Raw genomic sequence first — 72,089 nt, 5'->3', positions numbered from 1 at the left:
TGTTTTGAGTAGGTGAGAAAGGAGTTTCAGGGGCCCCATCTCCTTCCAAGGTATTGTTCTTCCAAATAAAGGCTGACCGGAGAAAAGCAGATGGTCTTCATGGGGCCCTGAAGACCTTCTGAAACTGAATAAGGATTTATTCTGATTTGGTTAAGGAAGCCAAGAGTGCATAAATCCCTGAATCTGTCATAGAAGAAGAAGGATATTCTGGGTCTGATATGGTCTTTGTGTACTATGCTGAAGAGCATCAAAATTTCCAAAAGAATATTCACAGAGACAGATCTTAGGTTACCAAAGTGCATTGTCCCTGAAACATGAAAACTACACATGAAGGTATTTCAGGTGTTGCCCAAATCATGTAGGAAGCTGGAAGTAGATAACGGTTTCTCCAATGCAAGGCCATGTACCAGACATACACATTCACTAATTTAATACAAAGTTTATTGTAAAATGCTGAACTCTGATATTAAACATAGGTAAAACACTTAAGGAGGTCCCTTGTTGTTGGAAGTATCAGCTGTTCGAGTCTAAGGCTCAAGATGCTGCATTTGGGAGGGGCCATTTCCTTCAGCCATTAGGAAGGGCTGTGCAATCCTGAAAGTCCAGGAAATGAATACCAAGGGTCTTCTACCCTTAGCAGATCCTATGCTCACATTATCATCATGTCACAGAGACCAACACAAAAGGGTGCATAGATTCTCCACTCTCAGTCTCACATACGGAGAGCTGTGTAAGCTATGCTCCTTGAACTGGCCTTTCCAGTGATTCCCCAAACTCCAGGCTGGAAGTTGGTCCTGCAAAAAATCCTCATACACTTATGTTCTTTGTCCCTTTCTCCTTACAGTCCATCAAGTAGAGAAAATAGTGAGTTAGCATACAAAGGCATCTAGTATTGATCACACCAACCCTTAAGAAACTTTCATTTTAGACCTATATTCAGGAATTCATGCTGGCCTTTATGCCAAATATCAACAGCCATAAATAAAGGCTAAATATATTCGTTTATATCCCTTTAATAGATTATATTTATATCATAATGAAATATTTTTTTTAATTTAAGACTTTAAAAAATACACTTAGTCATAGGGTACAAATTAGAATGTGACCTTAACGTTCATGAATTCAACTTCTTTGTTGGATTCAATAGAGATGATGTGACTTTCCACAGCAAGTTGGTGATAGATAAAGCTCTATCAAAGATCTTATTTAAGCCAAAAGACATGGTATAATGGACTCACGGCTTCTGCTATACAGAATCCATTTAGCCTTTTTTTGGTTCCCCAATTTTCCTGAGGAGACTGCTGGCCACCCCCCTGTCCCTCCATAAAAGGACACATATCTCCTTCCTCAGTCTGGCATTCCAGTAGAACAAGTGACATAAGCATGAACCCATCTGCACAAAGCATTTGTCCCGATCACAGTAATTGGTTCAGAAATAGGAAATGACCCCATCAGAGCAAAAGAAACAAAATGAGATTTTTCTGATAATATGGAGACAAATACCTTTATTCTTCCCAGAGAGTTGAAGTACAAGGATGTAAGAATGAAAGACATACAGCGAAAAAGGCCAATCTATGAAGAATGAATCCATCACATAAAGGAGAACAGGAAAGAGAATGTTTTACTAATCCCTTTATCCAACCGGCCTGAAGCCAGCCTGAGCCCTTGAGTTTTTTCAGATACACTGAGCCAATAACTTTCCTTTTTTAACCTAGTTTCAGAAGTCACTATTAAACTTCATATTCCTCTGCCCAGAATACCCTTCCTCCAGATAACCACAATTAGCTCTATCCTTTCCTTCAGATATTCACTTATATGTCACTTCTTCAATTAAACATTTCTTGACTGCCATATTTAACATTGCAACCCTCACCTTCAACATCTATAGCCGCAGGACCAGCTCAAAATGGTCCTATTCTTTTTAATGAGATACTGAGTTGCTTTTCAAGAGACAACAAACCAAAATGGCAAGTCATGCAGCCAAAGCAGGCGCAGAGGAGAGAATTCTGACCTGCAGTTGCACCCAGAACCAAAGGACAAGGATACACTAGTAACGGGACTTGACTACCAGAACCATTTCAAAAGCAAAAGGTTCATAGTCCAGGAAGAACCTGTGCTGACACCACTTAACAAAATGGCCAAGCTCCAAGGTCCTCCAGTTAAAACCTGCCCCACCAGCATTCTCACCTACCTGTCCCGCCTAGACCCTTAAAAGCCTACCCTGAACCCTGGGTTGGGAAGTTCAGACTTTTGAGCATTAAATTCCTGTTCTCCTGGGTGGTGCCATTCTTAATAAAATAGCCGATCTTCCCCCGCTGCAATTCTTGGCATTTAGTGTTTGACTCTGCTAGCCCTGGGTGGAAAAACTCTCTCTGTTCCATAACAAATTTTCTATCCTCCTTACCTTTGTTTCCCTTGGTGGAACTTATCTGCATCTAATACTTTATGGATTTTATTTACTTACTTTATTGTCTCTTCCCAATACAATGTTAGCTCATTGAGGTTACAGATCTTTGTTATAGGAACCCCAGGCATAGAGTAAACATTAAATAAAAAACAGTTAAATTAATTAATTAGTTAATTAATTAATTATTTAATCAACTCACCATATCTAAAAGATTGTCCATATTTTTATTTTAAGTATTTACCTGGTATTCATGATGGGGACAGGGAACAACCACAATAGCAAACATGGACAGTTACGAAAGTCTCAGAACCTGTCAAGGAGCTCATTGTCTTTCTTTCTGATTTATAGATTCTGCCTCCCCACTGAGCATGTTACCTGGAACCCCAAAGACCCAACTTTCTCTTTTAGAGCACTGCAATTTGACTTCTCTTTCTTCTGGCCCTTATCTATCTGGTCCTCTCTTTACTGAAATCAAATAAAATAAGAAATACACTAGGTACTAAGTTAACAAAACTGAGTAATTTGTGTCTCTGAACACCCACAGAGATCAGAATAATACCTTTTCTGACTCTCAGAAGAATATCTCTTAGGAATTTTCTCATAACCTTCATAATCTTCAAAAGATAAATGAGTATATTTCTGTTATTAAAACCTACATCCCACCTTTCTAATGACTAACATGAGAAAATACCTCCTATGTGACCCTGCAAGATGCCATTAATATCTATCTCCTGTTCCTTCCCATGTTCTTTCCTGTGATTTCAAATTAGCATGCGGGCTCCAGGAAATTTTCTAAGCCCTCTGCAGTAGTCCAAAGCTAATTGTGCTATCTCATTTTTTGAACACTTTTTCATGTTTTTTTTTTAAATACACCAGTTTTTATTCCAATTGAAAGATGTGACAAAAGCAGTCTGAAGAATAACCCTTTTTGTTGTGAGTAGAATTAAAAACAATAAACCTGCAGCCTCAGTAAAACTCAAGCACTATCTTCCTGTGTGACAGCCGATTTAAATAGACAAAGGCCACATTTTTCCATGAGGGTTTATGTCCTCAGCTAAGATGGAGTTGACAGGATAAACATAGACCAGTTAATCATTACTTCCTGATTATCATTATCCACCAGAATTTATTAACAACATTATCAAGTTAGGTGTGCAAAAGAAAACCAAATAAAACTGTAAGAAGATATCATTAACCTACCAACACCGGGGCATGGATTCCTAGTAGTGAGTGTGAATTCCCACTAAACTCATCACATATGCCATCCCAGACTCCCTAATTAACACCCTCACACATTTGTGAATTGACTGGATAAGATTAAGGAATAGGCAAGGACAGCCATTCAGATGGGCTTCTGACCCAAACTTTGGTGTAATTAGAAGCATGATATAATACTCTGACCTTTCAAATTTAACAAATATTTCAACTTCTGCAAACCTTTATTACAGTCAGGGAGGAACAAACTTTCCTCTACCCTCAAGGTCCTTCTGGCTGGTCTAATAATCAAATAAACATCAGAAAGATTAGCAAGAAAAAATAACCAAATTTAATGCCTACATATGTATGGGAACCCCACGTACGTGAGAGAGTCAGAGACCCCAAGTGCAGGAGAGGTTCAGAGATAGGAAAGGAGGTTGAGGACCTGAGCTAGAGATGAGATAATGCACCTTGGGGGCTTTCAGAAGGACATTGCATAAGAAAAGCAGACATCTAGTAAATAAAAGTTTGTCCTTCCTTATAGATAAGTCAAAAGAGGTTATCTCTGATAATCTCCAATTGTAAGCAAACCTCTAATACAAGTTCTTCTCGGTAGTCAGGGAGGGGCGGAAGTTTCTGTTGAGTCTGCAGCTAACTTTGCCTTTAGCTCAAAACAATCTGCATACACCAGAAGCACCTCTTGGGGGGACTGGTTCTGAACTCCCATATCACTTTTATAAACAAAGCCTGTGTTAGTGCTCACCCTTAAACACAAACCTGGCCATTCTCCTGACCTCCTACGGTGTTTATCTATTTTGTACATAAGACAAGTAACTACTCTCTAGAACTACCACCCACCGGAGAAGAGGTCTACATGTTGGGATTAGAGGAAAGAGAGAGATGAATTCAAAATGAGGGGTCTCAGTTTCTGAGAGGAGCAGGGTAAGAATTATGACCGAGACTTTTATATATATCGTTGCACTCATTCATTAAGTATTGCTCCTGGGCTGGATACAGGGGATACAACGGTGAGCAAGGTGGTCCATATCTCTTCACTCACAGAGTTTAAAGTGGGGGATCAGTCCTTACTCAAATAATCCCACAAAAACAGTGCATCTTTAATACTGGGGCTATGACAGTGTTTAGCCTGACTAGAATAGGGTGGGGAGCAGGGAAGGCTCCCTGGGAAGGACTTGTGGAAAGCCTCCTGAAAAGTGGTTTTGGAGTGAGATCTGGAGAATCAGTGACAGTTATACAACCAAGTGCAGCTGGCAGAGCACCACTGGCAAGGACTGTAGTGGGAGGGGGCAGTCAACTGAAAAGAACTTGTGTGGCTGGAGCGCAGAGAGATGGAACAAAGATTTCAGCAATGAAGAGATTCTGGGGTTTGTCCAGGGAATACAGTCCACCACCCTGGCTAGAGAAAAATACGCATAACAGGACACAGATCAAACTGAAAATAATGATTGGGGCCCCTCGCATTCTGGAAGAATATGCAGCACAGGTTAGAGGGTTTGCACTGTAATTCTATGGGCAACGAGAAAGCATTATAGGCACAGAATGATGAGGGCACATGTTTAAGGATGATTGTTCTAGAAGCAGTATTAAAATGGATTTTGGTAAAATGAGAGAGTGAGGAGAGCTCCTGGTGGAAGGCATAATAAAGGGGGGGGGGGGGGGATTGTAGTACCCAAGTGAGAGGGAGCAAAATCTCAAACTAAGGCAATAGATCTGAAAGAATTGAACGGATGTAGGAACACTGTAAAGTAGAATCAACAAATTTGATGGGTAATTGGATATGGATGTGAAGGGAGTAGGAGAGAGAGAAGAGAAGAAGCTAGAAATGACGAAAAAGGGTTGAGCCTAAATATTATGAGGAGGACACCAATATCAGAGTTTGGGAATAAGAAGAGTCGGAGGTTTGGGGGATGTTGGATTTGTTTCAGATATGCTATAATGACATCTGGTGCAGACAAGTCGCTGATCCTGATAACCTAGCATTTTTCAAAAGTGTGTTTGGAAATAAAGGGACACAGGTCAGCCCATCAACAATATTTTCTGGGTGCCTAATATGTATCAAATATTATTTTGTACACTGAAGACAGAAATAGAAATTAGACCTAATTTCTGTCTCCATGGAATATAACTTGCATATAAACAATAGTTTGCAAAAAAAAATCACAGGAACCCAAAGGTTACATGATGAACCCCCAAATAAGCCATAAACAAGTGATATAAAAATAAGACCACAGTTCAAGACTTGTCTGTTGTCTGGTATAAAATTCACCAAGTGAATGTTGAGGCTTTCCTCTTAGGAGAGACGTTAGAATGCAAATTCACCAACTATCATTAAAGGAGAGGTAGACTTTAAAGGCCCCTTGTGAATTTCATCCAAGAATGTAGAGGACACAACAAAGGACAGATTGTTTGAAAAAGAAAATGAAAAAGAGGACATTGGAAAGTCTCACTTAGCAAGGACACTTAAACATCTTGGCTCATTATCAACACTCAGAGTACACATTAAATTTTAGGAAAGAAACAAATCTTTCCCACTTTTACTCTCAAGGAGGTGCCAGAATTATTTCATATAGAACAGCAGGAGTGCTAGGACTCTCAGGCCTTAACATTTTTGAAATAAATAAATAATGGACAAAACCTAATATACCAACTAAAATTATATTCAAAAGAAGTAAACAACAAAGAATCATTCAGGGTTCAAATTAAGAAAAAAACAATATAAAATAAAATAAACTTGATTAATTTAAAAGCTAAAACCCAAGCATATATTTACATATATAGTATATGTCTATATATGCAGATACATAGCTATATGAAGACTAGATGATAGAGATAAACAGATGATATATAGATAGATATAGATATAGATGATATAGATATAGATAGATAGAGATAGAGATAGAGATAGAGATAGAGATAGAGATAGAGATAGAGATAGAGATATGGAGATGGAGGTAGAGGTAGAGATAGAGATAGAGATAGAGATAGAGATAGAGATAGAGATAGAGATAAAATTAAGCTAAGATATTTTTTAAAATTTAAGCAGGAAATTAAAACTAAAATGTCTATATCATACAGCTAGTCAAAAAGTTATTAAATCTCTGGTTTGTTTAACTACCTGATGCTAAAGTTCCTTGGAAAAGTATATATGAGAAAATGTTGAAAGATAATTCTAATAGGTGGAAGAAGGGGCTTACTCAACTAGTATTTCTTTACATTTTTATCTATTGCTTTAAGAGAGAGAGAGAGAGATTTATTGTTCCACTTACTTATGCATTCATTGATTAATTCTCATATGTGAACCAGCAACCTTGACATATTGGGACAATGTTCTAATCAAATGAGCTACCCAGTTATTTAACTACTTTAAATCTATAATAATTAAAAACAGTGCAGATTAGGCGAGCAGAACAATGAAATAAAACAGAGTCCAAACATAGGCCAATGTATATGACTTCAGTAAACAGAAAGGGTTCATTGCAAGTCAGTTATAAAGATTTATTGCTGCCTACATAAATGGTGTCAGAATAAAACGCAACTTATTTAAAAAAATAAGGTGCGGTCTCCATAGAAAAGGATCATCTTAATTCCACAGATTTGGCCTGAACAACCAAATCTGGTGTTATCAATAAAAACAATTTTTAAAACTTGCTTAGAAACAATTTTTAACCAGCCTTTCTATGTTTAACCCTAAAATTTGAAGTCAGACAGGGAGTTTGACTTCCTTACTCATCCTAGATGATCTATAACACTGCATCTTTCACATGTTACACGAGGGTGATCTGGGGGCCTAAAAATCAGGGTTTCTCACCAAGGGAGGAGGTGGGGCTAAGGGGCTGATTAATAACAGGTGTAGGTGGGGACGATAGCTAGTCAATATTCTGTGGAAAACACATGTGGGATTTGGACTTTTAAATCATTTTCATATATTTTATCATTACAAGTGTAATTAATCCTCATAATTAAAAATTTAAAATAACCTAACAAGTTTAGCACAAAGTAAAAGTACCCATTACCTCTGAATCTATTGACAGAGATAATTACTGTTGATAATTTGATGAGTATCATTCCAGGTCTCTTTTTCAGTTTGTTCATCTTTTTATTTAGATGCTGGACCCAGAAACTAGAAGTCTGGGGTTTGTTTGTGTTATTTTTTTTAATGCAAGTAAACACATGCTCAGATACTCTCCATCTCTCTCGCACATATCATTTTTAAGTGAAATCATATTATACAGAGTTGATTTACCTAGTTTTGTGGATTTAAATAATATCTGGGCATACTTTGAGAAGAGATGGAAAGAAGGAATTAAGACACTCAAAAGTAAAGATTACTATTACACTGGCACTTCTAGGACCTTTTATAAAACTTTTTTCTTTTTGATATAAAATAAATACATCCCTGAGGAAACACAGGCAAGCACAAAGAAAGGAATAGTCACCCATAATCCACCACTGAAACTTTTGATGAAGAAAGATCCCATGTTTACTAGACCAAGAACAGCTGTGGCCAACAATCTTGCAAAAGCCAGAGTTCAATAACAAGGCCCCAGCGCCATAAGATAAAGAAAGGGGAGCAGGTCGGAAGCTATAGACCACATACCCAATACCCCCTGACAAACAGGATGAGGAGGAAACAAAAACGTGGTCAGTGGCTGAAAGAGAGGAAGAGAGAGAGAGAGAGAGAGAGAGAGAGAGAGAGAGAGAGAGAGAGAGAGAGAGAGAGAGAAGAAAGAAAGAAAGAAAGAAAGAAAGAAAGAAAGAAAGAAAGAAAGAAAGAAAGAAAGAAAGAAAGAAGTGAAGGAAGAAAACTGAATTAACAAAGGCTGAACTCTGAGCAGAAACACAAGACAGCAGTTGTGGGATGGGCAGATCCATTTCTGTTGGCTCAGATAAGCTTACAGCCTTGAGCTGCAAACCTGCACAGCAAACACTGTGGACTGGCAGAGGGAGCCTGGAAAGTGAATATGCCACAATAAGAAGCCTTAGCATCAGATTCCTCCCAGACCAATTTTCCCCCTTAGATTTCCACTCAAGCTGAACAGACACCAGTGGGGCATTTCAAACCTGAAGTATTTGTTTAAAGACCAGCACAGGCGTTGACTGTTGGAGAGACATAATACAGAAAGGAAGCATTAGCAAGAATTTAAAAAACTGGATCCATTTCAAGCTAGAAAGGAGGGGAAGTGTCTCAAATGGTAGCACTAACAACTTTTTCAGATAAAGGCGATGGAGATACTGGAATTATGGAGAACTTTTCACCCAGCTGAACATGCTCAGGCTTTGGAAATGGTCGGAAATGTGCATTAAGCACCCACTCTGTAATTCTGCCAAAAACTCGAGGCAGGGATCAGACTTTTTCTGTAAAAGGCCGGACAGCAAATATTTTAGGCTTTGCAGGCTATCCTGAGGTCTCTGAAGCAACTGCTCAAATCCCAGCTGTAGTTTTGCGCTACAGCCATAGACAATACACAAATGGATGGATGTGGCGCTGAAACTTCACTTTCAGACGTTAACATTTGCTTAATAGAAGTATCCTGTGTCACAGAATGTTCTTCTTTTGATTTCTTTCCATTATTAAACAATACAAAAATAAAACACAAACACTCCTTAGCTTTGTTGGTGGCACAAAAGCAGGTGCCAGACTGGATCTGGTCCATGTGCTGGCTGGTAGTTTCCTGACCTTCGGTCTAAAAGCAGAGTTTCTGTTTCACGTTTACATTCTAACCACTGAGATAAGAGCAGAGAATCCAGGGGCATTTTAAATGGAGAAGATTTCTGCTCCTGTGGGAGTCCAGGCAGTGAAAGAATGTTTGGTGGCCACGATTCAGCTGGGATTGGAGCAGGACTGTGGGGACAGAAGGTACAGGAGCACAGGAAGACTTCCCAGAGGGGCTGGTACCCAGGGTGTATCTCCTCGGAGTTGGCCTGTAGCATCAAGGGAGAGAGGGGTGAGAACATGCCTCCCTATCCAATTATGCATGCTCTATTTTTCCCAGTGAATCAGGCCAGTGAAAAGATTAGCAGCAGCAAAGTCAAATTTAATTCACAGAACTTTTTTTATTCTTTTTTGCATAAAGATGAGGCCCTACTTTGTACACAAACAGAAACTAACAGTTCTCAGGTCTACATGGGTAGGCTGTCTTTGTTTACCTGTGTGCACAGGCTCTTATGCAAATTCCAGCAGCTGGTAAAAAAGTAAGCCTAGGCTTGGCCTTGGTGGATTTATTTCTCATTTGCTGCAGGCACAGACCGCTTCTATTGAAGAGAGAAAAATACCAGCTCCTCCACAGCCGCTTGTCCAGGAGTCTGGGCCTGCCTGGCAACTAGCCTCTTTGCTCCCTCTCCAGCGTGGGCCTGACATTACCTTGCCATTGAATAGTCTGGTGGAAGAGTTCAGTGCAGGGTTTGCACTTTCCCAGCCATTAGCCAGCTGCCAAGGCATTTCATTATCTTAGAAGTGTTTTGTACATCAAAGAGAGCCCCAAACAGTGTGATCAAGTGGAAGTAACAGCGCCTGGTCAACATTATAACCCGCAGCATTTTTTTTTTCATGGATATAATGCCATCTGGCACCCAGGAACAGCGAAGGCCGGTGATGGAAAAACCCTGCCGCCCTGTTTTGCTCACGGGTGTAACAGTTAATCCTGATAAAGGCCAAGGCCTCAGAGCAACTGCCCTGTTGTTATCTTGCATATCTATTGTCTTACACAGGCCAAGCTGCCCTGAACCTGCAAAAGGAAAGGTTCCCCATGAGATTGCCTGAGGGGAAAATATCCAGGAGAGTTGTCTTTTTGTTTGTTTCAATTATTTAGCAAACACACACACACACACACACACACTACACACACACACACAAACACACACACAAACACACAAACACACACAAATACACACACAAACACACACAAACACACACACACACAAACACACACACAAACACACACAAACACACACACAAACACACACACAAACACGGAAGGGACAAGGATTTAAAAGGCTTCTCCTTTTCAAGCTTTAAGACTTTCTGGGGAAACAGTAAGTAGCTGGCTTTGCAATCCCTGAATGAGGGAGCTCTCTTATATCAGCTTAATATCTTCTGTATCGATTTGCTTTTGATCATTGTAGAAAAAAATATCTCAGGCCTTCAATTTTCGATTATAGACCACCAACTTTCCCCCCTGATTTCTGATAACAAATGTCTCACTGAGTCTTTCATTGCTCTCTTGCAATTAAGGAGAAAAAAACTTTTCTGAAATGGCAGCTAATAGAAAGGCTCTAAAAAAAACTCATCTGTAGTGCACTCAGAACCCTGCTTTCTGGGTAGCTGATCTTCAATTGGCAAATTAGGAAAGAAAATACCATGAGTGTCTTATTGTTTTTATTTTGACATCAATCTTTGAAACACAGAAGACCAAAACAGAAAATGGACAATCTCCTTCTCGGCTGAAATGAGGGCAAATGATGGGTTTATGTTTCTTTCCCCCCCCCCCCCCCCCCCCAGTCTCAAATGTGGTTGCCTCAATGCACTGCAACTGTTTATAAACTCTTGGATGATTTTTCCACTCATTACACAAACTCCTCCCCCTTCCTAGCTTCCACAAACATCCCCCCATAGCCCCTCCATCTCTGCAGGAGGAAAAGCCTAAAATTTTGAGAAGGACACATTTTGAAATTTCCTTCTCTGGGTTAAATTCACATCAAGGGATGATTTTGCAATTGCCACACAAGCCATTATGCAAGCTTTTCAAAAGCATGGAAAATTTCTGGGGCAATCGCCACCTATACACAATTGTAAGAATGATTTTAAAAACAAGTCGATATTCCCCAATAACCAACCTGTGGTTTGAAAAATCCTACTTGATCAATCTTCTCCCACTGTTTTTCTCTTCACTGTCATAAATTCTAGTAGAATTATAGCACCCACAAGGGGCTAGCTTGTTATTTTAGGCTGTCATGAAAACCGAGCTCCAAGAAATGAAGCCCCCAGCTGCCAGCATGAAGAACAAAGTTCTCTCCAAGTCCAGTGGGGTGGTGAACACCCAGTACAATATACAGATGATGTATTATAGAATTGACACATGGAACCTATATAATTTTATTAGCCAATGTTACCCCAATAAATTCAATAAAAAAATTCAAGCCAAAAAAAAAAAAAGTCTCTGACTTTCAGTATTCTCAATACAATGACTGTTTTCCTCACTTCTTTTCTTCCTCTAAGAATTAGTGGGGGGGGGGGGGGGAACAAAACGAGCCAGAAAGGAAAGGAATTGAAATATTTGGCAAAGTGTGGGGGGAGGGGGAGGGTACACAATAGTCAGATTTCCCAAACATGGTGGTCAGATATCAAAATTTGAACTACTTACTCATTAAATATGTTTCACACTTCACATTTTATAAAATGCTATAAATCACTTGCTATAGAAATAAAAGTTTTTTGGAAGAAATTTTCAAGATCATCTTTTGTTGGTGAAGAAACATTAAATCAACTGTTCGACAAACTTTGTTAATGACAGAGCTTCAGTAGAATTCAGGACCACTAACTATTGCTTTTGCCACAACACGCGCACATGTATTCACACATACATTCAACAGCATCGGTTGACTGCCTACCATAGACCGGACATTGTGGCAAACACTGACATGCCTTTCACAAGAGTAAACAAGAATAGATCCTTATGCTGGAGGAACTCACATAGTGGAGAATGCCATACAAACTAAGAATCGTAACAGAGTGACTGACGCTGACATAGAGGGGCCAGCACAATGGTGGCAAAAAGAAAACAATTGGTCAGAATAACAGAAAAGGTCTCATTATTCTGACTTTACCCTAATGTTAAAATAGTGATCTGCCATTGTGTTTAAAAAGTCAAAGTTAAGCCTTTGTTCGTAAATTATCCTAGAAAGAGAATCAATTACTTGTGGCATGTCCTAAATTTCACCATAGGTAAAACATAATCTGTCCTGTGCTTCCCTGATTATTCTGGATTTGTCAGTGCATAATTTGAAAGCACGGGGTCTCTGTGGTTTCCCATTCAAACTGCTGGAAAGTGATGTTCACAGCAGGATTTGGCTGACATGCTAAGTAGCTGAAGTTTGGAAAGCAGTAGGCAAAAGGAGACTAGTTCAGATGAGAAAATTACACATAATTTCTTTCCTCTCATTTTGTGAAAATCTTAAACCCACAGTTGCTGGGGATTAAAAAGAACTTCAAGCAAATACTTACTCCAGCAAGGGTTCTTAAACATTTCTGAATCTATGCCCGGGATTTAAATTTCTAAATTGACTATTCCATCACAATTTCCCTATGGAATTAAGTCTAATTTTAAGTGGATGCCCATTGACATTTTCCTGGTAGTACTTTGAGAGTCCCAAATGTTCATTCTATTTTTCCCACAAAGAGGTAAATGTTCCTAAATGGAAAGTGAGTGACTATCTTGTGTTGGTACTTGATTTTGTGCAAAGGTGGTGAGTGGAAAGGGGAATGATATAATATTGTAGTGCTTTGAGTCTGGCTTGACAGGCAGATACAGAAGACAAAAATCACCCTGTTTGAAACCCAGTATAATCTCTAATTCAGCACCTACCAGTCTCAACCTAGTCAAAATCACCAAGTTAGAATACTATTCTTATTGATAGAATTGTCTTTTTTTTCACTCTAAATCATTTTTACAAAGATAAATAAATAAAATTCAGCTAGGAATAATAATTTTCTAAAGACCTTCCCTGTTTCTCTCTGTCTCTATCTATCCTATCTTATAAAACTACAGAAAAGATGGGCATTCGAGGGAAATAAAAGGTTGATGAGGCCTGGGGTACACATTGTAAACCAAAATTAATTTTAGACTGTACTAAAGAGTAATAAACATTTATTTGAGCAAATGCAGCCCAGGAGACGCAGGTTGAGTTAGCAACCTAAGTTATGTTCTGCCTACACAAAGGGAAGGGCACTTTTTGTAGCTAGAAAGTTCCTGACACAGTTCCTAATTAGGTCCATTTCATGTAAAGAAACATCCAAATTCATACACTTCTGAACTGTACAGTCCTGGTTGGTCAGCATTATGCATCCTGATTGGTTGTTACGGAGCAGTTCTGATTGCATGGGGCAGGAGTTGGTCCACTGGTGGGAAGAGGATACCAGGAACCCCCTTATAACAGTTGGCTTAGGCAGTGTAAAGGAGTAGAGCATTGCTTAGGAAGCCAAGAGTTCAGTCTGAACTTCTTCCTGGGATAAACAGAATAGAACGTGAGGAGCCCCTGTCAGCTGCTAGACTCTCAGGGTTCGTAAAATGTGGCTGCTCCATTGATTTCACCTAGTTTGAGACCACGGGGAGTCCATTGCAGCAGATACGTTTCTTCTCTGGGTTCACATCAAATGAATCTTTCTTCTTGAGGTCCACAACATAAAGAAAATAACATAACCTACCATTACCATTGGTATCATGTTTTTACTTGTTTAGAAAAATATTTCCTGAGATAATTGTAATAGTATCTGCCTCAAAGAGGTGTTGTGAGAATTAAATATGCTCATGGGCTAAAAGAGTCATAATAGTTTCTGGCACATAAAACACTGTCAATAAATGTTAGATGGTATTATTATTACTCGTGCTATTATTTTTATCATTGATATTATAATCATAGCTTGCACAACCATATACAGTTCAACAAGTACAAGTTGACATTTAGTTGGTCATAATATAACTTAGTTTAAGAAAGAATAATTCTGTTTCTAAACCCTAAATTCTCAATACGTGGCTACTTAGGAAACCTTCATACTCAAACTTAAAAGTCCAATAAACTATACCTTAACTATGATGTTATTTGAAGGTTTGCTGTAAAAGATTTGCCTTTAAAATAATTCTGAAAAAATTCTAAATTCCATGGAAAAGCAGTCACAACCCAATTCTGGCCTATTTCTCCAGCCTTTACAAATGCTGATTCCCGTTCTAGCCATCTGAGGTACCCGGCACAAAGGGCAATTAGCCATTCCCCAAGCGTGCGTTGGACTTTCACGCCTTTCTGCCTCTGTGTGCATGCTGTTCTCTATGCCACTACCCTCTCCTCCCAAATCCATTGTAAAGCCTTCCAGTTCGTACCTGGCCAGGAAATGCAGGAATGCCCTCCTATCCTCAGTGTTGCTGTCCACAGTTTCAGTTACCCGCAGTCAACTGCAGTCCAAAAATATTAAAGGAAAAATCCCAGAAGTAAACAACTAATAACTTTAAATTGTGCCCCGTTCTGTGTTAACGTGATAAAAATCTCATGCCATCCAACCCAGGATGTGAATCATCCCTTTGTCCTTTGTCTGGAGCTTCTCCATGCTGTATATGCTCTCCGCCCCCCGCCCCCCACCCCACCACATCCACCGTTAGTCATTTAGTAGCCGTCTTGGTTATCAGATTAACTGTCACAGTACCCCAGTGCTTTTATCCAAGTAACTCTTATTTTAGTTAACGGCCCCAAAGTGCAAGGGTAGTGGTGCTAGCAATTTGGATATGCCACAGAGAAGACATCAAGTGCTTCCTTTAAGTACAAGGTAAGTATGTATAGAAAAAAAAAAAAAAAAAAAAATATATATATATATATATATATATATATATATAGAGAGAGAGAGAGAGAGAGAGAGAGAGAGAGAGAGAGAGAGAGAGAATTTGAGATTATCCTCAGTATCAGGCATCTAATGGGGGTCTTGGAACTTATCCCCTGAGATAATAGAGTGAGGAGACTACTGTATCCCTCATTTCTGCTTGCAAAGCACATTTTTCATCCTACTGCTGAGATACATTCTTCCTCCTATTAGCCATATCTCACTGCATGGAAATTCTTTACTTATGGAAATTCTTTGTTTACAGGTCTGTGAGTTCTTTCAAGGTTACAGCCTGTGTCTTACTAGACACTATCCCCAGTGCCAAGCAGAAAGCCTACACATAAGCTGGACTTCTGCATTGTTTGCCAGATTTCAGCAAATATATTTCACGCAGGATAGATGAGATCCATGAGATATTACTAAGCTCCTGGTTCAGAGTTGAGGACAGAGCAAGGCCAGAGATAAAGGCTGTTCACTTGGTGTCCTTGGACCTACAGAATAAGCATTTAATTCAGATAACAAAACAATTTCCCATGTAAAAGTCATAACTGTAACAATAAAAATAGCAGCCATTTGCTGAACTCCAGTCTCTATTCTCAGATTTTAGGACTGTTAACTCATGTAGTTCTCAGAACAAGCCTATTAGTTATGTTCTCCTATTATTCCCATTTTACAGATTAAAAACAAAACAAAACAGAGACACCGAGAAGTTGAGTCTTTGCCCATAGTCATATAGCAAGAAAGAACTGTATGCAAAATGTGACAGCAGAATTCGAGACCAGGCACTTTCTGCAGTGCCCAGTTCCCTAATCAACTATTTGAGGTTGGTTAAGGAAAGTTTAATACTTATGGCATGATGTTTTACTGAGTTGTAGACTTGAAACATGTATGGTTTTGTGAACCAATGTCATCCCAACTAAAAACAAACAAACAAACAAATAAATAAATAAATGGAAAGAAAGAACTCAAAAAAGAAAAAAAAAACGCACATAGTAGATAATAAAATAGACTTATTCCAATAATCTAAAGGTTGTTAGTGGAGTTGATAATGACAAGTTTTAAATTCTTATTTTTCACAACCATTAAGTACAGATATACCAACTTTCATTGATTATAATCATAACTAAATCTATGACATATATTATCCACTGTAAATAAATTACAGGTATTCCCTAAACATGCCCCATCTTTCCAAACTTATCTTACCTCCCACTAGTTTTACAAATCTCCCATGCTCCACATTGACCAGCCCATTCACTCCCCCTAGGCCCGCTGCCCTCAGTAGTGAGGCAGGCTGTGCCACCTGCACGGCATAGCACGTCTCCACCTCCCTCAGGCTGTTCTCCAAACTGTCCTTCAGATTTCTCATTGAGTCCAGGCCCATCTCTAAGGACAGGACCCTTTGTCTGTCCTTATCTCAGTGGTCTGTGAGGTGACCACTGCGGTCCTCTCCTCCATCTACTGGGACCACTACTTGTCTAGCTCCTCTCCGTCCTTCCGAGCCAGTGCATCATACTGGGCCCAGATGTCTGCCATGATCTTGCTGATGTCGTGAGATTCAGGGGCGTCCAACTCCACAGTCAATCCAGAATTGGCAGTCTAATTTGTAGACCATTTACTTCCTCCTCATGCTTCTTCATGAAGAGCAGCTGCTCCTTGAGAGCCTCGATCTCTGTCTCCAGCTGTAACTGAGTGACATTGGTGTTATCAGTGACCTTTCAGAGCCCATTGATGTCACTCTCCACAGACTGGTGCGTGGCCAGCTCCATCTCATACTTAACTCTGAAGTCATCAGCAGCAAGATGGGCATTGTCAGTCTGCAGAATAATGCAGGTATTGTCCACAGAACTTGCAAATATCTGAGCCCTCGGGTCCTTGATGGTCTTGAAATAATGCCCCCAGTCTCTGACCAGGTCCCTTCTTCTTCAGGTGTTCTTGGATTTCACTCTCCAGTCTCTGATTATCAGCCTCCAGGCTTCTCGCCCTCTCCAGGTAGGAGGCCAGGTGGTCATTAGGTATTTCATAGTATCCTTCTCACTCTAGACATTCCCTATTATACCCGCTAGACCCCTGGCCATCCCCCTAGCCAGGCCCCAGACCCCAAGACCCCCCCACACTGGTGGAGTGGGGCACAGAGATCAGGGAGCCGAAGCCCCTGCCACCTGCATAGACATTGGGTTGAGTTGCTGGCCAGCCGGCCCGGTGGCTGGGTTATACTGCACAGAGCTCAGGGTCTGGTAGTTTGTGGAGAAGCTAGAGGGGATGCTGAAGTTCATGTTCTTCAGGGAGGAAGGTGAGAAGCCTAGACTCAGGTTAAAGGAGTGAGTGCCAGGTCTGCAACTCAAGTTACTAGTATATGTCTTTTCTTTGGTTTGTTTAATTATTTTGTATAATTCCATTTCCTCCTGCTGTTAACTTGGTAGCTATACATTCTCTTGTTATTATTTTTTACAATATGCAAAGATGACTTCTTGCAGTCTAAGACAAATAAGTATAACCTCTTCTCAGACAATGCAAAAACCTTAGAACCCTTTAACTGCTTTTATCCTTATTTATTTCATTTTATTTTTCCATCAATGTATCCTTTTAACTCATTTGTAATATGTTAGCCCAACAAGGTAATATTATTATAGTTGTATATCAAAATTGAATAATTCTTTTATTTGATATTCTTAAATATATCCTGTATCTTGAATTTCCATGTAGAATAATTTTCTTCTCCCATGGTCATGCAGCTGGAAAGTATTTCCTCCTGTATGGGTATGTGGGTGCAAAACTTTCCTGCATTTACTAGAAAAAACCTTTTTTCAAGTTCATTTTTGAAAAATCATTTTTCAGTTTATAGAAACTTTTCGCAGGTGTTTTCCCAGCATTTTAAATATATCATTCCATTGTCTTCAGGCTTTCTTTCTTATTTTTCCTATAGGGAAGTCAGCTATGTTTCATTGTTGCTGCTTTGGTGGTCTAAGTTTTCTTTTTTTTTTTTCTAGCTGGTTACATAATGCTTTCTCTGTCATTGTGCCTCCTAATATTTACTTCTTTATAATATTTACTAGAGGCCCGGTGCACAAAAATTTATGCACTTGGGGGGGAGGAGGGGTCCCTCAGCCCGGCCTGTGCCCTCTAGTAGTCTGGGACCCCTCGGGAGATAACGACCTGCTGGCTTAGGCCTGCTCCCGGGTGGCAGAGGGCAGGCCCAATCCTTAGGTGCAGCCCCTGGTCGGGCTCAGAGCAGGGCCAATTGGGGAGTTGGGGCGCCACCCCCTGTCATGCACAGAGCAGGGTGGATCAGAAGGTTGTGATGCCACCCTCAGTCATGCTCAGGGTAGGGCCGATTGGGGGGTTGGGGCACCCCCCCGTCACACTCAAGGCAGGGTCGATGGGGAGGTTGTGGTGCCACCCCCTGTCATGCACAGAGCAGGGCCAATCAGGGGGTTGAGGCGCTGCCCCCTGTGAGTCACAGAGTAGGGCCGATAGGGGAGTTGGGGCACCACCCCCTGTCACACACAGAGCAGGGCCGATCAGGGGGTTGGGGCACCGCCACTGTCACACTCAGGGCAGGGCCGATGGGGAGGTTATGGCTCTACCCCGTCACACACAGAGCAGGGCCTGTGTGGGGGGGGGGGGTTGGGGTGCTGCACCGTCACACACAGAGCCACAGGGCGATCATGGGGTTGGGGAGCTCCCCCTATCAAGCACAGAGCAGGGCTGATCAGGGGGTTGGGGTGCCTTCCTCTGTCACAAATAGAGCAGGGTGGATAGGGAGGTTGTGGCCCCGCCCCTGTCACACACAGAGCTGCAGGGTGATCAGTTGGTTGGGTGCTGCCCCCATCACGCTGATCCTGGTGCCTGGAGGCCTCTTGGCTCCACTGATCCCGGTGCTGGGAGGCATATTACTCTTTTACTATATAGGATAGAGGCCTGGTGCATGGGTGGGGGCTGGCTGGTTTGCCCTGAAGGGTGTCCTGGATCTGGGTGGGGGTCCCCACTGGGGTGCCTGGCCAGCCTGGGTGAGGGGATGATGGCTATTTGCAGCTGGTCACACACCCTTCAGGGTGGGGGTCCCCACTGGGGTGCCTGGCCAGTCTGGGTGAGGGGCTGAGGGCTGTTTTCAGGCTGGCAAGTGACTGAAGCTCCCAACCGCTCCTCTTTTTCTTTTTTTTTTTTTATTCTGGGCCAGCTTTAGCTTTGAGGCTTGGCTCCAGCTCTTAGGCCTCCGCTGCTGAAAGCAGGTTTCTGGCCTTTGTTTACCTTCTGTATTTGAAACAATGTTGCAATCCTGCTGGCTGAAGCCCAGCGGACTAAAGCAGGTTTCTGGGGTTTTGTTTAGCTTCTATATTTGTTACATAGTTGCTTAGAGTTGCAGCTCAGAGGCTGGCAGTGGCAGGCGGGGAACGTTGAAGTCCTCCGTCACTGAAACAAGCAAGCCTCATGTTCACTTTAAGCTTCCTGGCTGCCGGCCAGCATCTTGGCTGGCAGTTAATTTGCATATTGCCCTGATTAGCCAATGGGAAGGGTAGTGGTCATACACTAATTACCATGTTTCTCTTTTATTAGATAGTATATTCCTTAGTGTGGTTTTCTTTATATTTATCCAGCTTGGGTTCACAGATTTTTTTAAAGAAAATATCATTCATTGTTACTTCAAATATCGCTTCTCACTTATTATCTTTCTCTTGGTTTTTTTTTGGTGTTTTTTTTTTGGGGGGGGGGGGGACTATATTAATGTACAGGTTTTGAACTTCTCAATTGTTCCCCTATGTCTCTTACATTGTTTCCTCTGCCTGTTTTTCTATCTTTTCCTCTTTTCATGCTTCATTCTGTATATACTATTTTTATGTTTATCTTCCAGTTCACTAATTCCCTCTTCAATGTGTCTAGCCTCATGATAAGTCTGTCCACTGGGTTCCTGATTTTAGTTATGTATTTATTTGTTCTAGAATGTCCATTTTGTATCTTTTCATAGTATATTGTTGGGGTCCAGCCCCAGAAAGTCCAGGGGTTCCCAAAGGTGTGGAAGGAGTCAGCGAAGAAGGAAGGACACAGCTTTCAGTTGATTAGCATAGGTTCTGTAGCCAGGTTCTATTCTTTATTGTCCAGCCAGGTTCTGTAGCCAGGTTCTATTCTTTTTTTTTTTTTTTAATTAAATCTTTATTGTTCAGATTATTACATTTGTTCCTCTTTTTTCCCCCATAACTCCCCTCCTCCCAGTTCCCGCCCCACCATCCGCCCTCACTCCCCACCCACTGTCCTCATCCATAGGTGCACGATTTTTGTCCAGTCTCTTCCCGCATCTCCCACACCCCTTTCCCCCACAAGAATAGTCAGTCCATTCCCTTTCTATGTCCCTGATTCTATTATAATCACCAGTTCATTCTGTTCATCGGATTATTTATTCACTCGATTCTTAGATTCACTTGTTGATAGATGCATATTTGTTGTTCATATTTTGTATCTTTACCTTTTTCTTCCTCTTCCTCTTCTTAAAGGATACCTTTCAGCATTTCATATAATACTGGTTTGGTGGTGATGAACTCCTTTAGCTTTTCCTTATCTGTGAAGCTCTTTATCTGACCTTCAATTCTGAATGATAGCTTTGCTGGATAAAGTAATCTTGGTTGTAGGTTCTTGGTATTCATCACTTTGAATATTTCTTGCCACTCCCTCCTGGCCTGCAAAGTTTCTGTTGAGAAATCAGCTGACAGTCGTATGGGTATTCCCTTGTAGGTAACTGAGTTTCTTTCTCTTGCTGTTTTTAAGATTCTCTCTTTATCTTTTGCTCTTGGCATTTTAATTATGATGTGTCTTGGTGTGGTCCTCTTTGGATTCCTTTTGTTTGGGGTTCTCCGCGCTTCTTGGACCTGTAAGTCCATTTCTTTCACCAGGTGAGGGAAGTTTTCTGTCATTATTTCTTCAAATAGGTTTTCAATATCTTGCTCTCTCTCATCTTCTGGCACCCCTATAATTCTGATGTTGGTACGCCTGAAGCTGTCCCAGAGGCTCCTTACACTATCCTCGCATTTTTGGATTCTTTTTTCATTTTGCTTTTCCGGTTGGGTGTTTTTTGCTTCCTCGCATTTCAAATCATTGACTTGATTCTTGCGCTCCTCTGTTCTGCTGTCGGGAGTCTGTATAATATTCTTTATTTCAGTCAGTGTATGCTTAATTTCTAGTTGGTTCCCCAATATAACATTGAGGGTCTCATTAGTTTTCTTGTAGATCTCATTAAGTTTATCGGCGGCTTCTAAACAGTTCTTGAGAGACCTTAAAAGTGTGGTTCTGAACTCTAGATCTTCCATTGACAATTTTGTCCTGTTTCTTTGTCTCCGCATTTTGTTATGCTTCCTTGGTGCACCCCCTAGTGGTCTTTGTTCGTGGTTTTATAGTTAAATCTTGATTGTTGTAGCTAATTCCAGGGAGGGTTTGACCTCCAGGCCAAGTGGCTATGAGAATCAGCTGTGTCAGCAGTGAGAGAACTTCTGTCCTCTAGGGAGGTGCTAATCTGGCCTTTGCCTGAGGCTATCCGGCAAATGCCTCTGTGCAGGGCTTGGGCGGGGTGGGTCGCAAAGGATCAGCAGGGTGGGCCTGAGAGAGCAGTTATGGCGACTCTCAATCCTGTCCCCAGGGGCTCTGCCTCTCTGAGTCCCAGCACCCGCTGCAAAGCTCAGAGAGAAAGCTGCACTCGCTCTGACCGAAACCAGGCAGTCCCGCTTCTCCCGCTTGAGTCTGGGTGCCTAAAGACTCGCCCGGATCTGGAGCTCAGAGTCTGCGACTCCCTCCCGATTGAAAACGCCAACCTCGCCCTCTGCCGCCAGCCCGCTCCCTGCACTCCGCACCTCAGAATTTGACTTCAGCACTGCGCCTCCTCTGAGTGTCCGTATGCGTTTCTCTTTCCTCCTAGTTGTAGGACTTCCATTCAGCCAGCGTTCCAGTGGTTTTGGGTGATGTCCGTTCTGTCTTTTAGTTTCACTTTTGAAGTAGTTGTTCAAAGCAGCAAACTCCAGCGTTAACCTATGCCGCCATCTTGGTTCTCCCAGGTTCTATTCTTTATTGTCCTGTTACATCTGTATTTATACCAGTTGATTTTAATCCTATCCATTCTATTCTAAAGGTTAGGGTGTTTGTTAATCTAGTTCTGTTGATTTTAATCTTGTCTAGGTTAATTTCTGTGTTCCATTATAAGGGCTATTCCAAGGTCACTGCTCTACTGATAAGCTACAAGGAAGTGACTGAAGGAGATTATCCTACCCAGTAAAGGTTATGTCCTCCCAGCCTCCTTGCTTGCCTTCCCTGGGACTGCCCTGTGTCGGTGAGTCTCCAGGGGTATAGGCTTTGGTGCTTTCCCTGGTGGGCAGACCCCTGGGGATGTGGGCCCAACAAGTCCCAAATTTATTGCCAACAGTCTTAGTCCAAGTTCTTCATAAGTAGAACATGGTATTTCTGTAACACTAGGGGGTTTCACTAATTTATTCTCTTCCTTAGTCCTGTTAATCCCTAACTCCAGGGAAAAAATCCTCACCTGGGGAAACAACCTTTCTCAGGGAGGTGGCCTTGGTTAAAACACATAGCACTAAGAAGGGAAGCAAACATATTAAGAACAGTATGCCATATATGCCAGGTCCCTTGGAACATATGCTGTGCAGATGTTTCTTCCCTGCAGCGACTGTGTCAAGCAGCAACGATGGACCGGCTTCCAGCAGTATATTATTATCTGTTAAAGTTGTCTTCTTATCTCAGCTACATTTTTCATATGTAACTTAAAATTCATCTATGTGTGAAAAACTTCATTTTTAAGGTACCTGATGAGTTCCTTACACTGTTTGTTGCTTCTTTTGATTTTCCAATACACTGTCTTGATTTTTTTTTCCGCTATAAGTCCTGTTTATTCTGCAAGCGAGGTTCGAAATGTGAGGACACAGGTGTGTGTGTGGGGGGGGGGGGGGAATCTGAGGAGGCCTCGAGCCCCACTTCCCAGGGGCAGTGCCTCGGCTTCCCAGCACAGCAGGACAAACACAGGGAGAAAGGGGGGACAAGCGGCTCCTAACCTCTCCCCAGGGCTGTGGCTAATCTCTCAGCACCAGCCCGGCCTTCTCTTGTTAGGCACCTCCTTGCCTCGAAGCGCTCCACAGTCACAGGGGCGAACTAGAAGCTGGCCCCGGCCCCCAGTCATGAGGATCAGGCTGTCTTATAGCTTCTCCACGTGATTCTCTGAGTAGCTGTAATGATTTCCATTCATCATTTTATCTTTAGCCAGTGAGTGTTTTGTAACTTTGGTTCCAAAAGCTATTTCATGACCAACAGAGCCGTAGAACCTTCAGGATCGCCTTAGCAGCAGCAGACTCGCATCAATGCTGTGCAGATTACCTCCCGGCAGGGCCACTGCATTATAAAGTCCCTCTTTTTTGCATCTTCCAGGATGGCATCAGGACAGATGACAACATCGTGGCTGCACTGGACGGGTCCTTTCCAGCCAAACCCGCAACAGTGACCTGAACTCCAGCTCGTCTCATGACATCTACAGGGATAAGCGTCTCCATCTCTTCTGCTCCTTTAGCCAGGATGACCGGAACTCTTTCAGAAGCCATTCTTGTGCTGTATTTTTAAAGACTGAACCTCGCCTCCCCTCCCACAGTCACGACTCCTCCTCCGTGCTGCAGCCCCTCTGCACCGGGATAACTGAACCGGAAGGGACTAAACTGGACGCTGGGGGCCGCACGCGAGCGAGCTGTCTTGATTTCTTATATATCTGGTTGTCTTTCACTCAGTGTTAGATATTCTATATGAAAAGTGGTAAGATGTCATTTGAGACTAGAATGTAACCTTCCTTCAAAGAGGATTTTTGTTTGCTTCTGACAGGTGGCTAAGGACATCAGCAGTCCTGGATTATCCCAGTTCAATGATTACATGATATGATTAGAAACTGTGCTTCAATCCCTTGGGGGAAGATCTATTTTAGGACCACACTTACTCATGGAGCATCCTATAAAGAACTAATATGCTAATTAGACCCATCAGCTAGAGGACCCCAGGGCCCAGCCCCTTGCATGAATTTCCTGCCTTGGGCCTCTAGTAGCCTTAGAGTTTGGAATCCCAACCTACAACCTGTGAACAAATGCCTCCAGGGGAAAAGCAGTCCCAAGTGCAAAGCTCTGTTCTCTGCGTTTCCTTCTTTCTTTGATTCGTTGGCTCTCTAATGACTTCAGTGGTGAAATTTTGTCCAGATTTTGTCATTTTCTTAGCAGACAGAAAATGATTGCTTAACTAATATGTTTTCACATACATAAATTTAAAATGTTTATTTAGTCATAGTTCTTGATTGTTTTGGGGGTGTGTTTTTTCCCCATCATTCATAGACAGGCCTGCTCTACTTCAGCTTATACTAGTAAGCTGGTGTTGATATTTGTATGAACTGTGAGAAAAGGATTTGGCTCTATATTTCCGCCCCCCCCCCCCCCAAATAGCTGATTATTGCCTAACTACATGTTGAATAATTAATATAGTCTCTTGGATTTTATACACATACACACACACTTTCCATTATTGTGCAAAGTCACCTTTATATTATTTTGGTCTTTTTCTGGATTTTCTATTCTGTTTTACTGTTTTCTTTTTTTATTTTTGCACCAATGCCTAATTTTTTAAATTTGCTATAGCTTTATGTTATGTTTCTATATCTGGTGAGAAAAGGAGAAAAGGCTTCCTTCTTCCAACAGGCCCATTACACCTGCTTTTTTGTTATTATTTCCTGGCTAGTCCAGCATAATTAATTTTATGAGATGGACTTTAAAATCCTTTGTCTCAACTGAGAATACCTCCTTTCCCCAGTACATACTCAGAAAAGAAATCTCATTGTGACTTCGATTAGGATCACATAAATTTTGGAGAGTATTTTAAAGCAAATAGACATTGTTACAATATTGATTTTATCTAGCTAGAGACATCTTAAATCTCAGTTAAAGTACACATATTTTTTATAAATGCTGCATATTTCTTAATAAATTTATTTGATATATTTTATAATTTTTTATAAGTGATATATTTTCTTCAATTATATTTTCTAATTGGTTATTTTTTGTTATAGGAAAGCAATGTTTTTTTTCCATTGTTAACATTAATATTGTAACTGTAACCTTACTTATTATTTCTGGTATGTTTTATCAGTTGATCCTCTTAGTTTTTAAAGATGAAGAATTATATTATTATTCCATACTGAGAATTGTGTTAATTTCTTCATAATATGTATACTCCTTACTCTGTTGTCGTAAATAATGGTACATTAGCTTGGGTGGGAATGAATCTCAAACTTCAGTTTTAGGCCTGAATCTTAATTCACTCAAACTCACCATTTAGCATGATACCAATCTCACCAAAGCAATTGGTTCAAGAATGAATCACACAGGCCCTGACCAATGGTATGGCACACCACTTGGTCACAGTGATTTTTTTTTTTTTTTTTTAGGGTTTGGCAGGTGATTAAAGAATTTTCAAGGTTTTCAGAAGAGGCACTCTTTCTTTTCCTGGACTGTAAAGTACAAGCACAAGGAAGGCCTTGATCCTCTGTGGCCATTTTGCTCCCACGAGAGAAGCAACTCAACACAGACAGGAACACAGAACTGAAAGAACCGAGAGACACCAAACAGCAGCACTGAAACAAGCCATGCTTGAAACTAAACCTATCCTGCAAACACATTCCCCTTTAGTTTTGAAACCAGTGCACATTATTTGCAACCCAAGTTAATCTAACAGATATATCATCCTGGTGCTGTAGTCAAGTAACACACCTAAAACAGAATGACAAAGAAGGTTTGAAAATACAGGCATGTGGAGAATTACACCAGACATACGTGTGCAAACAGAAAGCTGAAATGGCAGAATCAAAATCAGATAATAATACTAAATCAAGACCATTAAGCAGGGGAAAGAGGTATATTATGAGATCTACAAGTATAATTAATGAGTGTCTATATACCAAAAACTATAACAGTAAAAGCTATAAATTCAAAACTCTGACAAAGACAGATATAATGACTATGGCAATCACAAGTCATTGTGGGGAATTTTTTTAAAATATATTTTATTGATTTTTTACAGAGAGGAAGGGGGAGGGTTAGAGAGTTAGAAACATCGATGAGAGAGAAACATCGATCAGCTGCCTCCTGCACACTTCCCACTGGGGATGTGCCCACAACCAAGGTACATGCCCTTGACTGGAATCGAACCTGGGACCCTTCAGGCCGCAGGCCGATGCTCTATCCACTGAGCAAAACCGGTTAGGGAATTAATTCCCTTTTAATGTGCATGAATTTCATGCACTGGGCTACTAGTTTACATATAAAAGTAAATGTTCTCAATAAAATATTAGCATATTAAATATATCTAGGCATTCAAGGAATAATATAGCATGATCATGTAGATACATTTCTAAAATTATAATTATTATAGCAACAATTCAAGGGAAAATATTATATCTCTAAATTTTAAAATAATAAAATTCTGATTAAGACTACTAGGAAAATTTGGCAAGGCATCAAAATACAAGAAAACTATAGACAAATAATTTTTTTGTATATGTTTTTATTGATTCAGAGAGGAATGGAGAAAGAGAGAAAAACATCATTGATGAGAGAGAATCATTGATTAGCTTCATCCTGCATGCCCCACACTGGGGATCAAGCCTTCAACCTGGGCATATGTCCTGACTGGGAATCTAACAATGACCTCCTGGTTCATAGGTCAACACTCAACCACTGAGCCACGCCAACTGGGCCTAATAGTTTTCTTTATATGAATATTATGGAATTAGAAATGGACAGATATAATTATCCTATATACAGTAGATATACAGAATATAAGTGATCTAGAAATATATCTCACGAGCAAAGAACATGCAAAAAATATATTAAAAAGTAAGATGTAAATGAATGTAAAGATATAATTTTCCTAGATAGAAAGTCTTAATGTCATTAAAATGTTAATCTGTCCAAATAAGAACATAAAATTAATATAACTACAATTAAAATTTCAAAACATTATTTTAAACCTTGTTGCATGCATTAAATATTTTATAATACAAAGTTTTAGGACATAGTAGAAAAACAAATTCCTGAGTAAAGGAATTCCTTAATATGAATTTTAAAAATGCCCACTAAAATTACTAATTACTATGTTGTACACTTAAAACTAATATAATATTGTATGTCAGCTATAACTGAAAAATAAAGTTTAAAAAAATGTGTCCACTAAACTCTATAAATAACTTAATAGAACTCACACTCCCATCTATAAGGTATGAGAAGGCCTATTCTTCCACATCCTTACCAGCACAAAACACAGAGCTGTAAATAATAATGAACAGCCACTAGGTTACCTAAAAAAATAAACATAATCAACATAGTTGAATCTCACTGTGTATACATTTTAGATTCCATTCCCCAATGGTAGCCACTCTCTTGAATTAGGTGTTTATCATTCTCATCCATTGCTTTATACTTTCACATTATACATACAGACAGAAATGCTTATGTTTTTAAGCTTTACATACATAATAAAAATCTGCATGCATTACTCTTCCATTGCTTTGTGTTGTTTTGGAAAACTGCATGTTTATAAGATGTTGATGCATTATTTACCCCCAGCTCATTCTAGTTTTTCATCTTCCAGTATACAATTCATCCCTGTGTTGGGTCTCCACATCTATGACCTCCTCGTTAATTTCTTTCATTGCCTTGTATTTTTCCACTTCCTTCTGGTGGTTTCTTCTCATGCCTACTCTTCATATCTCTGTGTGGGTTTTTTATTTTCAATGTTGATTCTGTTTCCTCTCAGCTTCTCAAGCAGTTTTCATTTCAAAACTGATCATATTTTCCCTTTTAATTTCTTTCTTAAGCTGCTCTCCTTTTCATTCACAAAGATGGTAATTCCTTTGAGAGGACAGAGGAAATTTAGCCTATTATTTTCATTTCCTGAAGTAATTATTATTCTAAAGTGTTTTATGTGCCACTTTTCTTTTACATGTCACATTCCTTTTCCATTATTTTTTAATGGTTTCTAAGGAAACTCGTTTTTCCTGCTTCTTATTCAACTTTTACTAGGCCCAATTTCATCTGGTTCAGATATTTGTACAAGAGCATTCATGGATTACCATCATGTCCCTTTGAATTATTGCTTAGGACTCAGGCTGGCAATCTGGACATTTAAGAAACTGAGGAGGAAAGAACATAGAGAAAGTAGACATAGGTGGTGAGGAGCTAAAGGTATGGTTATGTTGTCCATAGACACTCAACAAATATCTTGATCCTCACCCCATCCAATCTCTTTAAGAAAAATACCTCTTAAATTTTTGTCATTTGCCACCAAGCCGGTGTGGTTCAGGGGTAAAGCATTGACCTATGAGCCAGGAAGTCACAGTTCGATTCCCAGTCAGGGCATATGCAGGAAGCAGCCAATCAATGATTCTCTCTCATCAATGATGTTTCTATCTCTCTCCCTCTCTGAAATCAATTAAATATATATGTATTTGTCATTTACCCTTTCAAGGTGAGGTTAACTCCATAGGAACCCAGGTCAGTGTGAGCTCTTAGCTCAAAGGCCTTTTGTTAGTGGTTAGTTCTTTCTTACCTCTGTTTAGTCAACTTTTCTCAGCAGGTGTTTGATTCTCAGACACTCCTCTCTCATGTTTCCCTTGACTTACTTAACTTTTTGTAAAAACAGGTGAAAGAATACTGCCCCTGGTTAGGTCTCTTCCCCTCCAGCTCCTCTATTTCTCTGCAGTGTAGGGTTCCATTTCTCCAGTTCTCATTTCTCTGAAAATTTCTGTTAAAAACCCTAGAACATATTTCCCAATAACTGCACCATTAGAAATGGGGCTAGATCTATATTAACTCTGTGTCTTTGCTGAAATTGTCATAGTTAACTGGCAGATCTTCCTGAAAGTCTATGGAACAAGGAGGTAGGTGGCTGTTCCCCAGTTGATAAACCATTGATATGAACATGTCTTCATGAGGAATAAGGGAATTGTATGCTCTAATGTGTATTTGAATCACTCAGAGATCTTGTTAAAATTGCAGCCGCTTATATGGCCTGAGAATCTGCATTCTTAATCAGCTTTCAGATGATGCCGATGCTGCTGACTACAAACCACACTTTGATTAGAAAGGTTGTGCATTCACCAGAGCTCTCCAGAAAAACAGAACCAATAGGATATATTACAAAGAAATTTACTATGAGGAATTGGCTCATGCCATTATGGAGGCTGAGAAGTCCCATGATCACGTCTCTGCAAGCTGGAGATTCAAGAAAGCCGTAGTGTAGCTGGAAGACCTGAGAGCCAGGGAGGCCCTGGTATAAATTCCAGTCCAAGACTGAAGGCCTGAGAACCAGGAGTGCCAAGAGCAGGAGAGATTGATGTCTCAGCTCTAACAGCAGAACAAGAGTCCAAATTTCCTCAGCCTTTTTGTTCTAGGTTAGGTCCTCAATGGATTGGATGGTGCCCACCCACATTGGAGAAGGCCCTCTGTGTTATTCAGTTCATTTATTCAAATGCTAATCTCCTCCAGAATCACCCTCATGGTCATACCCAGAAATAATCTTTAACCAGATACCTGGGCATCCCATGGTCCAGTTTAAATTTGTTAATTTTTGACACATAAAAGTAACCATCACAGGCTGTAATCATGAGGCATAGAAAGCAAGAAAGTACTAAATGGCTGGCTAAAAATTTTACAATAATAGCTAATATTTATTAAAATGTGACTACATCCTAACCACAGCACTAAATTCTCTGCATGGATTATCTCACTTAATTCTCATAATGATCATGTGAGGTAAGTACTATATTTCCATGTTATAAGGGAGGAAATTAAGGCACAGAAGGATTGAGTAATTTGAGATTAAATATTTAGGAAGTGTCAGAATTGAGCAATCTGACTTCAATTTGAAACACCATCTCCTAGGGCCCTGTGTTACTCTACTATAGTACAGAAAGCAAGGGTCTGGCCATGCTTTTATAACAAGTAGGGTTGTACTTAATGAAACTGGTGGGATGCTGGGGAAGATGGCCTGGGGGTGTTCTCCGAAATGTAAAACCGCACTGGTGCTTCCTACAAGGTCCAAGTTGAGAAAGAAGTGAATGTAGCTTTACTGAGGAAAGAAAAGTGATACATACCAGTAAGAATAATAAGAGGAAAAATTGGTGATAAAGAAAAAGAGAAGTTGGAATCGTTACACTTCAATTTAGAGAACGGAGAATCATGACATAAAATTTCTTTAGAAAGTCCCAGAGAAGTTGTGTGTGTGTGTGTGTGTGTGTGTATGACAAGTCAGAAGGATAAAGGGAACTCATATTTCCATGGGCAAAATACTATTTCAAGAGTCAGACCCCAATGAAGCTTTATAATCAAACCCCAACCACCACCACAGCTAAGGTTTCTTCCATGTTCCAATGACTTTTGTGCATAACTCAAAATGCAAAATGTACTTATCCACTCTTTTATTTATATTTCCCTCGCTAGGCTGTGATTTTTATTTGATTTATTTTTATTTTTTTATTACAAGGTCTTATTTTATAGACATATCCTGAGGTTTAGGTACACTGGAATACTTTATTCACTGATGGTCAGCTCTACAATCTTGACATCATTCCTTTTTCACTACTGGCATCCCTCAACCCATCACAGTTCACTTAAATGCCACTGTTGTTATGAAGCCTTCCCTAAATTAAGCATTTCACTCTGTGCCTTTATCATGACACAAAGTATCGTCTTATTGATACATTTTGCAAAGCTCTTTTGTGCATTAAATTATAGACTCCTAGTGGTGAAGACTGTCTTCATGACCTTTGAATTCTCATTAGAGCTGAGCATCAGTTGATACTCAAAGAATAAGATAATGAATACATAGTTTAAAAGAAAGAAAAGGAACAGAGATTTAGGCAAAATGCATCTGGATTGGCTAAAATGGACTCAACAGCAGCTTAAGACAAAGTTTAAACAATCCAAGAGAGCTTCCAGATCCTTCCATATATATAGTATCTTTCCAGATCCTAACTTCTTTTTCTAATGAACACATCACCAAAGAATGAGCCATTTTCTTCTTATTCTTTGGAAAGTTATCATGCAGGTGTTTTTAGGGCAGAAGAGAGAGGGTACCTGGAGCTAGATTTACCTTTGAATTAAGATAAAAATAAAAACAATCACTTAATAAGAACATTTTAATAAGCAAATGATTCAGAAATGCAGAAAGAGATTTAAGAAACAAAAACAGGTTAAATTTTATTTTGTTTGAGGGGAAGATCAGAGGATGCCTGCTGTGGTGCCTTACCTGGACCGAATGAATGCAAAGCTTGTGATGGCAATTACTGATTTACTCTCAAGTGGATTCCATGGGCTGTGCGCACCCTTAGAGAAGGGCAAGAAAAAAATGAGAGATTTTGTGATTTCCTTCTTTTTTTCCTAACTCCAACGGTGTTTTAATTTTCTACAAACTCTTTATTTCTGTTTGGAGACAATATGATTGGGGAAGGGGGTGCACTACACAGAACCCAGAAAGCCATGACAACTAAAGAGGAAAAATACGGATTCTGTAAAAATAAAATTCATAACAATTGTGCTCAAGACAAATTTATTTCTTTGGCTTCTAAAATAACTGTCAGCAAGAAATGACTCTTAGCTGAGTTTACAAAGTAAACATAAAATGTTATGAAAACTTTTGGGTTCTCCGTGTCCTGTTGGCATCTCCTTTTCACTTAGAGTGATTTATTTAGTTCACTATCATGGTCTTTTTAAATCAAGACAACAAAATTTCAACTCTTCGATGAGGTTCTGAGAAGCCAAAATCTTAACAGCAAAACAAAACACAACAAAATAAAAACAAAAAATACTTCTTACAACTTAAAATATTTCATGTAGTACGTACTCAGAGAATCGCCTCATTCAGTCAGTTTGGGAAACCGGCACAGTTAGGCAAAATGAACCCACACCTTTCTACCAGTTGTTTTGCGTTTGCTTTTGTTTTTTACTGAACATCAAGATTTCTTACAACAGAAGAATATTTTGATGATCTTATCATCATGCAACATTGGTTTTTAATTCTTCATTTCAGTCACTCAAATTCTTCTAGCCTAGACCCATGTATTCTTTTGGATATTCAACCTCCTAAGTTTATGTGCAGGAAAACAATTTTACTTATCTCAGGTAATAAGGCCTTACAATGGAGAAAACACCAAACAAAATACCACTCCGCCCCCACATCACCTTATATATGCAGACTAAGTCTTACACTGTGTGTGTTTATTTTCCATTTTTTCCCACTAAGTTGTCCCCTTTGAGAAGTTCTTAGCACTAGGCTCCCGAGAGCTTTACCAAATTACTGTTTCACGTTTAGCATCTTTTGGCCATTAATCACCACACTCAGAGAAAGGTGCGACCGTTTGCCAGTAATCAGCTCTTTGGTTCCCTGTGATCCGGGGACAAGAACGTGTAAGTGCTTGGGGATGGAGAGGAAGAAAAGAGGGAAGAAAGTAGGGGAAGAAGAAAGAAAATACAATTTTTCTTCAGATAAAAAATGGAGTTAGAGGACATCTAGAAGGTATCTAAAAAAAAATAGGAAACAAGCCAACACTCAACATAGATATAAAAAACATACAAAACAAAATGATTGTAAAGTGCACAGTCCTAGGTACTTCCTAACATCAAGTTTTGTAGCTATTCTTGGAGTAGACGTACAGTAATCCTCCCTTAGCCACTGCCAGGGAAGCCTGAAGTCGCGGTTAGTACCAAACCCTGTGTGTACTGTTTTCTCCGATACATGCATACCTATGATGAAGTTTAATTGATAAATTCGGCTCAGTAAGAGATTAACAATAACTAATAGAGCAATCATAACAATGTACTGTAGTAAAAGTTATGTAAATGTGGCCTCGCTCTTTCAAAATACCTTATTGTACTCTACTCATCTTTTCACTTAAAAGAAGCAGTTTACAGCTTCTCTGAGGTATATTTGAATTGCCAGCATCACTATTGCACTTTGGGGCCATTAGTAATTAAAATAAGGGTTACTTGAATGCAGCACTGTGTTGTGGCCACCAGAAGTGACTAAGGGCGGGAACTTATACAGCGTGGGGATGTAGGACAAAGGGATGATTCAAGTCATTGATGGGACTGAGCAGGACACCTGAGATTTCATTGCTCCTGAGAACGGCAAATAATTTAAGACCTATGTATTTTTTTTTGTACTTTTCCATTAATATTTTCAGATCCCAGTTGACCGTGGATAACTGAAACTGCAGAAAACAAAATTGCAGATTAAGAGGGGGGACTACTGTACATGTAAGCACTCATTCCACAACACAGTAAGATGGAAAAGGCAGCCAACATCTACTGAGTGATCATTCCTGTCCCGGGTCCTGTTAGCCCCCCATAATTATCCCATTTAGGATCCCAAATACCCTCTGAAGGAGATAACCTGATCCCAAACCCACAAGGCCCCTCATATTTCTGCAATTCAGCATTTTTCAGATTTCACAAAGCCCTCAAAGAGCACGTGCCATATAGTATGAATCCCTTTCAACATTCCTACAGTAAGATGTGCAGACAGACACAGGAGTAGGAAGATGACTTCTCTTCAGGTCAGGTCAGGTTTGATTGCCCAAAGTGTTTTTGCCAAACCTAGATTTAAAAAACACACCTGTGTTCAGAGGTTGGATTTCAGAGTTGAAGATTGGATGTATTTCCATCATTTTACAGGCAAAGAAATGGGCACTCAGAGGATAAAGTACCTGCCTCCTGCAACCTGCAGCAGGCTTGGGGCTGGATCCAACCAGGAAATCTCAAACTCGAGGCTGTGCCTAACACCCCTCTATCCTGCCTCTCAGGCTTCCTCTGAGGGGTCTAAGGAAATGCAGACGTGTCTGAAGGCTTTCTGTCAGTCCTGAAGTCTTCCACTGTCTTTTCTGCTCCTTGTTACCTTTCTCCGCAACTGCACCTAGAAAATAATTTTGAGGGGCAGGGAGGGTTGGGAGGGAGGGCGGATTTCCTTCAGTGACAGTAGAAGGAGGAAACATTACCCTGGACTCCCTTAGGAATTGGAGTTTTGCTCCTGAGAAACAAAGCTGAGAAGGTAAGGGAGGGGAGTGGGGAGGAGAGTGGAGGAGGGTAGAGTGAAGGAAGGGAGGGGAAGAGAAGGGGGGGAAGTGGGGGGCAGGAAGGGAAAAGGAGAAGAGAAAAAGGACCTGAATCCCGGGATCCAGAAATGACCAAAGCATTTGAAAGATCCGAATAATGCAAATGCAAAATGTCTATGCTGCTGCAGGGTCAGTCTCTTGTCTTCTCACACCTTTGCTAAAATCTGCTTTCTAGGAGTGAATATTTGCCAAAATGAGGATGCCGCAAAGCTTCACATCTGGCTAGAGTGCACATAGGACAGCCCACACCGGCTGGTGAGAGGGTCACCAAACTGATCTCACCCAGCAGAGGCAGTGCTTCAAGGGCAGAGTTCGGAGGAGAGGATGTGCTACCTAGGGATGTGGGGAACCTGAGAATGACATTGGACTTGATCAGGTCAGAAGAATGGGGTTTGATCAATCTTCAGGGTGAACATGGCAAAAATCAGGTTGCATTGGGTACCTGAGTTCGTGGGTGGTGGGTTTCCTGCATGCAGTGGGGCATCTCCAGCATTTAGTCGTGCCCTTCTACATTCTAACATGCTTTTCCCGGGAGAGAAAGGAGCGCACCTGAAATCACACATGACCCTGACATGGCCACAGGAGCATGTTCGGGGAATGGTTTTTGCCTTGCCTGCTAAAGCAGGAAAAGGGATGAGACACATTGCTGGTGGTTTTAATTTAAGATCCTAATGGGTAAACTTGAGCTTAGTGGCCAAACTAGTGCCAGAAAAAAATCAAGCCCTCAGGAGTGAGTCTTGCATGAGCAAAGCCGCCTCAGTACCTCTTTCCCATCTCCCAAACCATGGCAGCTGCACCCTCTAACCAGTGCTTCTGCATCACTATCTCGGGTGCCGAGCTCACAGATGGGCATTTAACTGGGGTCCAAGCATCATGTGGGGCTCCATTTGCTTCTTCCTCTTCTTCTTCTTTTTTTAAAAAATGTTGTAGCTTTTGGTACTTCACCACCAGCATGTATGTGGCTAGGGCTTGTCAACGTGCCCGCTTGTATATTCCCATTTCCAACGTGAAATAGAACTCAATTCCAATGAAAGCGTCCTTGCACAAGTCAGCACTCCCTATATGTTGGCGATCTGAAAGCTTGTGAAAAATAGACCTTTGAGTGTTGACCTGTGAACCAGGAGGTCATGGTTCAATTCCCAGTCAGGGCACAAGCTTGGGTTGCCAGCTCGATCCCCAGTGTAGGGCTTGCAGGAGGCAGCCGATCAATGATAGTCTCTCATCAATGTTTCTATCTCTCTCTTCCTCTCCCTTCCTCTCTGTAATCAATAAATATAAATATTTTAAAAAATAGACCCTTCTTGGCTCACAAACTATTTTTGTCAGGTGCTTTACTCTAAACCAAAAAGGTTAAGATTTTAAATGTTATGTACACGGGGGTTTATTTTTTTGGTGTGATAATGGGAAATATTTTTTCTTTCTCTGTAAACTTCCTTTTACCTAAATTAGTGTCCAGGCATTAGAACAAACCATATATTAAACATTTTTAAAACTGACCAGAACATTTCTTTCCCTGCACTAATTTAAGAAGGGCATACACACCGGACACTCAAATGGATGCAGAGATTTTCCTTTGCACCATTTCTTAAATTTTACTCTCCTCTTCTCAATGCTAACCTTCTACTTCCCTAGTTTCCCAGCAAACACATATGTAATACACATACACATGTGTCTGTGTTTTGTTCCCATGAAATAAATTTCTAGTAAAATGAAAGTTTTCTCAGGAAAAAAAATATACTATATTAAGCCAGAGAGTTGGACTCAAGATAGTGAAATCTATTTTTATTCTAATAACACCCTAAAATCTTTAAGTTATTAAATAGTCAACTAAAAGCTCCATTTTGGTAAGTTTTATCAGAACTTTAATTATTACCTAACACAAAGTGTTACACCAAACGACTCAGATTAAAAATAAGTCTGTCCAACCACACATTTAAATGTTTTTATTTTGTTCTACATAGTACAGGGTTTTCCTATCTAAATGAACAAGTTCAGTATGAGTAGGTGGAAGGAAGAAAAACAAAGGGACGTTCATTAGGAAATGAAGGCAGACTTTTCTCATGAAAACAGAAGGGCAAAAGCACACCTTTCAAAGTCAGAGAGTCATTGCCCGCATTTTGATAAACAGAATGAACTTTAATCTGCACAGATGAATCTGAGAAATCTTCCTGGAGAGATGCCATAGATTATCATAATAAATATTATTAGCAAAGTCACAAGGCTATAATCACTATCTGTATCTATGATACAGAATTTCAGATTAACATGTTTATTTTACTTGTGTCCCCAAATTTAACATTAGGGAATTTTGGTTGTGGTAGCATCATCATTAGACAAATTATCCTATCTAATAATAGACAAACATGGTAATTGACCGTACCTTCGCTATGCCTCCCATTGGCTAATCAGCACAATATGCAAATTACCCGCCAACAAAGTTGGCGGCTAATTTGCATACTGCAGGCAGGGCAGGACAGCTTCATCCCGCCTGCCCTGCCGCCATCTGGGCCTGCTATTTGTGACCCGGGGTGACGGGTGTCTGTGTGCAACCCGACCCGGGGCAGCAGGGCGGTACAGCAGCGATCGGCCAGCCCGCCCAGCCTCCATCCGGGCATCCCGTGTGCGACCCGACCCGGGGCAGCACCCCAACCCCTAGATCGGCCCTGCCAAGTGCGCAACCCAGGGAGGCGGGGCAGGCACCGAAGGATCAGGCCTGTCATCTGCCACCTGGGGAGCGGGCCTAAGCCAGCAGGTGGTTATCTCCCGAGGGGTCCCAGACTGTGAGAGGGCACAAGTGGGGCTGAGGGACACCCCTCTCTCCTCCCCTTCTCTGCCAGTGCACAAATTTTTGTGCACTGGGCCTCTAGTATATATATAAAAACCTAAGCGACCGTTACGACCAAACAACCGGAACGATCGGTCAACCAGTCACTATGCCGTGCACTGGCCACCAAGGGGCAGACACTCAATGCAGGAGCTGCACCCTGGTAGTCAGTGCACTCCCGCAGCCAACCTTCCGTAGCCACTCCACCCTGCCCCACCACCAGTGGCCAACCTCCCGCAGCCCCTCCCACCGGCCAGCCAACCTCCCCCGGCCCCTCCCCTGAGCCATCCGGCCCCCTGATAGGCCTCGATCACCGGCCAGGCCGAGGAACCCCACCCATGCATGAATTCATGCACCGGACTGATAGTGTGTGTGTGTGTGTGTGTGTGTGTATATATATATATATATATATATATATATATATATATATATTCATAAAAGCGTAATATGCAAACCAATCATATGGCGGAACGACTGGTCACTATGATGTGCACTGACCACCAGAAGGCAGACACTCAATGCAGGAGCTGCCCCTAGCCTGCAGGCTCCAGATGGGGAACAGGGAACCAGGGGTGGATGGCAGCAGATGTGGGCGGTGCCAGGCCAAAGGGGGTGCGAGCGGGGCCCCAATCACCCTGCCAATCGCCCACACACAGAAGGCAACCAACAGCAGCGGCAGGGGGCGGGGCCGGCTGCGGGCAGCTGGGGAAGATTGGGTTTGATCACAGGCCAGGCCTAGAGACCCTACCCATGGGTGAATTTCGTGTGCTGGGCCTCCAGTATATATATGTAAATTCTAAGATATTCTGGAAATGTAGATTGATCAGCATTTACAAGAACAATTGGCGGTTTTAAGAGTCTACTTAAAAGATCTCCAGGAAAGGTCCCATAGCACTTTTGGTAAATATTTGCTTTGGACAAAAGTTCTAGTTCTGCATAAAATCCTATATAATATCACTATTGCTTTTCAAAGTATATTTTCCATTTTTCATTCATTCTCTTCCCCTTTCCCCACCATCCCATCCCACCATTATTAGTCAAATGGCCAGAATTATCTGGTTCATGTTTAGGAGTTTTTAAAAGGATCCTCTGTACACCCAGAAATCTGGTTTCTGCTTCCTTTTTAGCTTTGCTTCGACTTTCAGATGAGGGAGAATCATATCTGATTTGGACTTAACCTTAAAATGTTAAAAGTACTCATCCAATTTTTATACAATCAAAGGAAGACAATTAGACTGGATGGCTACATCAAGTTTCAAACTGCTCAGAAGGAGATTCTTATTCCTTGGGTTCGGAACACGGCTGGGGTAGACAGAATTCATGGTGAAATATATTCGAGAAAGTACATTTTCAATCATCATTGACAAGGCAAGTAGAACCAGGGAAATATCCATTTTTATATCTTAACATCAGGGACTTTCTGTAACTCAAGAATAGGCCAGATACCTGCTAGCACCTTAAATAGAGTAAGTATTCCATAATTTTTGAATGGCTGCATGATGAAAGTTAACGTACCTTTGCTTTTATCTTGTCTCATTCATGAATGGCAGGGGCTCTAAATGATAACAAGCCTCTGTACTTTAATCTCAGAGTCTGAGGAACAGGCATTTTGGATAACTGAATTTTCCAGTTATCTAAATGTCAGCAAGAAAATCCTGTTTTCAATGCTTGTCTGTTAGTGTGCCTAGCTATACATCTTAGCAAAATATTGAGCATCTTGCTGAGACTCTATCACTATATTGAATATCAATTCTCATTTCATATGTATTATAAAGTTTTAAAAAGTCAGACTTAGTTATTTTTTGTTAATCTTCACCAGAGGATATTTTTTCCATTGATTTTAAGAGACAGTGGAAGGGAGAGGGCTGAAGGAGAGAGAGAGTGGAGAGAGATCAATGTGAGAGAGACATCGATTGGTTGCCTCCCACATACACCCCGACTGGGGCTGGGGATCAAACCTGCAACCCAGGTACATGCCCTTGACTGGGAATTGAAACTGGGACCCTCCTCTGGTCCATGGGCCAATGCTCTAACCACTGAGCTACCAGCCAGGGCTAGACTTATTTTTTTTTTTTGTGACAATTGTCTTCTTATCAGCCTGCTTATTATGATCTGTAATTCTCTCTAAAATGGGGAGGATTAAAACAAAAATCCAACCGGGTATTCCAATTATCAAAGTTGTGCTGATTCCGATAGCATACAATGACCAACAAACGAAGTAAAAAGTGGTCAGGAAACAACTGTCCTAAACCAGATAGTTTGACATTACTAAAACAGCGTCCAACAATACCAAATTACAATTATGTATTTGGGGAGGAATGAGCCTGGCAGGATTTTGGAATTCACTCAATCTTTTGAATGGAATGTTCTTTTTCCAGATATCTCCTAGGCTGTTTCTCTGGTCTCCTTCAAGTTTCTGCTCAAATATCACCTCCCTGACTATTTTACTTAAGATAGCAACCTTCCTCTTGCTTCCACCCCAATAGGGGTGTCCCAAGGTCTCCCACAGCATCCACAGCACCAGCACGGCCGCCCTATCCCTGAGCACTACCACCATCTCATATATCATACATTTCACTGACTTGTTTACTTTCCTCTCCAAGGGGAAGGATTTTTGTTTGGTTTGCTGCTGTATTTCTAAATGCCTAGGATAGCTACTTTCAACTTTTTTCTTTTTTCATCTCATGGCACACATAAACTACTAAAATTCTGTGGCACACCAAAAAAAGATATATATTTTTGGCCTATGTACCAAAAAAGATAGGCATAATTTTGATTCATTTACACCAGAAAGATATTGTTCTGTTGGTTGTCATTTTTTTTTTTTTTTACTTGACAATCTAAGGCAGTGGTTCTCAACCTTCCTAATGCCTCAACCCTTTAATACAGTTCCTCATGTTGTGGTGATCCCCAATTTCATTGTTACAAATTGAACATAATTAAAGAATAGTGATTAATCACAAAAGCAATATGTAATTATATGTGTTTTCCGATGGTTTTAGGTGACCCCTGTGAAAGGGTCGTTTGACCCCAAAGGGGTTGCGACCCACAGGTTGAGAACCGCTGATCTAAGGGAAAAGAGATCAGTATCCCTGACTAAATAGTCAGGTATTGCATGTTTGAAAAATTCTTTCAGCACAATGACTGAAAATCACTGGCCTACAACAATTCTGGACACATAGGAGCTTCTCAACTAATATTTATGAATGAATAAGATTAACTAAGAATTAGCATTTTCTAAAGCTCTGTTCTGAGTTCCTGACTTCAAGTTCTTCTTGTCTAAAGGGAAAATCAGGCATGGATGCAAACAATTACAAATACAATGGGAGCAGAAAGCAATGCACTGAGATGGGATATTGGTTAGGAGCTGGATTCTAGCCTCCAATCATCCCATAGTTCTCTGAGCTCGGGGAAGTCACAATATAACATCACTCTACCAAATCAGAGATGACTTATAGGCTTGTGAGAGGAGTTAGTGAAGAGATATGCACAGGTGTTTAGCACAGTCCTGGCACTTAGGATGTCTACAGGAAGTGCCTGCAACATCAGGTCAGATTCTTACAGAGTCGAGAGCACAGCGCAGGGTCTACAGTGGTTTGCTGCTCCTGGAAAGGGCCGCCAGGAAGAGGGCAGAGGAGGAAATGGAGGAAAAGTTGTCCTCAGCATGCATACAAAGGAACACCATTTAAATTTTCCTGTGCTTAATGCATGAAACTTCTTTTTAAAAATAAGTAATATGAATATGTAATCAGAGTAGGACTTTCCAATTGCAAATGGGTATTGACAAGTCTCTCTCTCTGCTAACTAAATCTGGCTCATCCTTCCATACACCTTCACTTGGTTGCCATTCTTTCGAAAACTGAATGTGGGGGAGGAGGGGGGGAAGTCCAACTGGTAATAAAATATTAGGTGTTATTGCAAGAAATACCAAAGTCACTCAACCACCACACCACTGCTTTGGCAGCAGAGGCTGTGCTTAGCAGAACACATTGTTCTTCTCAGGAAAAATAATAGTTAATTCAAGATCTGGTTCCAGTTCGTTTTCCTAATCAGAACACTAAATCCACAGGGGGAAATAAGGAGTTAATCCCCTTTTCAATCCCCTGGTGAATTATCTCCTTTCCCTGTCCCTCAGTAAACCCCAGTCATTAACTAACAGTCTCTTCAGGACAAATCTTCCCATCTCTGCACTCAAGAATCTTTAAAGACAGTGACACACAGCTCTTGAATTCAATCCATTTCACAACTAATGGTGCTGTAACTTAAGTCTATGTTCTAACTGCTCTTTGGCAACTGGAGTTGAGAATTTTGAGATGGAAGGAAGTCCTCAAGGCTAGGACTCAGATGTATACAGTTTTAACACTCGGCTCCTTTTATCTGAAAAATCTGCTAACGAGTGACATGATCAGGCTAAAAGAAAAAAGGGGGGGGGGGGTGTTATATAAATTTGGCATGATCACAATCTTTTTCAATTGATCATGATTCTAAAGTTTCGGCCTAATAATAAACACCAGGCAATCCTTAGTAAGCTTGTGAGTCAGTCAGTGATGGGGATATGACTCAAATTTTACTACTCACTTTAAAAGACCAAAAAGCCATACTAAGTTGAGCAGGGACGTACTATATTAGTAACCACTAAATCATAACTAGTTGAAAGGCAACAGTTTCTTCTGGTGACAATTTGCTTCATGTTTAAAGTAACCATTACCGCATGATTAGGAAGCAAAAATAAAGTCAGAAAAAGGAGAGGGAAGACAACTCATTTTTTATTGAGTCAGGGCTCTATAACCATATTATTTAACCAAATTTTAAATGCCCCAAAAGGGAGTTTTCTGGGAAGGTAGAAATGTTCTATCTCTTGATCAGGGTGTGGATCACATGGGTATGCAAATTCTACTGAACTCTACTCATTTAAGTGTATACAATTTCACATCAATTTAAAGAGAAAAAAAAATGTGACACACACCTTGAAAGAATGGCCAGGTGGTACTGACATGGTATGCAAATTCTACTGAACTCTACTCATTTAAGTGTATACAATTTCACATCAATTTAAAGAGAAAAAAAAAATGTGACACACACCTTGAAAGAATGGCCAGGTGGTACTGACACTCAAAATGTAAACCTAGAATGAAACCATTGTTTTAAAAAAATGCTATTCAAATAGATACTCATTGCAAAAATGACAAGTGCTATAACAAAAAAAAAAAAATGTGGCAAATGCTCAAGATATGGTTAAATTGTGCTGTTTTGTACGTCATGAAAGTGCCTCTAATCTAGCAGCTCACACGAAAACCCAACCTGCCATGCTGAACCCTTACAACGTGAACGTAACTAACGTCTGTGCCAGAACAAATCATAACAACCTAGCTGTTCCAGAAAACACTGAGTTCTGTTTGGGTTCCTTTTGGACTAGATAAGGTGTTCTTACTTCTTGATGCGCGCACTGGAAAGGAGACGCAGTGCTGGTTGCCGAGCCCTTATTCAGAGATTAGACTCTTAACATAGGCAAATGAGGTGACAATCTGTTCTGGCTGATGCTTATAATCTGGGTTTAATTATTAACAGCAACCTGTTTTACTCTCAAGAGTTACAGTTTGGTTGATAAACTTATCGAACACATTATAAGGTCAGTCTACGTCTAAAGCCCCACAGCATTGGGCCTCACTTCCTTAGTTCCTCTCCACTCCAGTCCCTGGTCTTCTTGAGCCTCCCCCACTCACTGCACACTCTAGCCAGATTTGTGCACTGTTACCCCTCCCCTGCCTCCTTCACTGAAACCCTTACGCATCCTCCAGATCTCAGCTCGTGCCCCTCCTCTGGGAAGCCTCTCTGTGGCAGTCACATCTATTATAGCTGTCAGGACACCACTTTACCACTATCCTTTCCTTAGTGATGTCTCGGTCCAATTTTTACATTTGTTGTTAACTTTCTTTCTGTCACTCGGCTCTAAGTCCCTCTTGGGCAGAGCTGATGACTAGTTTTGCAACCTCAGTGCTTAGTGCAGTACTGGGCACACTGAGGAACTCAGTGAGTACCTGTTAAATGAAATGTGATAAACAGGACAAAGCACCAATCACATTTAACCACTAGAAAGCACCCCAGAAGGCTTAGAAAGGACAGGGTACTGTGGAAAAAGCAAGAATCTGGGAGTTAGAAGGGTCGCTAGTATCTAATGTTTCAATGCTACATCAGCATTCCATCTCTAAACTCTACAACCGAAACTCCTGCCTCTAGGAATAACTGTTCTGACAAAACTGGCCACCTAAACCTTGCTTTAATTAATTCAAAACTCTAATTCTTACTTCCCAATTTTAAACATTACAGGAACACACTGACTGATTTATAAGGCTACACGGGGCCTGAACCACACAGGGCTCTAAGATGCAATACTTCTGGAAGGGTCAAAGGAATCTTGCCTGTAAGTCTCTTGAGGTTCTTTTAAGAATGGGGCCCTTTGTTTCCTATAGGATTGCAAAATAAATTAGCAAGAAGCTTTGCTGGCTAAGTACCTCCTTCACTGAGGTATACAGTAATGCTACACAACCCAGCAGCAAGTTATTCAAGGAAGATATCGTCACATAGAAAAAGGGAATTGAGTTTAAATGAAAAAGAACTCATGGTCAATGATTCATTTATGACTGACTAAAAGAAATCAATTACAGTATTAGTGGTTCAAGCAGAGGTTGCATCAGGTTACATCACAAGAAGAAACTCAAACCCAAACTGATAACTTATAAAAGGCTGCTTTTCTTTGCAGTGAAGGAAGTACTCACACCACTCTAGATTAAGATGAGATTGAGAACCACTGAGTTCTGTTTAAAAACCAGCTTGAAAATATCTTGCAAAAGCACGGCCAAGTACAAATAGCTCGAAGGGCTGCAAACCCTGGGAAAAGTCAACTTACTTTATACAGCAAAGAGCTCTTGTGAGAATTACACAAGATAATGACTGCAAACGTGCATTGTACAGGGCTGCACTGCTATACCCACCTGGGTATAGCACTCCTTTCTCAAGGTGTCTTCAATATAGACAAAAAGATCTGACAAGATTTCTTCATTTTTTCTTTTTTTTTGCTTTACTGAGAACATAGCTATGAAAACCACAATATTAAAAACACAGCCCAGGAAAGTCTGTAAAATAAATATGAAAGGCCTGGTTTATCTACTTCCACCCTTAAAAAAGGGAATGGAGTGTTCATTTTCCTTCCTATATTATTTCACAAACACAAGTACATTTCTTGCAACTATTGGCTAAAGCAAACCTTCAAATAACCCTAAAAACAATCACAAGTAACATCAAATTTTCAAGAAAACAATCCGCTATATTTAATTTGCCTCCATGATACAGAAATTGTAACTTCCAAGAATCCAACCATTATCGCTAGTTTTCATGCTTGACCTTGACAACAGACTTATTTTTATGCCCAGTTTTACATATGGAGTGATGAGCTTAGAAAGGCAGGGCAACATGTCCAAAGTCACAAGCTGGTACCTGGTACAGGCCTGGATTCCAACTCATCCTTATGAGTCCAAGACTAGTATTCTTTATACTACATCCCAACTGCCTCCTAAAGAAAGCCGAAGACAGCTGTAAGCCTAGTGGACAGAGAGTGAAAGGGTTTAAAGAATAAAAATGACCAAAGATGGCCAAGAGCAATGAGAAGTTAAAACATACATGTTCCAACAATGGAAGTCAAGATAAATAAATCATACTCCACTATATAACAATAGTTAAGAGCTCGGATTCTGGGGTTAGAATAGACTGAGGTCAAATGATGAATTAGCTCTTTATTAGCTGTTCAGTATTGGAGCAACTTAAACGCTGTAAGCCTGTTTTCTATCCATAAAATAAAAACTAAAAAATACTGACCTACTTACTTGCCAACCTCACCCAGTTGTTGGGAGGTCAGGTAAGAATATATATTGGTAACTTAAAAGGCCCACAAATGCAATTTATAGGCAATACAACTCCATTTGGTTTATTTACTCAAGGAGACAAAACTGCCATAAATTAAGTCTGAAAAATGCATTCAATCTTGTTTATAGTATAGCTGTAGAATCTTATCACTTTAGGTTTAGGCCCATTAATAGAATCTTCTCAAGTAAAGTTTAATTTGTTAGCCATTTTTCTTTCCTAAAAATTTAGGGATTGCTCTGAACAAGAGAAAAAAAAAAAAATACAGGGGACTTCTGGTTAAATCATAATTGCTAAAACAAATTTAATCACTGATGTAAAACTACATTAACTCAGTTATTTTGCAAACATGAAAATGTTACAAAAGCCGTAACATTTAAAAAGAAAATTTCGAAAAACATAAAATATGAATTTCAACACATAGCAATACATAGTTTAATATACAGGAGCACATGGACTTTGAATTGGTGTAACACTTAATTTTGGTATCTGTTGGCTATAAAAGATATCTTCATTTTACAAATAAGGACTAAGCAGATAAGCTAAAATTAGAAAACACAACCCTCTTTGGATTGCTATAACAGCTTTTCATTTTAAGACTTATCACTTAAAGAATACAACAATCAAATTATTCTTGGAAGAGCAAACATCTACTTTAGTGATAACTAGAGAAACAGTTTCTAAACATTTTTGATCATGCACCCCTATCAAAAAAAGTTAGCATATCCCCCAAATATGCATATTTGTTTATAAAAGGTACCATGTGCTTTTGCATACACACATGAAAACACATGTGGAAATATTTTAAAAGAATGACATAACTTTGGAAATGGACTATCTAGAGAATTATTAAACATGTCTTCTATCAATGTTACAATCTGAAGTAATATGCTCCAAATACAGGAGTGCTGCTAACTCCACTGTTATTTTCTTGCCTGGTGGTCCCTATTGTGATGCTAGGTGTCTGGCCTATACTTAATCTTCCTTCCAGCATCAGGAATTGGGTCACAAATGGCCTTCACAGCTTAAAGGTACAAGGAAAGAGGCTATAATCAGTAAGTAGTTTATGACAGACAGCTTAACAGATATTTTCCCTTTATAAAGTTCTGAGACAAAGGCATACACCTTTAGGAGTATGTTTTATTCATGTTCCCATCCATTCCTCCCCCAAACCCAGTTCCTACTTAGTATGGGCCATAAACCTTACTAGCACTTTGGCCTGCATGTTTACAAATGAGTGCAGACTTTGTCCCAGATTCATGAATTACAGAATCCCTACAGTAGCATTCCCCAAACTTTCTGCCAAGACTGTGCTGCATAACCGCCTCTTGATAAACATCCATGACCCCAGCAAATGCATTTTTATTACCAAACCTTTAAATTCCTCCATCTCCCATTTTCATTTCTCTCATCCTTTCCCTTTTTATCTAGCCCTAGACTCAAATCACTTCACCCTTCAGCATTATTACTATTTATAATTGTACAAAACTCCCAAAAGATCACTGCATCTTCAACACTAAAATGGTAAATATCATGAAAAAGCTCATATAAAAGTCAGAAATTGAAGTCCAGAATATTCCTTGTAAGATTTATTCAACTATGAGATGATAGAAAAGCATTAAAAAAATTTTTGAGAATCCTATGACTTGGGTGAAAGTCTTATCGTTTAACTATTCCTGTTTGACACACTGAATGATGCCAAAAGTAAGTGGTAAACCAAATTAAAATTGCAGTAAAAAAAACTGGTGTCAATTACACTCTGCAAATTGTTGAAGAAATGGTGTCAATCTTTACTATTAATACAATCTATCTAAGACTTACTTATATAGGAACATCTCAAAAATACAAGATTTAACACCTTGCTTAACTTTATGCTATTATCAGAAGAAAACAAAGATATATAGAAATAACCAGAAATTATAACTCATAACACAGAATTCCTCTGGCCTATTTGTACTAAATGACTTAAGGACTCAGTTAAGTAGCTCAGTTTAGTTAGTAGTACAAACTACAAAAGATTTTTCATACTGTTATGCTCCAAACATGAAAAATAAACCATTATGTTTTGGTAGCAGCCATACACAAAAGTTCAACTGCCAAGACTGAAATGATATTAAACTATTTCCAGTCTATATACCTTCAGATAAATAAGAAATCTATTGTTCCAGGAAATCCAAAATACACTTTTTAAAGGCTCTTGTGTATAGCTAGAACTACTGACAAACTCTCCCACACAGTTTATCAATAGCATCTTATCACATCATCTGAAATAGAAGTGCAAATGGGAGAGAAAATATCGTTAAATTTCAATAAACAAAATACTATTTCTCTTCTGTAAAGAGGGAGGGCAGTATCAGAAATGTTAAAAAATCACCAAGGGGAAAAGTCTAATAGCAGATAGTATTTGTTCCTAAGATTAAAGGAAGCCTGAAAACCTTTAAACACTAGAATAGTCAGGAATACTGCTTCCTTTGAACTCAAAGGCCAGTTCCATGATCTGTAACACCTGGTATATAAAGTTACAATTTCTGTGTTATAGTTACTTAAGGAAATCATTTGTGCAATAGTAGCAAAAAGCAGTTTTCTGGTGGCCTTTCTAGTCTATTATTACAAAAATATTGCAGATTAAGGGTAAGGACATGTGATTCCCATTCCAAATTGCCAGGAAAACAGCCACATTATCCTCCATAAACAGCTTGCCATACAATCCACTGTAAGCCTTCCTTCAGCATTAGAGAAAAACAATACTTAACAATTGGAGGAAATAACTTTACAACTACCCGTTAAAACTCAAAACGTAACATTCCTAAACTTATTGCCAATAACTGAATGTATGGTGTCAGTGGCAACTAATGGTTTTGAAAGCAGACATCCTTTCCGAAAATGATTTCTAAATCATTTCCTAAAGTGATTTCATTAAAGAAACTATCTTTAACTCAGGCAGTGTAAAAGCCTTTTAAATTTTTTCACTACTAAACTAAAAGTACACAACTGGTATAAGTGACTCTATGTACACGCTTGGTACACACCTACATGTGCACGCAACAGACTCTCAAATGTTCTCATCAAAATCGCTAGGCAAAACCTTCCCCAGAAGCAGGGAACAAGAACTATCCAACAGGTACTGTACTAGACAACTGTCTGGGGAATGCAGGGTTAAAGTCACAGGAAACAGCTGGCTGCTAAGTCTCAGTGATGCTTGCCTTTTAAAGAGGAACTTAACAGCTCCTTACTTGCCAGACATCACCTGAATTCAAAAATAAAATGTTTTATTAAGTTCTCTTCCTACCAAATTTATTTTAAAGTACTAAAAAGTCTGATGTGAAGATCTTCAAAACCAGTTCTCCATCTGAGAAGCCTCCTCACTTTGCCTTAGGTCCCAGCTTATGGAAAGCTTTATCAGTTACCTAGCTGCACAGGAGTTACCACAGGAAATGCAGTTGGTATACAACAGTAGTCAGCACTGGTGTGAGACCTGCATCAAGACTATAGTACCATTTGTTTTATTGTAAATTAAAGTTTGAAAGACTGAGGGGGAAGGAAGGTTTTCAAAAATGAACAGAAAAACAAAACCGTTATTAGCAAGGGTAGTCTATGTGTTGTGGTTATATTTCAAACTCCTGAAATAGCCTGCCAATTAAGTACACAGTCATCTGTATTCCAAATACCTGCAGGTTCAGCTGTGTGTTCCTGTATAACCTACAAAGTCAGAATTTAACCTTACAGATAAAAATAAATTTTCATATTTAATTGGGATTACTAATTGCAAGTAATCTAGACTGCGTATTTCCAGTGTGAACATGTTTACGTTTCTACAAAAAAAAAAGTGCCACTACATGGCAAGGTACTTAACTGTGTAGAGAAAAACCCTGTTACCCTCTACAAACAAAAATTTACTAAGTCTCTATGTAAGGGTAGTGGAGTAATCTACACTCCAGCGATGCTCATTTGTTTCATTTAGGTTCTTAGGCTTTAACTGAAATAAAAGTCTGAAAATGAGAAATCAAAAACTCAGCATTACAACTTTTGAGAATAAAAATGTGTAAAAACATACCTTTTGTTGAATTCCAGATTAAGTGATTTTTTAAATGTAAATCTTGCAGCTGATGAAAAGCAAAAAGCAACCAATTTCTCTGTAGTGATTAGCCTGTTCTTTTAAGACTATGGGTCATCTGCCCCAGGATTTTTTAACTGAACAAGGAATCCATAGGGGCAAAATAATTGTTTCTCAAAGGTGGGTCAGAATGGAACATTTGTATCTTCACTTCAACTGGGAAGCAATGAAATGTAATCCTTTGAGTATCATTTTTGGTAGATGTTACCCTTTTGTTTCATCCTCATTTCATGCATTTGGCTTGGGAATATGTCCATGTTTTGACTTCAGAGATTTAAAAAAACAACAACAACCCTGTGTTTCCTCTATAACATCTAAATATGTATACACAGATCTTCACTCCTTATCAAATAAATGTTCTTAGCATGACCAGTGTGCAACTGACATTCACATAGCTTATAGAACCTAAGTCTTCTGAGAAATATATATTTTAGCTGAACGTCTATAATCATGACAAGAGATTAATTAAAATGCCAAGATAAGAAACAATTTATTATAGAGAGAAGAAAAATTTCTCATCCAAAATATAGAAATCTGTACAACTTTGCCACAATCAATATACATGAACTGTACAAATTTACACCAGTTCATAATTTACCAAATAAAAGATGACTAACAAAGTTCACAAAATAGATGGTGGTTTGTGGAAAAGACTTTTACCCAATTAAGTACAAGTAAAGTTACAAACCAGACCTCCACTTTCTAAAAATAAGAAGTTTACTCAGTCTTAGAAAACTACAAGCTAGCAAATGTACAGAGCTGGCTGGTGCTACCACCACAGTTGAGACAGTGTCTTTTTAAGGGTCTTAAATTGTAAAGCCTGTTGCCAAGGCCGATTCTGGTCACTTGCTACTTTCAAGGCCAAAAACACAATACAAGGTCTGACCATTTTCCCAGGTCATGCCTACTAGGTTTGTCTTATGTACATTTATACATATTTAAGTGCTAGGTAAAAGTCTTGTCATAAAACTTCCAGTACTACCTTGTTTAAAATGTTGAGCTTTCCTATGCAGCTGCCAAAAAGTTAACAATTTTCAAGTGTAATAGTGCAAATTTCCTCTGCCAAGACCTACTGCAGAGAACAGTTCTTTGAAATACAGATTTGCATTAAAGGGACTGATGTAAAAATTTAGGTACAGCGTCTGGGAGAAACTGAAACCACCCTAGGACTTCACTCCCTAGCAAATAAAGTGATCATTGACTTGGACTCACAGGCTATTAAATTATTGAAAGGTACTGTCCAAACTATGGCACTGTCACTTAAAAAAAAATTTTTTTTACCACTCTATCTTGTGCCAGATCTTCACAGCTGTGACATGATTTAAATTCCATAATCCATCCATCCCCAAGAGGAGCCCACCCAAAGCAAAAATCAAATTTATCCATCCATTATAAGATGATCCATCCACAGACTATATCTTAACCTGATACAGTCATCATATTGTAGTTTTTGGAAGGGCTCGTTCTGCCCAAGAGAAGTTCCTCCTTGCAGCTGATTCTGCTGTCTACCATTTGCACGCTGGAGCTGCTCTGAGTGCTACCTCCTGCTGGCGAGGCCTCGTACAACACGCAGATGGAGCCGTCCTCGCCAATCCTGTAGGACACTTCGTAGGGGTCCACCCAGAGTGTGAGTTCACTGGGGAGAAGCCTGAACAGCTCCTGGCTGCTCAGTCCAATCCGCTGCGCCGCCTGTCCAATCAGAGGATCCATTTTATGGTTGATGCGAATGCAACGGTAACCTGATCCCTTGCACGGCTTTTCTGGGAACCAGTGATGTTTATAATGTTCTGCAGAAGAAAAGAACCGGAGAAACAAGGCTTAGACGGGGACGGGCAGCTACCGCTGTGGTTTCCCTTTCCCCGATGGCTCCTTTGAGGGGTGAAAATGAAAACTATCAACTTTTTTTTTTAAGTGCTCAGCATTGCATTCAGGGCTGTGCGTGTGCGGGGAGTGAGCGGGCCGGATTTTAGAAACAATACAGGAGTAGCACGGGACAAAAAAAAAAAAAAAATGTCCAGGAACCAACCGGTAGAGCCGCCAAAACCAGGAATCAGGCGCGCAGCCTGGACGGGAGAGAGAGCGCCGGCGGGCGGGCCGGCGGCCGGGCGGGAACCGTACTTTCTCCACCGCAGCGGCACACAATGGGGTTTATGGCTTTGGAGGAGAGAAGCGCAACCGGACTGTTCACCCCGAAGGGAAGAAAAACAAGCAACCCTACACCAGGCTCTGGGCAGAGCGTAATTGTCCCGGTGACACATGCGATGATTAATGGGCGGGAGGAGGCGGCCGGGGCGGACAGCACGTCCGTCCCAGGCTGGTCCCAGCCTGGCTCCGGGACAGCGGCGCGGTCCCACCCGGGGCCGGTCGCCCCGCACCGGACGGTTAGGGGGCGGGGGGTGGGGGCGCAGAACCCCCCCGGCGCCGTCGCTCCTTTGTCCCTAGATACGCGGACGGTCCGAGGACCGCGGCTCCCTCCTCGGGGGGCTTTAGTTTCTTTGTTGTGCGTCCCGTGTTCCTCTCCCCTCCACTAGCCAGTCGTGGGGAGAGGGGGCGCCCTCGGCCAAGCCCCGACACCCTCGCCGGAACCCGCCGTTCGTGGGCGGCCAGCGCGCCCGCCCCGGTCCCGGTCCCGGTCCCGGTCCCGCCGCGGGACCCGAGCGCCGCCGGCCCGAGGCACAGCCAGGCTCCCGCGGCCCGACGGCCCGCCCGGGGCTGAGGGACCCGCACCCCGGCACCCCTCGCCTTCCCACCGAGGCCCCTCACCTGCCAGCAGCTCCTGCAGGCTCTGGCTGAAGGTCTGCAGCTGTCGCTCACTCGTGAGCCCCTTGGTGCGGAGGAACTTGGAGATGAAGGACACGGCGGCGGCGATCTCGCCTATCATGGTGGCAGCCCGGGTGTAGAAGGGATGCATGAGGGCGGCGGGGCTCGGCGGCGCGGCCCCGACGGCGGAGCGGCACCCCGGGCTCCCTCGCGGGTCAGAGGGCTAAGAGGAAGAGAGGGCGTGAGGGGCGGGCGGGCAGCTACTTTTTTTTTTCTCTTTTCTTTATAGTAAAAAAGTTATTTGAGAGACAGGAGGCGGCAGGAGAGAGGAGGAGACGAGCGATGGCGGCCTGGTCACATCGCTCGGACCTCCCCAGCCGCCTCCGCCTCCAGCTAAGCAGCCTCGGGAGCTCCCAGCAGTTGCATTTCCAGCTCTGGGGGGCGAAGAGATGCGGGCTCCGTGCGGCACTTTTTATAGCGCCGCGGAGAGGAAGTGCGTAGCTGGAGCGTGACGGCTGATTCCGGCCAATCCCGAGATCGCACCATTGTGACGCAAGCAAATTCGGAGCCGGAGGGGGCGGGAAAAGGGCCAGGGGGCGGGCCCAGAGGCCAGGAAGAGAGGGAGGAGCTGACGTAATCCGCTTGTAAACAAATAAACCCCGAGTGGCGGCCGGAGCCCGGAGAGCGGGGGCGGGGAACACGAGAAACTGACGGGTGCGCGTGTGAAAGCCCCGCCCCCAGCCCTGGCTCCGCCTCCCGCCGCCGCCGCCCGCGGCCCTGGGCCAGGCCGTCCCGTGCGCGAGCGCGCGGCCCGGGCGCTCGGGCCCGGCGTCCGAGTGCTGTGCGGTGAAAGCCGCTGGGCCCGGGCTGGGCTGCCGGTCCGCGCTCTCGCCGCTCCGATGGAGCTGCACACCGCGCCGCCCGCCGCCTCGCGTACGCGGGGTTTGCATCCCGTCCCCGCTCCAGGTGTACCTGGCTGGCTCCCCCAGCAGGAGGAGCGGCTGGCGCAGCGGGGAGTGGGTGCCCGCGCTGAAGGTGCTGGGGGCGCGCAGCGGGTGCCAAAGAAAGTGGGCGGGGGTGGGGGTAATGGGATGGGGGGCGGGCTCTCGCTGGGCAGGCTGCGATCCGTGGGAGCCCAGGTCTCCTCGCAGAAGTGCAGCCGACGCCAAGGAGCCGTTTCTGCTTCACCCTCGGGGAGGAGTCGGGGATGCCTTTGTAAAAGTTTAATTGCGAAATAAATAAATAAAAGGTTACTTCGCCTTTTGTGGTTGCTGTTGCAGTAACTTCAGGAGTCAAGGGAGAGAAGAGTGGACACTTTCCTGCCTCCAACTTAAGGCTGACGAGGAAAGCCTGTGACTGAATGCGGAGTAACGTGGATCTTGTACATTTTGTTATGAATTGGGGGGCGGGGAGGAATAGAATGTATTCTACACTGTTTATACACAAAACCAAAAATTGCTGTTTTCTAGTACACATAACTGCCTGCACGTTGGGTTCTGTTGCTCTTTATGAAAACAGAAGAAAAAAAGATAAAATGTGAAGCTTGTGAAAATATAAGGCATAGACATTTAAGTTTACTGGAAACCCTACTTGCAAACTAAAAGGAAAAAAAGACTGGCACGAAGGCGTGAGCCTGCTAAAACAGTTAGGCCCAGAAAAGGGTTAATCTGAACTCCATTAAGGAAGAGAAGAAAAAAAATGGTGAGGCGAGCAGATGGAGAAAGCAAACAAGAGGCAGAAGTTGAACTCTACCAGATGGAAATAAATATCCCGAGCTTAGTTGGTCATCAATATTGCAAAATACAGCACTTCGAGTGTTTTCTCTTTTAATATGGAGCCAAAGGGCATAGAGATGAAGCAAAAGTAGGACTTGTTATAAAGCAGGAGGAGAAAAAGTTTTACTGTTTACATGAAATATGTAAAACTGACTGAAAGAATAACTTCTAGGTTATTGTTTACTCATATGCAATCGCTAGGTACTTACATAGCATTGTTAAACTCACTGACTAGTGAAAGTGTTCATTTTCTTTGGATAAATTTATTTAAAAAATGATAAATAAGGTACATTTGTTTCCTTCTAGAACTTTTCAGATAGAACTGTACTTGAAAAATAAACCATCATGGTTGTTACTGGGGACCAGAAACCTCTTTTATTACTCAGAAAGGAGACAGGAAACAGAAGTAAATCCTTAAAATCTCCCTAGCCTAGAACAAGGTCTTCTGATATCTCTCCTACCACTGCCCACCCTTAAACATCTGATGTGTTAATTTTCCTTGCATTACCAGTCTTTTGAGCATTAGATTGGAAATCGGGGGCAAGTTTTTCTCCTCTAAGCCTGGTCTCCAACTTGAACTCCCAATAATTCTGAGTTTAAATTTGTTTTGTCACCTACAAAACAAATAACGAAGCTAAGAAAATGCTAGGATTTGAACTCACTGTTGTCTTCCAAGCCCATATTCTCTCCACTACTTTTAGCCACCTTCCCAGGCAGCATCTAGACCCCTTCTCCAAAGCTTTTTAAAATGAGTTGAATAGAAAGCTTAGCTCACATATTTCTGAAGGGTTTGCCCTGCCTCCACTGTTTTTTATTGTATGTGTGTTTCCCACCTTAATTCATTCTTTTAAGAGACAAATGGATTTAAGAAATTACTGTTTTACCTGGAGAATTTGGGGTGCACTCAGAAAATAAGGAGAGAGAGAGAGAGAGAGAGAGAGAGGGGGAGAGAGAGAGAGAGAGAGAGAGAGAGAGAGAGAGAGAGATGTAGATCCTAAATTCAAGCTTTAGATAGTACACAATGTTAACTGTTAATAGTTTTCAGTTCTGGACATACAGGTGTTTAGTAATATTTTTCCAGAAATTTAGTCAAGTTCGTCCCTTCCAAGAAACAAGCTGGTATATCTGGACAGCTTTTGGATTATAAAGACACTTTTTCATATTGTTATGGTAAACTACAGGGCAATCTCAATCATGTACTAACTCATGGCTTGGTGTCCTCATGTAAGTTACTTAACCTCTCTGTATACTAATCAAAGAGACAAACGGCTGGTATGAGGTTTAAATGTAATAACTACAGAAACTATTTAGCACTGTCTTCAGCATTCAAATATATATATATATATATATATATGCATATATATATACATATATATGCATATATACATATACATATATGCTTATATTATCATCAAGCAATTTAATAATATTATGAAATTAATTTCTAAAACCTAGAAAGTTTTCAATCAAAGCACTAAAAGTAAATCTTAGGAACTCTGTCAAAACAAATCCAGGAAATGAACCTGGCTTTAGATCAACTAAAGGACTTGTATGCATGCATATAAGCATAACCAATGGACATAAGACACTGGGGGATAGGGGAGGCTGGGGGACTGTCTAGGGCGGGGGGATAAAATGGACACATATGTAATACCCTTTGTAATACTTTAAGCAATAAAAAAAAAATAAGTTTGCAAGAAAAGCACAAATGTCAGGTCTTTGGAAACAATGCTGAAGAGTTCAGAGTGTACTTCTATAGAGGTAACTATTGGACAACTAACTAGAATTTCAAAGGGCTGGGGGTTTATATTCGCATCCCTCGGTTCTAATGTTACTGGAACTGTTTGCTCTATACTAAAATCTGAGATCCCTGTAGATTTTTTTAGTATTGTTTTTAACCAAAGAGAGAAAAAGAAAAACAAACATTTATATAGCATGGGGAACTGAACATTTTTCTCTGCTTCATAAACTAATAAAATTTAGGGATCAACACAAGATCTTTTATTCGGCTAAAGAATTTGTTTAAATTGATTTCAGAGAGGAAAAGAAAGGAAGAGAACGAGATAAAAACATCAATGATGAGGGAGAATCATTGATCAGCTGCCTCCAGCGGGCTTCACACTGGGGATCGAGTTGAGCTGGCAACTCGGGCATGTGCCCTGACTGGGAATCGAACATTGACCTCCTGGTTCATAGGTTGATGCTCAACCACTGAGCCACGCTGGCTGTGCCAAAGAATTTTTTTTTTTAAAATCACATTTCCATCTGCTATCACTACATTTGAGGGAAAGGATGACATTTTAACATCCCCAAAGTAGGAGCGGTATCCATATCAGAATAAATTAAAGCATGATCTTAATTCAATGAAAATTACTACATGTCACTTTTTGCATTTCATCATGACCTTACATTTGGGAACTTATCTAAACTATTAATCTATGAATATGATAACACTAAATGAGGCTATTATGCCATTCATTTTATATACTTACTCTCACTGCCTGGAATACCTGGTCATTTCCCCCTCTATCTAGGTAATTTCTCCTTATTCTCCAAGTAGCCTTCCCTGACTCTGGACTTGAGTACATTTCTGCAGTGTCCTATTGTCCCTTGCTCTGGCTCTGATACTTATCTGACAGACTAGAATTACTATGTTTATTAGCCTATCTTCCTTTCCAGTCTGTAGATTCTTTGAGGGCAGGCATCTCATGCCATTCACTATTGTACTCCCAATGCCTAAGCAAAAGCCCAACCCATAGTAAATGTTGCCTTATGGCAGCGGTTCTCAACCTGTGGGTTGCGACCCCTTTGGCAGTCAAACAACCCTTTCACAGAGGTCGCCTAAGACCATCCTGCATATCAGATATTTATTGTATTGATTGCTTTTGAAGATTATCTCTTTTTAGGATAGACTGCATTTGCACAGCAAATGAAATGGAGACCAAGGTGACTTACACGTACGTGTTGCTCAGGAATATTGCGGTATCATCCACATTTTCCCATTTAAGGTTTTTTGCTCCCCCCCCCCCCCCTTATGCTCTTGAAACCCAAAATGTGGTGGTCAGGCCGGAGCTGTTTGTCTTGTAAAACTGAAGAATGAATTCACAGACAAAATGGTGGGAAGAAAAGAAACGTTATTGGTGGGGGAAACAAAGCTTAGGGGGGGATAGAAGGACTTAGGCAGCAGGAAGGGGGCGCAAAACAGATTACCACGTAAGCTCTTTGTCTAGGGCAGTGGTTCTCAACCTTCCTAATGCTGCGACCCTTTAATACCGTTCCTCATGTTGTGGTGACCCCCAATTTCATTGTTACAAATTGAACATAATTAAAGCATAATTATTAATCACAAAAACAATATGTAATTATATGTGTGTTTTCCGATGGTCTTAGGCGACCCCTGTGAAAGGGTCGTTCGACCCCCAAAGGGGTCGCGACCCACAGGTTGAGGACCGCTGGTCTAGGGGATGTTCATATACTCTGCTAGCTTCTGATTGCCCCCTTCAAGGAATTCTGACAATATCCAATTATACCAAAGTTCAAGTTCCCGCCTGTGGGAGGACCTGATTGAAGACTGCCACTTCAGGTTGGTGGTGACATCACTGTTCACGCCTGGCCAGGTCAAGGGTCAAGTTTTTCCTGCCCAGCCAGGTCAAGTTTTCTCCAGCCGGTTCCGCCTAGCTAGTTCTAGGTCCTTTGTTTGCCTCCATGCCTAACTTCCCTTCCCCCTACCTCCACGTGGTCCCTGTCCCTGGCTGCCTACCTAGCCCTCCTTTTCTATCTCCTCACTATTTAGACACATTTTAGTATTTTTACCTCTGGTTCCCATGGATCCCATGGATATCAGTTGCTTGTGTGCTGCTCTCTCATATTGCCATTCTATCCTGAAGTTGATCACAAAGTGACCTTATGATGCTCATCTCTCACCTCATCCATGTGATCCAGGGTTCCTGGATTATTGCTAGGAAAGTCCCAGAATTTTTAAAATGGCTGTATTACAGTTCACAAGTATATCTGGAAGGCCTTCCACAACCTCCCCTTATAATCCCACCTATCAATGCAGTTCTTCCCACTCCTAATGGTGCATTTAGGCCCATAGACTTTTTGTTGCCAGTCAGCTAGCTGCATTCACTAAAGTTATATTTACTGTGAATTTACTTCCAAATAGAGCCCTAGGCTGTCCATGGCACTTGCTTTAGAACACTCACAGCTTAACCAACAAGTACAAGGTTGAGTGGGAGAGCTATTTACAGAGTGTTAATTGTGGGAAGCCACCCATTGTCTTCACTAGCAGAGAGGTATGGACAAGGATCCCGGAAGGATGGGGACCCTTGAGCTCTGGCAATGGTCAGGGCTGTGCACCCACTGTTAGTCCAGACAATTGTAGCTGGAGCACCTTCCCCATTTACTATTATGTAAATCCTTGCTGATGGGCTAGTCTGCCTATTACTGGAAATTGCCTGCCTAAGGGCCATGGGTGTATCCCAAACCAATAAAAGGTTGGCGAAGCCTGAGCACCAGTGGAAGTCCTTCCTCTTGAGTTGGACCTGCCCGCCTGGTCCCCCAATATTTCCAAATTATTATTTCTTGTCTTGTCTCTTTCATTTGCGTGCGGACCTCTTCCAGATCCTGAACCCTGAACCACGTGGGACGTGGGGGGAAAACCTACAAATTTAACAGTTAATAGCAAATAGAGAGAAGGCATTTATTTTGGTGTGTATTTGGGGGCAGGAGGAGATAAGCAAGTCCCCAAAGTGAAGGATCTCTGCTAAACCAGTGAAGTTGGCCATTCATTAAGTCTCTTTGGGAGGAAGAAAAGGAGAAGCCTGACCTTGGAATATTTTAATGGCTTAAACCAATATAAGGAAGATAAATATTGTTGGAAAAAATAGTGAGTTGAGGGGGCATATGTGCTGAGGAGTGTTTTTAGCAAGGAAGTAATATGATCAGATTTAGCTTTTAGAAAGCCCTGGGGATGATGGATTATGGAAATGTTGAAGTGACTTCTATATTTGTATTTAATTCTTATTTAAATCTTTAAATAATTTAGCTTTTCATGTGGGCTTATTTCTTCAACTAGAGACCTATGCATGCCTTTTATTTATTCTTTTCTTGGTTACCCACAGGAAGGAGACCACTTTCAGCAGCCTCTCCATTTGGCACCCTGCCTGGCTTTGCTTAGGTGTGAATCCAAGGGCACAATCTAAGGCATAATGGGTTTACATCCACTGGGGTTCAGAAAACACAAGAGAACTAGAAATCTGAGGGTGCATACAGATTTGGGGCTAAACTGCTCCTTCTTATTAAAGCAATTCAGATTGTTTGGAGAGAATGGGAGGAAAAGAATTAAAGAGCTCCCTAACAACAGCAACAAAAATGATCATATAGCTCATCATCACTGACCGTGCCTCATAAAATGTGCTGAGTGTTTTAGAGACATTCCCGTTTACTTCTCCAAAAAGTACCACCACGTGAGTGTAATTGACAGCATTTAACATTCGAGGTTTCAATCCTAAAGAAAATAAGTCATTTACCCAAGGTCTTGGCAACCAGATTTGAATTCTCAAGTCATGGATGGCAAAACTATGCTTTTCCTGATATTACCTTTTCTAAAAGGGACTGTGAGAAATAAAACCCTATAAAGTTAGACGACTATTTGGAGACAAGTAGAGACAGTAAACAACAAAACAAAACAAACAAACAAATTAAGGCAGTTGAAGAGACTTCTTATGGCTGCTATACCTGGAAAATACAGCTACATCTCTTCAAAAGCTCATTGAAAAATGAATCAAAGGACATATTAAAACATTAATCTGCCAAATAAAATAATTTCTCTGGTATGAAAATTACCTTTACGGACAGAGAAGAGAAAGCAGCAAAAACACCCTCTATTTTAGATTATTTAAGCATCTCACTTCTCCTTTTGAACTAAATTGGCAGGGGGAACCAGGGAGCTGCTCAGCCCCACAGTCCCTCTTCCTCAGCTATCTGGGGAGCACTGGAACTTGTGAGAGTTCAGGTGGAGGAGGCTGGAGGAGAGCCAGAAGGGCTGGTTTTGTGTCTTATCCCCGCAGGGCACTGTTGGCCAGGATGGCCCGCCCTCCAGGTATTCTCACAGATCTTTCTATTGTTAAGCCTCAAGGCCATTCCTCAAAGCCAGGCTTCCTTCCAAGACCTTCCTCCCTCCCTTTTAGCAGAGCTCCATGGTCCTATTTACTTGCCTCTTTCTAAAGCTCCACCATCTACTCTCTCTCCTGGGGCAACCCCTCAGAGAGTTCACATTATGGAATGGGGATGTTTATCTGCATCTCTCCAGCTGCTAAAGACCTATTTCAGTTTTAAGGTTAACAGGAGTCTGGGAAAGAGGCAGATGACGAACTTTGGAAAATTGTGAACTTTAAGGGATTACACAAAGTTCTTACAAGTTATGATCCTGGCCTACAGTGTTTACAACTTTCTGAATCTGGAGCACATGGACCTCCCTTTCCGTTCAAACTTAATAGGGCAGGGGATCAAAACTTCTCAGTTCTTAAAGTGTGGTCCCCAGAGCATCAGCTCAGCATTACCCCTGCGTATTCATAGAAATGCAAACTTTTGTCTCTAAACCTACTAAATCAGAAACTCTAGGGTTGACGCCCAGCTATCTGGGCACTAATGTTTCAGAACAACTGTTTTTCAAAAAGTAATGGCAAAATTCTGTCATCTAAAACCAACCAACAAACTTTTTATCTAGGCATATACTATCTCAACTAGAAATTTTGTCCCTTAAAAGAAAAAAATCAGCATACTAATTTAATATATAAAAGCTGCCTTTAAGCATCAGCTAAGTTTTAAATGATTAGTTATCTGCTTCCCTGAGGTTCTATAGTCTGAGTGAAATGCCTTCTTCCCAGCTTTGGATACATTAAGCAAACTAGGGCAAATAATAATAGCTACATGTTACTCCCAAGAGAGAAGATAATACTCAGGAAGCTTGATAAAGTAATCATGAAATTAAATGTTGGCATAGTCCATGATTTTGAGAGGTGAGTGTGAACTGTTGGGTTCATTGTCTCTAGAACTTTATGAATTCAAGGACAAGGGAGGGGTAAGCAAAGGGAAGCGAAGTTTATTACAGTTAAAGTAACAGAGCTCTCCTCGCAGAGAGAGGGGTCCCGGGAAAGGGTTGCTACAGAAGCTCATTAGTCTAGGACCATGGTCGGCAAACTCATTAGTCAACAGAGCCAAATATCAACAGTACAACGATTGAAATTTCTTTTGAGAGCCAAATTTTTTAAACTTAAACTACATAGGTAGGTACATTGTTATTAACTTAATTAGGGTACTCCTAAGGCTTAGGAAGAGCCACACGCACAAGGGGCCAAAGAGCCGCCTGTGGCTCGGGAGCCGCAGTTTGCCGACCACTGGCTAGGGGTTTAAATTTCCTGCACTTGCCTTCTCTTGGCTCTTTCAAAGAAATACCACCCAATCTCTTTTTGCCCTGTCTTCCCGCTTTTAGTTCCCATTCTTGGGTCCAGGGGGAAGGGCGCTCTATGGTTGACTGGTACATTCTGCCTGTCTTGCTCAATTGACCATCTGGTTGATTTCCTCCTTGCCTACCATCTCCCCTTCCTGTGGCCCTTCCCCTAAACTGCCTGATCCCACTAACTCCTCATGTCCCCCCTCTCATGGAGTAACCCTACTGCCTGCCCTTAGGGAATTGGGAGGATGACTTACCGCTCTGGCTGCTTCTTGCTGAATGGGGACCTTGTCAGGCCCCTGGCAGTCAGGGTTCCTTTAGGAAAGGACGATCTACAGGGCTGAGGAAAATTGGGTTATTCATGCGGGGTTCCATTTCCATAAACATCTGTAATTTGAAGGATTCCAGGCAAGAAAGCACAAATTTAGCTAAGCGATTAAAAAATGCAAGGTCCAAACATTAGGAGGAGAACTACAGAGACCAGGGGGCCTAGAAAGGGTAGGAGACAAGTTATGCTAGGCAGCCAGGAAGAGAAAGACTGCCCATGTCCCGGCCCCGTTGGTTGTACTTATGCAGCCATTCTGCTTGTTCGTAGATTTTCCTTATGTTTGTGTCCACGAGGCCAGAGTTATTGATATCAGTGCAGCAGGTCTTGTTTATCATTGCGCAGACTCCTCCTCGTTCTGCCAAGAGGTAATCAAGGGCTAAACGATTATCCAAGATGACTTTAGCTAAGGAGTCTAAGGATTTAGACTCCTGCTCTGGCTGCTGCCTTGGTAGCCAGATCAGCTAGCCTGTTCCTTCCATGACCTCATGTAATCCTCTCTGATGCCCCTTGCAATGTATAGCAGCTCCCTCTGAAGGGAGGTACACTGAGGACAGGAACCGATCAATCTCTTTGTGATATTTAATAGGGGACCCACTCGCTGTCAAATGTCTTTGCTTCCAGACGGCAGCAGGGGCGTGGAGGACCAAGAAAGCATGTTTAGCGTCAGTATGTATGTTTACTCCCTCGCCCTCGCCGAGCTCTAATGTTCTTGTAAGAGCGATCCACTCAGCTAACTGAGCACTAGTGCCGGGAGAAAGGGGAGCGCGCTCCAGAGTGGTGGTGAGGGTGACCCCAGCTACCCAGCCTTATGCGCCTCATGTTCCATGAAGGAGCTTCCGTCCCACAGGATCAGATGGGGACTTTCTAAGGGAGTCTCCCTTAAGTCTCCTCGGACCTCATAGGTTTGGAGCACTGCCTGCTCACAGTCATGTTCTTTATTTGTTTTTTCTTCCACAAGGAAGGTGGCTGGGTTTAAAGAGGCCCACACTGTTATTTGACTGTAGGTCCCTCTACTAGTAGTGCCTGATATTTGAGAAGACAGCTCTCTGAAAGCCATGAGCTTCCTTTGGAGGATAGTAAAGCCATGATGTTATGGGGAGTAAGAACTGCCAGGTCCTTTCCTAAGGCTAACTGGGTGGCCTCTGGAACCAGCAGCACCACAGCAGCCACCGCCCGCAAACAGGCGGGCCAGCCCTTGGCCAGGATGTCCAGTTCTTTACTCAGATATCTCACTGGCTGTTGAGCAGGGCCTCAGGCTTGGGTCAGTACTCCTACGGCCATCCCTCCCCTTTCAGTAACATATAGGTTGAGTTCTTGCCCTGTGGGGAGACTCATGGCTGGGGCTTGGAGGAGTGCCTCTTCGAGCTGGTTAAATGCTAGCTTAGAGTCAGGCTCCCATTCAATAGATTGTCCTTCATTCTTTTGAGACTTTCATTCATTGGTATAAAGGTCTGGCTATATCGTCATATCCTGGATTCGAAGTCTACATTTATCCCCAGAAATCCTCTTATTTGTTTGAGCATCTGAGGGAGTGGGAAGGAAGAGATGGGTTTGATCCTGTTCTCCCCTAATGCCCTGGTGCCTGTGGTCAGGTTTGGCCCTAAATGTTTTATGGAGGTATAGCAAGTTAGAGTAATTCAAATTCCTGGTAAGACTTCATCTAGCCACGGAGAAGTGCTCTAAAGAAAATAAAATGGTTATGATTAGCATATCAAATTGCATGTACTCTCTGAAGGGCACAAATAAGAGACTCCCCATTATCTTGTGTTCTTATTGATTTGTTTAGTAAATACTTGTTTTCCCTAAAGGAAGCAGAAGCAATCTTCAGCATCATTTATTAACATTAGTGCATGTGTTGAAAACATTCCATATTTGCATGTTTTTTTTAATAGAAGTCTCTTTTGAAAATCTGTTCAGTGAGCAAAATGTAGGAAATATTCTCATCTTCTGAAAATCAATTTGAATTTTTGACTGTGATGCTGTCTTTTAAACTCAAGGAAAGGTTTTGTTCCTGATTTTCTTTCTTGCAGAAACAAAGCTGTCTGTCCAATGTTTAGATGATAGTGATTATGTTAGTTAAGGCACGTCTGTCTTTATGCTAGAAGGTTCTATCCTCAGTCCCTTAGAATACATGATCTCACCTTTTTTTTTTAAGGTTTATTGACATATATTTTACATGTTATAAAATCCAACAGTTTCAAGGGTACAACCCAATGATTTTTAGTTAATTTATGGGGCTGTGCAGCCATCCCATAATCAGTTTCAGAATATTTTCATTACCTTCAAAATAATCCCAAACTCATCTCCAGACATCCCAGCCACAGGAATGCAATAATCTATGTTCTGTCTCTATAAATTGCCTATCCTGGACACTTTGTATGGATGAAATTATACAATATGTAGTCTCTTTTGTCTGACTTCTGATTAGCACAATGTTTTTGAGATTCATCCATGTTCAGCATGTAACAGAAATTCTTTCTTTCTTTCTTTCTTTCTTTCTTTCTTTCTTTCTTTCTTTCTTTCTTCCTTTCTTTCTTTTTTTATTCTTCTTATTGTATCTTCCTAAAATTTTCCCCTGAGGGAAACTCCATACTAAGAAAGCTTAACTTTATAGCTGTATGCCAGATTGACAGGGGCCAACTTTGGGAGCTACTTTTACTGCTCCTTTCCATGGCCCTTTTCCTTGAGACATTATTCTACCCCCTCTAAAGCCTATGAGATAGCCTTTCTCGATAGCCTGACCTAGACACTGCTCTCCAAGGCCATTGCCTGCTACAGAGTTAATCACTTCCTTACTTTTGGTGCCTATCATGTTTCACACATCCATACCCCAACCTCAACCTGCCCAAGGAATAAGTCAGCTGGTTTGGGAGAAAAATATCCATCCTCAAAACATTTACTTCAGAGGAGACCTCTTGGGACACAGAAATTTCAGGTTGGAAAGAAGGCACTAAGAGCACTCCAGTTACATCATCTAACTAAGAATCTACCAGATAATTTAGCCGAGAGGATTTAGCAAAAAAGTCAAACTCTTAACAGAAGCTTTATTTAGGTTCATGCTAACAAACAAGATCAGCAGATAAATCCTCTAAAAGAAAGTTCTCTTTCATTTGACTTAAAAAAGAAGCACATTTGAACCAAAACAGGAACTACTCTGGCAATATATGTGTGAAAAAAATAAGCACCCTATGGGGCTCTTTTTAAATTAGCCAGAGTACACAGAGAAGCCTTTGAAAAGAAAACTCTGGGGGAAAAACATTTTTCTTGTTTTCATAAACACTCATTGTTTAACCATCTAAAGAAAGTCCAAAGTTATGATTAAGTCCCCTCACCTCCTAAGCGAATGAGCTCTTTAAGTCACTCAGCTCCTCTCCCTCCGTGGCTATACTTTGGGATGCTGGAAGCATAACTTGAAAACCAACCTACCAGGGAAGCAGGAAGTGACTTAGGAGACTTAGTTTTCAAACTGGATACACACAGGCAGGGCTGTGCCCTGCATTCACAGCACAGAGGAACTGACCTGGATAGGGCCTTCAAGATGAGTTGCTCAAAAGACTGAAAAACAATCTACAAAGGCAGCATAGAATTAACCAAAGCAGAACTCTGTGGTTCTAGCAGGGAGAATAAGAAAAGACAGACCAAAGATGAGGCTGAAAAATTATGTGAGGCCAGAGTATCAGTACCTTGTAAAGTGCAGTCAAGATATTAATGATATCCAAAGAATAAAGGGAAGTCACTCAAGAAGTTTAAGCCAAGGAGTGACAAGACAGATTTGCATACTAAGAATCACATACATTACGGCCCAGGGAAATGGGCATTCTGATATTTTAGAAAAATTAGAAGTAAAGATCCATTCTTATGACGTTCTATTCCTTATTTGCTTTGTAGGAGAGCTGTAAGAATATCGGAAACCAAGACCACATCTTTTAAGAAGCTTCTTTGATCTGCTCAAATATCTATACTAATAATAGCCTAGGTGGTCATCACACCCTCATGCATCGCGCCCTAATGTCATCGCAAGATGGCCATCACAAGATGGCTGCATGCACAGCAGAGGTGGGGACCAGTGGAGGAGGCGAGTCACGGCAGGGGAGGGCAGCTGGGGGTGATCAGGCTGGCAGGGGAGGGCAGTTGGGGGCAATCAGGCTGGCAGGGGAGGGCAGTTGGGGGTGATCAGGCCAGCAGGGGAGGGCAAATGGGGGCAATCAGGTCAGCAGGGGAGTGGTTACGGGGAATCAGGCAGGCAGGCAGGCGAGCAGTTAGGATCCAGTGCTCCTGGATTGTGAGAGGGATGTCCAACCGCCCGTTTAGGCCCCATCTCTGTGGGGTCAGGCCTAAACCGGCAGTCAGACATCCCCCGAGGAGTCTCAGATTGGAGAAGGTGCAGGCTGGGCTGAGGGACACTCCCCACCCCTGGAGCATTATGCTAAGTGAAATAAGCTAGTCAGAAAAGACAAGTACCATATGATTTCACTCATCTGGAATCTAAAGAACAAAATAAGCTAATAAATGAAATAGAAACAGACTCATGGATAGAAAACAGACTGACAGCTGTCAGAGGAGAGGGAGACTATGGGGCTGGGTGAAAAGGTGAAGGGATTAAACAAAACCAAACAAATAAAAAACTCATAGATACAGACAATAATATGGAAATTATCAAAGGGAATGTGGGGTTGGGGGAGGTAAAAGACAGTATGGGGGAATAAATGGTGATGGAAGTATTATGGATTTGTGCACCTGAAACCTTTATAATTTTAGTAAACAATGTCACCCTAATACAATTTTTTTAAAAAACTATCATGCCTTAGCTGGTTTGGCTCAGTGGATAGAGCATCAGCCTGTGGACTGAAGGGTCCCAGGTTCAATTCCAGTCAAAGGCACAAGCCCGGGTTGTGGGCTCGATCCCCAGTGGGGGGCGTGCAGGAGGCAGCTAATCAATGATTCTCTCTCATTATTGATGTTTCTATCTCTCTCTCCATCTCCTTCCTCTCTGAAATCAATAAAAATATACTTAAAATAAATAAATAAAAATAAAAAGACAATCATGATAAAATGAAAACTGTGTTGTGATGGGAATATAAATCAGAGACAAAATGCACCTCTGTGAGCTGACCAAATTGACCCAATGAACAGAATTACCATTCATATAGATTGTCAAGAATATGAGCTATATAAACGCAGAAATTTGTGTCTGTTTTTGTTTGTCTTTACCTCCAGCTGAATTCATAGATCCTCAAGTCTTATCTATAGAATAATAAGCTAATAATAGATCTCCCTTACAAAATGAATGTTCAGTTAATGAATTTTTAACCATACACTTTTTTAAAAAGTCATATCACTATTGGGAAAACTTTTTTTTTTTTAAATATATTTTATTGATTTCTTACAGAGAGGAAGGGAGAGGGATAGAGAGTTAGAAACATCAATGAGAGAGAAACATCGGTCAGCTGCCTCCTGCACACCCCCTGGGGATGTGCCCGCAACCCGGGTACATGCCCTTGACCAGAATCAAACCTGGGACCCTTCAGTCTGCAGGCCGACGCTCCATCCACTGAGCCAAACCGGTTTCGGCGCGAAAACTTTTTATTACCAGTATAAAGAAAACTTTTACTTCAAATTCATTAAATATACATGCCATGAGAAATTATATAAATATGATTTTAGGCAAAGACACTCGCCAATTCACTCATTAGCATTTTGTAGTCAAAGTATCATAGGGAACAAATTTCACTCTGAAGGCCTGTTAAAATGAACCCAAACACATTTGCTTTGCATGTGGACACCAAGCAAGAAATGAAGACCTAGCATTTTCATTTCCTACAACCCTTGGGTTTGTTGTGTGCATGGGCTGTATCCATATAGATTGAATTGTTTGCATTTTCTTTTCATTTTTGCTCTAGAGATAAATCTGAATCTTATTTTAAGCACAATATGACCTCAATAATAATGAGCTCCCCCAAAAGATTGAAAAATATGCGAAGATAATAGTGCAGAAAAAATAATGAGCTTTCCAATGCCAAACTCCCTCATCCCTTCTCTGTACGTGCATTACTCACTCTCAAGTCATCCTTTCCTCTTTTGATGGGTACAATAAACCTTCACTGGATTACAATGTTTGCTTACTTTCAAATTCTTTATCACTGCTTATAAAAACTTACTCTTATTACATGTGTAAATATATAACTATTGTTATATACAGATAAATATTCTTATATACGTACACTGTGGACCCTGAAAAGGAATTTATCTGCTGAGATGGACACTCAAGGGTCAACTGAGAGCTCAAATTTTATAAATAAGTATCTGCTGACAGGGGCTCCTTAGTACTCTGTACACAGGGAAGAAATTCAGACTGTGCTCGCAGCTTCCACACTACGCCCCATTTGTTTACAAGATCTGAGTCACCCACTGCAGGGAGCCCTGCTTTCACCTTTCTACCAATGAACTGAGACTTGGCCCCTTCAGTCAGAATTACAAAACTTGTACCCTTGCTTTCATCTATATGGACCAATCAAAACTTCAATTTGGATGCCTCATTGACACAAAAGGACCTAATTGAGAACTTGGACAGGAACTTTCACTATAAAAGGCATCCTTCCCTTTGTCTCTGGGGAACCAAATTGAAGTTGCTACATAAATCTATGTCTTCTGACTGGCCCTGTTTGCTCAAGTGAATAATTTTCATTCTTCATGACAGTCTCAAATGTACGGTGGTTTACACCACACACACATTTATTTATTTAAGTCTTTAAAAAAAATGTTGGGTGTCTTAGGTTAAGATGCAATACTTAATAAAATTTCCTATTAAAATTAATGGGGATTTAAAATTTTTTTAAAGATTTCATTTAATATCACAACAGCAGAGCTTGTAGAAATGAATTAACAATGTTAACCAAAGTATATGGCAATTTCTTTTCTTTGTAATCTAATGTGTTTTGATTTAAGGACTTATAAAAATATTGTTCTGAGAAGGAATTCATAGACTTTAGACTGCTAAATGTGTCCATGGAACAAAAAGAATGACTTCTGGTCTGCATCCTAGGTCAGTGGGTTTAACATACAATAGGAGCTCAATAAATATTGTTAAACACAAAAATTGTTTGAAAAGTGTTATGGTGGTTCCTATGGCATAAAATACCTTTTGTTTTAGATAGAAAAATGTTTCTAGATATTCTAGATAGAGATAGATATTTCTGTCTAGATAAAAATTACATTCTCTTCTAGATAGGAAAGATATTGAGCTTGTTTCTTATGGAAGGAGGACATATGGAAGAGTAAATTTGCATCGAATATTTGGATAAATGCTTCGAAGGAGAATTGAGGACAAAGAATGTTTTTAATCACATCTATAATTAAAATTTGCTTAAAGAAACTCGTAACCACCCAGGATTGTGACTCTTGTTCACCAGTATATTCACAGCACTTAACACAGAACTTGGTAAATAGTGGCATCAATACATATTTGAGGAATAAATGAACGCTGATTGAAATTCTATGGCAGTAAAAGCTCCGAGGGAAGATTAAAAACCTTGAATCAATATAAAAATCATATGACTTAGCTAAGTGGAACCTGTCTATGGAATCAAAGATTGACGAGAGATCAATAAATATTGCAAACGTCTTCAGTTATTTTTAACGACATCCATCCCCATACCCACCATAGATTAAAAAGTACTAAAAGGTCAGCAGTGGAATAGTGGTGCTTTAAATGCTCCTCTTTTTCATACAGAATATTAAATGGAGAAGCCAGTCCTGCAACTCATTAAGAAGAAAGCCAGCTGAGAATGTTGAGACCACGGAGATGAGTAATTGAAGGAGGCACATTAAAGGTTGCCCTTTTTGAAGACAGAAGCAGATAGATACTGTGACGCTCTCCTAGGGGAGTTGAGTAAGGAACTTTGTAGAGATTTGGGTTCACCATTCAGAGCAGAACTTGGAAGTACAGCCTGGGGACTTCCTCAGCTGGAGGCAGTTAATTGGTTATGCCTTATGAGTCTGGTTTGTCACTTCTTAAGATAGCCTGCTATCATGCCTTTTATTTTATTTTATTTATTTATTTTAAATATTTATTGTTGAAAGTATTACATATGTCCCCTTTTCCCCCCATTGACCTCTCCCAGCCCACCCCTGCTCCCCACCCCAGGCCTTCACCACCCTATTGTCTATGTCCATGGGTTATGTATATATGCATACAAGTTCATTGGTTGATCTCTTATGTCTTTTACAAAAATGAAGTAGAGCTATAAACTACTGGTTTGGGATTCTTTCCCTACATTTTAAGCAAAGAAAACAAATTAAAGATGAATAATATAAAAATAGATCATACTATACATACAGTGTTTATTTGTGTATATATGTGTGTGTACATATAAACAGATACACACAGACAATTAACAAAGGATTATAGATGCATAGGAAAAGTCTAAGGTGAACATCAAATGTGCACTCCTCTGAGGGATATGTGTGGAGAGGTGGAGGTTTATTTATTTCACATAGTCCTGAATACTGGCTTTTCAGCTGAAATAACTGTTATATTGCATACAAAATAAAATCCACTTGGACTACATTGCTAAAATAAAAACCAATAGAAAAAAAGTTAAGTTGTGTATAGATCCACAAGAATAGAGATCGGTGGAAAAACTTTAAGTCAATGAAGATAAGATTTATAAGAGAAAAGATCCACACATATGCAAAAAAAAAGTCTTTCTGTATAAAAAAAACATCATAAACAAAGCTGATACAAATGATAGGTAAAAAATATGAGATGTGTAGCAAGCAAGATATTAATATTAATATTATATATATATTACATATATAGTACATAAAAATTAAAATTTTTATTTCACACAAAGAGCTATAAGTTGACAAAATGAAAAATAAGCAAAATAAAGGAATAAGCAATTATTAGAGAACAAGGAAAGTGGATAATAAAGTAGAAGATATGCAATCTTACTAATAGGAAAATGTAAAACAAAACAATATGCCATTCATTATTTCTCAGATTGACAGATATTAAAGCGATTAAGAATATACAGTGTTCATGTTATAGGGAAATGGCAATGCTCTTACTTTGTTTATGGAAGTACAATTAACTACATTTTTTTTGACAATAACTGGTAGAATTTATTCATCAAAAATATCCTTACACTTTGACATCCCACTTCTGATAATCTCTTACAGACTCTGTGTAACACAGAAGGCAACATACTAACTGTGAAATTCTCACTTCTTATAAAGTACTAAAAGTTGTTGTTTTCCTGAGTTCAGCATCAGAGTTGAGTATAGAGTCATTTGCAGGGAATAGTGTTAAGTCAGAATAAGTTTGAAGCATAACTGATCACCTATGCCCCTAAGAGATGGAGATAAGTAAGAAGGTCTACATAGTAGTCACTTAGGTATAATCTACACAGAATTTCCAATTTGGGAAATTTGTCAAAGACTCCTTCGTTTTCTTACTCTCCCTCTTTTGTCCATGGCTGCAGGACCAGCCATCACCAGGTGCTGAAGCCTGGCCAATGGGTCCATTCACTGGGACTTTTGGACCTGGAAACACTAAAAATCAAGATGGTCCTGTCTCTGTATGTATTGTATTTATTGTGTATACGTATTATATGTATGTGTATGTGTATGTGTATGTATGTATTGCAAGTAAAATCTTAAAATCATTGGCAGCCATTATTTTTCTTACTATGTAAAGAAAACATGAGAGAGAGAGAGAGAGAGAGAGAGAGAGAGAGAGAGAGAGAGAGAAGGAAAACAGAGATGAAAGGTATAGGAACATCCTAGTGGCATTGAAGCTGACTATCTGGGCTTTTCCAGAGGGCTCTGCTGCATTCTGACTCTTCTTGTGACTTAATTATTTACTAGATTCTGTGGGCTACTCTCAAAGCTTTCCAATAAGTTCCTTCTCCTCCCCCAAATCCCTCCCCTCCCCCTCCCCTAGCCCTTCCTCCTCCTCCTCCTCCTCCTCCTTCTCCTCTTCCTCCTCCTTCTCCTTTTCCTCTCTTTCTTCCTCCTCCTCTGGTTTAACTTACTAACCTTTGCAACCAATAGGATCCTAAATAATAAAGATTTCTTATTAAATAGTTAACTTCTTGATAAGAAAAGGAAATATTATTCCCCACACATGGATCTTGAGCTAACAATTACAGGTATTAAGTGAAGGTGGATACATGTGTCCTCCTCACCCCACTCAGGCTCTGACATACCCTTTGGAGTAGTCTAGTACCCTCACCCTCCTCAACCCAGCCCTGAGTGCATGCCTGCTTTGCTCATCTCTACTTAACATCTTTTTAACAATTTGTTTATTGTAGACCAAGAGGGAGAGAGAGAAGAGAGAGAAACAGCAATTTGTTATTCTATTTATTTATGCATTTATTGGTTGATTCTTGTATGTGCCTTGACTGGAGATCAAACCTGCCACCTTGGCATATTGGGACTATGCTCTAATCTTACAACTGAGCTATCTGGCCAGGGTTATACTTAATGTCTTTAAGACTGACTTTCGGGAAATGAAGAGGAAGAGAAAAAGG

At 40.9% G+C, this 72,089-nt stretch overlaps 1 protein-coding gene and 1 pseudogene across 2 annotated transcripts; both read right to left on the bottom strand.

Moving 5' to 3' along the window:
• Positions 1–15,638: 15,638 nt before the first annotated feature.
• On the bottom strand, positions 15,639–17,482 carry LOC308513866 (keratin, type I cytoskeletal 18-like; annotated as a pseudogene). The gene is made up of 2 exons: positions 16,413–17,482; positions 15,639–15,697 (listed from the first exon to the last, which is right to left on the bottom strand). The product of its transcript is annotated as a keratin, type I cytoskeletal 18-like (transcript).
• Positions 17,483–49,703: 32,221 nt separating this feature from the next.
• Positions 49,704–52,477, bottom strand: BTG1 (BTG anti-proliferation factor 1). The gene is made up of 2 exons (XM_081082378.1): positions 52,002–52,477; positions 49,704–51,025 (listed from the first exon to the last, which is right to left on the bottom strand). The coding sequence occupies exons 1-2, from the start codon at positions 52,147–52,149 to the stop codon at positions 50,658–50,660; spliced, it is 516 nt and encodes a 171-aa protein (XP_080938504.1). The 5' UTR covers positions 52,150–52,477; the 3' UTR covers positions 49,704–50,657.
• Positions 52,478–72,089: the final 19,612 nt, after the last annotated feature.

This window comes from Myotis nattereri, assembly GCF_964212035.1.
Source record: "Myotis nattereri genome assembly, chromosome: 2".
Lineage (NCBI taxonomy): Eukaryota > Metazoa > Chordata > Mammalia > Chiroptera > Vespertilionidae > Myotis > Myotis nattereri.
Note: the sequence above shows the minus strand (reverse complement) of the source record. Positions and strands in the feature narration are given on the sequence as shown.

Bases quoted from the DNA above. Each gene is read 5' to 3' on its own strand.
- BTG1 (XM_081082378.1), bottom strand. From the start codon at position 52,149: ATGCATCCCTTCTACACCCGGGCTGCCACCATGATAGGCGAGATCGCC. The intron at 51,026-52,001 runs GTGAGGGGCCTC...TTTCTTCTGCAG, and splicing joins CCTGCAGGAGCTGCTGGCAG to AACATTATAAACATCACTGG.